Source organism: Dipodomys ordii, unplaced genomic scaffold (assembly GCF_000151885.1).
Source record: "Dipodomys ordii isolate 6190 unplaced genomic scaffold, Dord_2.0 Scaffold227, whole genome shotgun sequence".
NCBI lineage: Eukaryota > Metazoa > Chordata > Mammalia > Rodentia > Heteromyidae > Dipodomys > Dipodomys ordii.
The window spans coordinates 1731848-1803936 of record NW_012267443.1 but is presented as its reverse complement, the minus strand read 5'-3'; the positions used below and the strand labels follow the sequence as shown (position 1 = coordinate 1803936).

The 72089-nt window shown below is 38.0% G+C and overlaps 2 protein-coding genes across 2 annotated transcripts in view; one reads left to right on the top strand and one right to left on the bottom strand.

Moving 5' to 3' along the window:
• Ppp1r9a (protein phosphatase 1, regulatory subunit 9A) overlaps positions 1–33198 on the top strand; it is a 251716-nt gene extending 218518 nt beyond the window's left edge. Inside the window, exons 12-16 of the mRNA XM_013035860.1 lie at positions 10782–10939; positions 28906–29025; positions 29991–30014; positions 30996–31178; positions 32528–33198. Coding sequence (XP_012891314.1) covers positions 10782–10939; positions 28906–29025; positions 29991–30014; positions 30996–31178; positions 32528–32740 — 698 coding nt within the window. The 3' untranslated portion in view covers positions 32741–33198. The remainder of the gene's footprint in view (positions 1–10781; positions 10940–28905; positions 29026–29990; positions 30015–30995; positions 31179–32527) is intronic.
• An 8844-nt stretch (positions 33199–42042) lies between these two features.
• On the bottom strand, positions 42043–67912 carry Pon1 (paraoxonase 1). Its single transcript, XM_013035862.1, has 9 exons — positions 67832–67912; positions 59068–59138; positions 57535–57590; positions 57134–57302; positions 55011–55137; positions 51247–51447; positions 49960–50041; positions 45723–45851; positions 42043–42333 (listed from the first exon to the last, which is right to left on the bottom strand). Exons 1-9 carry the CDS (start codon positions 67903–67905, stop codon positions 42175–42177), a joined length of 1068 nt encoding a protein of 355 aa, XP_012891316.1. The 5' UTR covers positions 67906–67912; the 3' UTR covers positions 42043–42174.
• Positions 67913–72089: the final 4177 nt, after the last annotated feature.

Here is a 72089-nt window from a genome sequence, read left to right as displayed (position 1 = left end):
GAGGTTCTGGAGGTCATTGGACTGCTTTAAGAAAACTTTTTGTTGTTGTTCTTTTGTTTTTCCTCTTGAGCCTCAATGCATGTGATTCAGATACCTGTAGATTGAGGCCACCCTAGACCCTTAACTCTCTCTCTATAGATTTATTTCCTGATAGAGTTCATGAGTACATTAAGCATTCGCCTTTAGCACTGGAGCCTAGGATTTTAAAGTAAGGTTAAAAGGCATGATTAAAGCCTAAACTCATTAAAAGAACAGCCATTAAAAGGAAAGTGAATGCTTGTAGTACTTTATCTGGAACGTTCCACACAATATCATTAGACTCAGAGCAATGAGGTAATTATTCCAAGTTGTCACATTGGTTAGTTCAAAACTGGGGTAGGGAGTAATTCTGGAATAGACTCAAGCTTTTAAAAATAATACATGCAGATATAATTTTCTTAGGAAGTTTATAATTTTTACTTTTTCTGCACAAATTTATTATTTTAATTTAACAAACCAATAATTTTGACTGTAAAATATCATTGAATGTCACTAATTAAAAAGTGAGCATTTCCTAGAAAATCACTGTGGAAAAATGTAATGAACAAGCCAAATGAATGAGAAATCAATATTTATTGATTACTTTCTGGCATATCATTAAAGCCAGTATCTCTCTTCTTACAAAAAACAAAGCACCTAAATTGCCTGTCTACTATTGTGCAAATTTTGAATCTGTCCAAATAGAAACCACTAAAACTTGTTTTACTTGATGAGACATTTAAAAGGAAACGATGGTTATCCTTGCTTCATTTTTCACTGTCTTCCCAAGAGCTTCAAATCCTTAAATCATACCAAAGTATACAGTAGTATCAAAAGATAGTCAACACGTGGGCCAGGGGTATGGATCAGATAGTAATGTGCTTTCCTAACATGCCGGAAGCCCCAGGTTCAATCCCCAGTTACCCCTCCACCACTACACACACACACTTAAAAAGAGACATTTTAGCTATTGCAGTAGGGGACACAAATGAGCTTTAAGTACATTTTCTGTTCATTTTTGGAAAAGCGGACTACATGGTATTTTGCTTTGGCTTTATAATTTTCCCTTCTTTTAATAGGACTATAAGACAGATTCTGATCTTCTGGAAGAAAAGATGATTTTAACCCACATGGGATCATTCCTTTCTAAGGAAACTTTATAAGACAACTATGTTCCAAAGTATGTCTTCCATTAGGTGTATGGTATGGTTGACCAGGGAATTTTAATCACATGGATTGGAAGGGGAGCTTATAGTGCAGCTGGAAGAAAACTGACTAAAAGAAAAGTTCAGGAAGTTGGAGTAGAAAAAGGATCTAAATAAGGAAGATGGCGCCATACAGTGTGGCTTGTCCCTGCAGTGCTGCCCTGGGCTCCTATGGACATTTTCCTTGGGAGATCTAGTGGAGATCTCTCATAAAGAGAGTATGATCAGCCACGAGGGTTTAAGCATCTGGAAAATTAAAACTGAAGCAAATAAATTATCAGGAGTTGGGATCAGAAATTTCTCCTCTGTGTATGGTTCTAAAAAAATGTACCAGCCACATTGGATCAGTAGATACAGTACCCAAAATACTTAGATCTTTTCCTTTTTTAAAAATTAATACCAGAAATCAAGTTGTGAGTGACTGAGTTCTTGTAGGTGAACATGAAATAATTTGTTTCTACGGCATGGTAATTATGTCCAAGAACTATAACAAAATGTTACTCTACGGAAACAATGGAAACATCAGAATATCAGCACACTGCAAAGTATTGCTTGTAAGTTTTTAGATCAGTGGTTTTGAACACCCAAAAAGTAATTCAGACATTTATTTTAGTTTAAAATTTATGTTTGACTTATTCAGGTGACATGATTGAAAGCCTACTTCTTTAATTTTTTTAATTTGGCTTGCAAATTGCTGTTAATGGATTTTTAAATCATATTTAGTTCCTTATTTATACACTTAGCTAATTAAACACCTAGATGCATTTAAAATTGAATTTATTTGTTATATTTGATTTTCTACATAAGTATTGTTGGTAGATTTATAGTCTTCCTAAGTACTTAAGAAATTCTTATACATTTTCTCCAAGTATACTTACAATTACTTTGGGCTCTAAGTTTTCTTCAGTTTCTAATGCTATATTTAACTAAGTCTTCTCATGGTTTAAAGGTACTTCTGTATTTAGGAACACAACTCTCATATTAGGTAGCTGTATTTACTTTCAACCAGAGACATGAGAGCTGAATTCTTCCTGCACTAATCAAGGAAGCTTTTATATTACAATATGTAATTATTGGGGTCACCTACTTAGCATGCTTCAAGTTACTAATATAGAGACTTTTGACTGGGAAACTGATTAATTCTTGAAGGCAGCCTGAATTAAAATGCAGATGCTTATCAATGATTGTAGTGTCAATGACACCACAGTGTCAAGAAGAGAACATTACATATCCTGCCTCCCATACCCAATTATGCACATGGCCTCTTGGGGGCGTTCTCCCTGCAGGCTGCAAGATCTAACCACTCTCTTGTTTGATTAGATTTTATATTTCCTTGGCTTTTCCACTCTACAGATCTCTCTCTATCAGAATCTAAAGATGGATGGTAATGAAAGACTTGCACAATACTTAAATGCCCTTTCCTAGTGTCCAAATCTAAATGCTGCATCTTTCAGTATGGTCAGAAATCAAGCACTTGTACAATTGTCAGATGATATGTCATTTGTTTTTCTGGGGCAGCTAATACCTCTGTGGGAGTCTGGTGGCATTACTAAAGAGTCACTCTGGAAATATAGACAGCAAAATTTGGACCCTTGCAGGAGCTTAGCTTGATCTCATGCTAAAGATGGCTAAGCTAGATACTGAGTTGCATCAGTAAAGTATTACACTAAAACAAATCACCAAATTTGATTTCAAAGACCATCCAGATACTTTTCAGATTGTATTTATGGGTAAAGAACCGGTAGGAAAGAATGCTTCACTATTCCTTTAGCCATTACCAAATGAAATAATTCATACCAAAATGTCAATCTAATTCAAAGAATCTACTTTTATGAAGTGGTAAGAAATTCTCTTCCTAGAAAATTCCATAAATACTAGCTGGAGTACAAAACAGAGTAGCTTTTAATGACTGCAAAGAAATCAACTACAACTGAATTCAGGATGAAAGTTGCCTATTGGTAGGTTCCTAACCAAAATGCTGTTTTAAGATGACACACAGTTATGTAACATGGTCTCATGATATTTGATTCAATACATCTTCTTGATACAATCCTGGAAGCCAAGCCATAGGGCTTTATTTAGGTCACATCATCTGGCAGTCAGCCAAGGCAAGGAACAGTCACCCTAGATGTAATGGAAGAGGAGCCTTCTCGGTATCATGGATTTTTACATTTCCTGGGCTCATATTAAGATCTGGAATTAGAAATTCTAAAATGACATAGCTAATTAAGTTAGAATGGATTTGAGATGGTTCTAAATGAAAATGTGCTAAATATGTGTTTCCCCCTTTTTAAATTAATTGTAATTACACAAGTAATATATAAGTGCAAAAACTCACATAAAACAAAATACACATGCAAAAACAGAAGTAACACAATAAGTGTCATTTAACCTACAACCCCTTATCTAATGGTCTAGTGGGAGAAGATATCTTTCCATATTTTCTATGCAATTACATGCATGCATTTACCATTAGAAAATACATCCAAGTGTTACTGTTTTCTAAATAGTTTCATGAATGTGCAAGTTGTTCAGCAGCTTATTTTCCTCATGTGTAGCTCATCGCTTCTTGTCAGCAAATAGAGACAGTTATTGAATATATATTATCTAATTCTCTTCTAAGCACTTTTGATCTATTAATGCATTTAATCTTCATAACAATACAGTGACTATGTTATGTCATTATCACCCTCATTTTGCAGTTGAAGGTCCTCACCACAGGACCTCTGAGAAGCTAGATAAATAGCCCAATTTTTGTGGCATAGTAGCTAGTAGATTCTATTCAAGAAAGACTTAACTCAGGTCTACTCCTCTCTCTGAGCTGCTTAAACCCACCTCCTGAATGTATGATGTACCAACCCAAATCCCAGCAGGTCCATCTTTTATGAACTTGTAATGACTGTGAATAATATGCAGATACTGCTTAAGTTTTGAAATGCCACCAAGTGCTTCATTGTATTCAGTATTTCAGTTGACAATAGCAGCAGTGAGGGATGGCTGGTTTTGAGGGGGATAATGTACATCACGATGCACAGGGACCCCATTGTTATGCTGCTCCATTCCCCTCACTCCCTGGCTGCCTGTATCTGATCCTGGGGCCACATTCCATTTACGTCAAAAATAACGTCAATCCCCTGAAAGAAACTGAATGACTCACAGCATTGCTGTGGGGAGCTGGTCCCTGTATAATATGATATATAACATCCTAATTTCATAGAGCATTTTTCATAACAGCTGCTAAAATCATAATCAAATCCATTATATTCTTTTAGAGGATCCAATTTAAAGCAATATTGAAACTCATCTGAAAATCCAGGTGAGGTGGAGTGCCACCCACTGCATGCTGCTCTGTCATTAGCTCCTGTGTGTCTCCTCTGAATGTATCTGTCTATATTTATTTATGTAGTTAAGTCTTCCCTTTTGTATTTCTAGCTACTATTGAGTCAGAGGTAGTCTGTTTTACTGACTGGAGGTTCTGAAAGAATAAGAGTCTGTGTGACTCTTAGCCCCAATTTACCACCAATAAAAGTGGAAGAGGCAGAGGAGGAAAAGGAAATTTTCTTCTGACCCTATGGACAACAAAACAAGATACCTGAAGAGAAGAGGGAAAGGAAGAACTGAGGCTTGGGGTTTAGGGACATCATTGTATTGTGCACTAACAGCTCTGTGAGGAATGAATGACAGCCAAGTGTAGCACATCACTTTGAAGCATTGCGTGACTAGGATCTTTCCTGCCCTGTTGCCATTTCCAAAATCTTTGGGGGGTAAGAATCTTATTCCTGGGTTATGTACAAAGCAAGTGTTGGTGTTATTTACTTTCCGATGTTACATACTTTTGCTAATATGCAGTTAGCCCTGGACATGTATTTTTTGTTTAGTGCAGAAGGTAAAATCATAAACATTTAGGGAGGTAGAAGTGAAGTTTACTTCCAGACATGAAAGTGACCTTCTAAAAGGAGCCTGAGCCATAGCAGACGTCTGAACTCTATCCAGTCTGTACCACTGATAGGTTCAAGTGAGTAATCTTGTTTGAGCATGAACATTCTTAACGTGAGAGGTAAGGGTAGAGTAAAATGTAGAACCCCACGGTTCTATTGAGTTATCACATCTGATACTTAAATTGAATGGATGGAAAAATATAGTTATGTGTGCTGACACAGCAGCACACATCATGGGCTCAGTTCCTCTATCTAATGGTTCTAAGGATACTACTTGCTGTGTCTTTTAGTAATTGCTTCTAGTTTTTTCCTGGTTTCTAGTTCTTTCCAGAAATGAAAGTATTGGTTCAGTCAATTAAGTATATAGTTCAGTCAATGCTACAAACACTGCTATAAATATAGTGGCTCTGATTCTTGCTTTCAGATAATCAGAAATTGTTAATTGGCTGGCCACTGGTGGGTCACACCTATAATCCTAGAAGCTCTGGAGGATGAAATCTGAGGATCATGGTTCAAAGCCAGCCAGGGCAGGAAAGTCTGTGAGACTTATCTTCAATTAACCACCAAAAATGAGGGGGAAGGCAGAAGTGGGGCTGTAGCTCAAGTGGTAGAGCACTAGCCTTGAGCAAAAAAAGCTCAAAAGGGGCTGGGAATGTGGCTCAGGAGCAGACTGCTTGCCCAGCATGCATGAAGGCCCTGGGTTTCATTCTTCAGTACCACATAAATATAAAAGGCCAGAAGTGGCACTGTGGCTCAAGTGGTAGAGTGTTAGCCTTGAGCAAAGGAAGCTCAAGGACAGTGCCCAGGCCCTGAGTTCAAATCCTAGGAATGGCAAAAATAACCCAAAACTTGAAAAGACAGTATATGGGCTCCGAGTTCAAGCCCCAGCACTACACAACAAATAAAAATGTAAAAAGAAATTGGTAATTGCATAAAGTTTGTTATTGCCACTTGAATATTGAACTCAAAGTGCTGCTTTTCAGACTTCAGCATCTTTAGTAGATCTAATTCCGTGTGTGTGCCCAAGCAGTTTGCGTCTGATCACTGATGCAAAAGCAAAGATACCCTGTTGATATTTTGGACTGTCTGACAGTAGCAGTAGGAGCTACTTAGTAGTAATGGAATCATGAGTTTCAGAATATATTCTTTGCATTCTGAAGCCCTGCTCACAAGTCACTGTCCTTTTCCTCCACTTTATTTGTAAGTAGCAATGATGGAGAAGCTACTGCAGTCCTGAATGAGGGAAGATACCCTCTTTCTTCAAGGGCCATGACTGGATTGCAAAGGAATTGTGTTTACAAAGGTGGAGGCACTTCCTCCGTGGGCTTTTTTGTCACTTAGTAGCCAAAGTTGTTTTTAAATAAATGATGCATGAAATCACCTGATGAGAAGTAATTTGTTCTGTAGTTGTACAAATGTCTTCCCTTTTTTCCTGTATTCTCAGAAAAAAATATTTGGAAGATTAATGATTATATTCATGAGTAACTCACTGAACGTTGAATTTTCTACACTGGCAATGTGATTTAATAACCTAATACCTTGATCTCTAATGATATTAAAATGGTATTAAAAGCAGTGGTTTTTTTCAACACTAGATAAATTGGAGTGGATAGCTAGTAGCCTAGGAGTCAATATAATCATGAGAGTTTATCAACTAACTAGCTGTATAGATGAGGGTAAGTGACTTGAATTTTCTGAGCTTTAGGAGAGATTAAAAATATGCTTGCTTGGTGTCTTTTTAAAAATGTTTTTATTGTGAAAATACTATACAGAAGAGTTATAATCACATGAGCAAGGTAATGAGTACATTTCTGTTTTTTACATTTAAAAAAAATTATTATTATGGTGAAAATACCATACAGAGGGGTTACAATTACATGGGCAAGATAGTGACTACATTTCTTATCAAGCATTGTTGCCTCCTCCTTTGTTTCCCCAAACCATCCCTTCCCCTCTCCACTCCCTACCCCCATACCCTCTACCCCGCCAAAGTTGTAAAGTTCATTTTTTGACATAGCATCTTGTACATGCAATGGGTCAACCTGTATCCTTATTTAAACAATTTGTTTTTTTTCCCCTTCCACTCCCCAAATTATATCAACATCAGATACAGTGAAAATGGTTTATACCATGGGGGAGGGACATATAAAACAACAAAAAAATCACGTGGTACCTTATAAATACGTTAGAAACAACAGCAAGAAAGAAAAAAAAACATTTGAGTCCTTATCTTGGGGTTCATTTTGCTTTAACATCATTTTATCTGACCTTTTCTGCTTGTCTCAGATATATACTAGTTATTGCAAATGAGGGAAACCATGGGACCTATGTTTCTTTGGGCCTGGCTTACTTCACTTAATATAATTTTCTCCAAGTCTTTCCATTTTCTAACAAATGGGGCAATGTCATTCTTTCTGATGGAGGCATAGAATTCCATTGTGTATATATTCCACATTTTCTTGATTCATTCATCTACTGAGGGGCATCTGGGTTGGTTCCATATCTTAGGTATGCTAAATAATGCTGCAATAAACATAGTTGTGCTGGTAGCTTTAGTATGGTCTTGTTTGTGATCATTTGGGTAAATGCCCAAACGTGGGATTGCTGGGTCTTAGGGGAGCTCTATGTGGAGTCTTTTGAGGAACTTCCATACTACTTTCTACGTGGTTGAACAAGTTTATACTCCCACCAATAATGCAGTAGGGTTCCCTTCTGTCCACATCCCCTCCAGCATCTGTTATTATTAGAGTTCTTGAGTATAGCCACTGAGGTGGTATCTCACTGTTGTTTTGATTTGCATTTCTTTTATGGCTAGAGAAGTTGAGCATTTCTTCATGTGTCTCTTAGCCATTCTTATTTCCTCTTCAGAGAAGTTTCTCCTTATGTCTTTAGTCCACTTATTTATTGGGCAGTTGTTTTTTTGAGATTTGTTGTTGGGGATTTAGTTTTTTGAGTTCCAGGTATATTTTAGATATGAGACTCTTGTCTGTTGCATGGCTAGTGAAGATCTTCTCCCAATCCATGTGCTTTCTATTGATCTTCCTTGCTATGCCCTTTGCCATACAGAAGCTCTGCAACTTCATGCAATCCCATTTGTCCAACCTTTCTATGATGTGTTGTGTTTCTGGGTCTCTATTAAGAAAATTTTGGCCTGTACCAAGGAGACCTAGGGTTTCTCCTTTGCTTGGTGTCTAATGGGGCTCTAATAAGAAACAAATGAGGTGGTGTATGTGCTAGGGCTTTGTGTCATAGAGCAGTCAGTCCTCATAGAAGACAGAAAAGATATAAAACATGTATGCATCCTATATTTCAAATTATATTAGTACTGTTGTCTATATGGTGTTCGTAGTATATATGTAAACAGAGCTTGTAAAGTTGACTTTTTCCCAATTATCACAAGGAATGAACTCTTAAAGTGTAGCTGCAAATATAGATTTTATTGGAAGCAGGAAATTAAAGTGGTGAAGATTGTTTTTCCTCCACTGCATATAAATAATAGAGTACAAATTAGAAAATACCTAGTTGTTCTTTATATGTTCTAGAAGAATATTTTTCTAAGCATTCATTCTTCATTTGAGTATAGGAAAGAAAATCAAAACATTCTGTAAATACTGTCACTCAATGGATGTATCTCCTGGGGAAAAATGTATTTAATTTTATTTGTTAGAACCAAAAGTCAAGTGCTCAGTTTCCTACAGTAGAGGCATAGTCTGAGGTCTTATTATTACACAACTTTCTGCAAATCGGTTTTTTGCTTGTTTTTCAATAACTTAAATCCAGATGCACTTGTTAACCCCTTGAAAGTGACCGTTTTAATGAAAAGATAAAATAGGGTTCATGAGCTAACAATTTTATTTCTTTTTTATTTTTTATATTATGAAAATACCATACAGAGGGGTTACAATTACATGGGCAAGGTAATGAGTACATTTCTTATCAAGCATGGCTGCCTCCTCCTTTGTTTCCCCTTCACATCCAACAATTTTATTTGAAGGTATGAAGGTAAGGATAGATATAAGAAGTACTTACAGTTCCACTAAATACCAGCAAGCACACTTTTCTCCAACCAGCACCTACAATAGCCATGTTCATGAGTAAACTGTTAACACTAGGGTCTTGATTTAGATTCTGGGCAGCAAAATCAAAGTCTGGTAAGAGCCAGACTAATGAGAACCACATTAATCCCTCCTTGTAGCCTTTCCTCATTCATTTTGTGTGTGTGTGTGTGTGTGTGTGTGTGTGTGTGTGTGTGTGTCCTGTCCTCTTCTTTCTCTTGGAGTCTCTCCCCCTACCCTTCCCTCCACTAAGGCTTAAACTCAGGGTCTTGAGCTTGCTAGACAAGTACTCCACTTGAGCCATGTTCCTAGGCTTTTTAAATTTTAGCTCTTTGGTTATTTTTTTCAGACAAGTTTTCTTGCTTTTTGAGATCCCTTACCTACATCTCCCACGGAGACATCTATAATCTGGGATTACAATACGTGTGCAACCAACCTTACTAAAATCCCTGACTTATTTGTTGAGATAAAGTATTATTATTTTCCTGGCTGGCCTTGAACTGTGCTGATTTCTGTCTCCTAAGTAGCAGAGATTATAGGTATGTACCATCACACAGGCCTTCATGAAGTCTTTTTATTTAAAGATTTCATTAAACATTTTCTCATGGAAAACTAATTTTGTTTCTGGTGGGAAGAGAAGATATCTGAAAAAAAAAAGAGACAAGACAGAGGCATAGACAAACAAAATGTAAACATAGAAGTTAAGGAAAAATTTTATCTTGCTCAATCCATATGCTACTAATGTTAAGTACTTGTGGTTGTTTAACTTCCTCGCAGTTTGTGTAGATAGACCTTGTTTTCTTTCCTCGGCTACTTTAAGTTAGGTAGGGTTAAATTTTTTCCTATAAGCTTTCTACAAGCTTCAGAAAGGAACAGATGAGATATTCAGAAACTGTTTTGTCAGAAAAGGAAATATTAAGACCAAAGTGGTATGGCTTGTTAAGATTTGCTCAAGCTACCTGCACTTGACTCTGAAAATCTGTTTTCATCCTTAGGGTTTTTAAGATCACCCTATTTTGATTCACTCTCCACTTGTATGATCATCGGACACCCCAAAATCCATTCATAGAAACAAATCAAATTTATGGTTTTTTTTTCTGTGTGTCATGACATATACCTGTACTCATACCTGCCCAGGAGACAGGAGTGGGAGGATCATGTGTTAGAGGCCAACTAGGCAAAGCAGTGAGATTATTTTAAAGAAAAACAGAAATAGAAGGCTAAGATGGCCCAAGTTGGGGAGAACTTCCTATAATGCCAAAGCCTGTAGTTCAGCCCACAAAACAGAAAAAGAAAAAAAAAGTGCTGTTAATAATTGCGTTGGAGGATAATTGCATTGTGACCTTGGTCATTTTTAATTTTGGATTGTTCATTTAGGATTTGTATATTACTCTTGTTATTCATTCCTGTGTCACCCGTGGAATATCAGTTAGACTGGAATGGCTGTAGCCCCTCACTTGGTGTTACTGATAACTTTGAGATTTTGCTCCCAGTGTCTGTGGTCTCTTTGTCAATCCTCTCCCAAGGTTTCTCTGTCTAATGATTTTGTAATATTCTTTCCTTAGACTTGAATGAAGCAGTACCAGAAACAGAGCGCCTGGATTCAAAGGCATTGAAAACTCGAGCCCAGCTCTCTGTGAAGAACAGGCGTCAGAGGCCCACTCGGACACGGCTGTATGACAGTGTCAGTTCAACAGATGGAGAGGACAGCCTAGAAAGGAAGGTGGGCATCCTGGGCTGTTTCAGACCTGTGTGGGTGTACTGTTGTTCCTACAGCCTGTTGAAAATAGTGGTTACTGTGCAACCAGACTTTGTGCCCTAGTTGGAAACAGCTAGGATAGTTCTTGTCTTTGTCTCTTGAGTTTTTATGCAACTTGCTATATTTGTAATTACAGCCTGCCCTCTATTTACTCAACCAGCCAAGAACAGTATCCACATAGTCATATTTAATAATGGCATTTACAGCATTCAGCTCTTGGTTTGACTTAATGGGAAAGAATGCCTGCAGAAGTCAATGCTTTTATGTGTCTTAGATATTGGTTTTAGCTCCAATGTTAATATGGCTGATAGCTATGAGCCATGCATTCTCTTCAGTAAACCAACAAACAGAAAGTCCTTTTCTTGGGGTTCATTAAAAACAAAGGTCAGTCTTATTTCAAAGTAAGTATGTCGGCAGAACCGGTACTCAATGGCATAACCTCCTTTATAATCTCTTATATCAACAGCCGTCAAAGAGTCTTTATAATCACATGCATGTTACCAAACCACTTCTGCCCAAGGGTCTGGGAACTTCTTCTCCAGAATCAGATTCCGGGGTCCCATCCCTCACCCCAGTGGCTAGTCGTGTTTCCTCGTCTGACCGCATAGATGAGTTGCAAGAAGGACCACTGTACCCCGAAAGGGGGTCTTCCCCCTTTGTCTGGGGAGACACTTCACTCTCCTCTGCTACAAAATCTGATCAAGAGATGGAAGAATCTCCTTGCCACTATCAAGCTACTACCCAGAAAATACAAGAAAAAGGTATTGGTCATTTTAATTGTCATTCTTATTTGCGTTGTCTGTTTTAACACCACCATTTATGTGATATAGATACACAATCATAAATCTTTTGTCTTCTCAGAACAAATATTGTTTCTTTTTATCTTCAGGATAAAAGAATCCCATTCCATGTTTTTTAGGTCATCATCTTGTCCTGTAAGTTTAGTATTTTGATCTCTTTATCTTTCCACAGTTTACTATTGAAGGAAATTCTTTGGTTGATCATCTAAAAATTTTGGTAAAACACAACCTAGAGTTTTGCTATAAACATTAGTGTAATCACATAGGAAAAATATGAAGGTTAAAGTGGTGCAAACCCATTACCCTTTAACTGATTTTTATTTACAATAAATTTTTACAATACTGATTTCTATTGCAGAGTGTAATGGTAGCAAAGTTGATTAAATTTTAAAATAAATTCCTAGAATTACACTAGAGTTTCTTAAGAGTGTTGACAGAACTTTGCCTTTTAATTAAATATTTTAATTTATAGACACAATAAATTTGTGTTTAAATTAACTATACAAAACCGTACTAAGTCAGACTACAGTTTCCCCGTCCTCCACAGCTGATATGCTCCTTTAAAGTAACCAGATATATTTGTTTATATTGTCATTCCTATCTGAAATTAAATTTATGCACATACACATGTACACATGAATACACAAAAAAATCATTGGTATATGTTTGTTTTGATCTTATATATACATCTTTTTACAAAAATGAACTCCCTTTAATTACCTTACTCTGTCACTTTGTTTTATACATAATATTTTGTTCACATCCTTCTGTGGAAAATATATACAAACTTAAATGGCAGTGTGTATATTTGTATATACCTAAGAGAAATCATAAGCCGGTCTACTAAAAATTATTTGTAGGAGTACTCCTAGGAATCCTGTTATATAAGATCAGAACCAGTAAAAATGGATATATGAATTGCAATATATACATATAATCAGTTTGTGCAGAGGGACAATGGAAAAACTACACTAAACAATAAGGGTAAATCTCTGGAGAAAGACATTGACAGTGTAAAAGAAAATCCAGAAGAATACATATGACTCTATTTTCCCCTACATTTTTATTTATCAATTACTTGTACAAGGGGGGGGTTCATTTTGATATGTCCACATATGTATACAATGTATGCATATATATATATATATATATATATATAATATTCCTTTCTCCATCACGCTTCCTTATCCCCTCCTCCACAAACCAATCCCAATAAGCTTCATTGTTCTATTTTTATCCAAGCGCATCAAGCATTTTGACCGTATTTATCCTCCTTCATCCACTTTCTCCTTCCCCTTTCCCACTAATACCTACACCCCTGGATAGGACCTATTTACACTCTTATTATTCATTTTAAAGTATATGTTAATTGTTAAAAGATGTTTCATTGTTTTATCATGGTATTTCCATTGTTTTGATAAGGTTCCAGCCTTGAAGAGTCCCTCTGATTTCTTAGTTCATTTGGAATTAGTGCATTTACTCATGTGTTTATTCAGTAGATGCTGAGCATACATTCTATGTCTAGCTATGTGCTAAGTAATGTCAGATTCCATCTTTTCCCTCCAAGAGTTTGCATAACAAGTCTGTCTGTATGTCTGTCTGCCACATCACTGGCCTGTCTCTCCTCACCCTACTTCTATTCTCATTTATTTTGTTTTTGTTTTTTTCTGTTAGTCCTGGAGCTTGAACCAGGATCTGGGGTTTGTCCCTGAGCATCTTTGTGCTCACAACTACCACTCTACCACTTGACCCACAGTGCCATTTCTGATTTTTCTGAGTAGTTTATCAGGGAGAAGAGTCTCATGGACTCCCCTGCCTGAGCTGACTTTGAACTGTGGTCCTAAGAACTCAGTCTCCTGAGTAGCTAGGATTACAGGCATGAGCCACTAGTACCTGGCTTATTCTCATATTTCTTCCTTGATTATTTGGTAGCAGACCTTGGCTCTCCATTATGCTGTGATCAAGAACAACTAGGAAGGCAATGGTTCTTTGACCTTCCATTCTCAGGTTCTGAAGTTGAAGAGTGAGAACTATCACATTAAACTCTGGGTGCCTTGAGGAGCTATGGTTTTGACTCCCAATTCTCTAAACCCAACATCTCAGTAATATATTTAATCACATTTTTAACTCTTTTCTTTTTTCGTACTAGGGATCAAACCTAGAGTGTTGTACATACTGAACCTGCTAGGCAAGCACTTTGTCAATAAGCTACATCTTATCCCTGTTCCCACATTTACTCAAGCTTTGAGTGATGGTTTCATGTGGCTCAAAAGTTGAAAACACTAATTTCTGAACCAGAATAAAATGAATTTTCTGATTTACTTCGGGAGGTCACCTGACATAATAACCATCATTCTTCACTTGTTCCATTCTCTCTCTTTAGGTTGGTAGGTTCATAAATCAGAAAGTTGCTCAGTGAGCATAAAATTAGAATCCAGTTAAATGGATGTGTACACAGAATATGACAAATTGCCATTTCACGGAAGGCCTACCAATACTACCACTCTTTCACGATCCCCAAGCTCTCCTTCCCAGATTCCAATCAACAGCCCCTCGGTGTCATTTGAGATGGCAGTGTGCTCTTTTTATGGTGTTACATAGGCTGTTAGGACATAGGTTAACAGAGTGAGATTTACCTCCAGTGTTATCAAAATCCAGAGAATAAGGTTCTGTGAAAACCCTTCCATTCCTGGAACTCAGGTTTATACTCTCATCTAACCTGTACTCCTGGAAAATACCAATCTTTCTTCAAGACCCAGTCTCATCCCCTGAATGAGGCCTTAGACTTACCCACTCCATTCCCAGTTGGAGTGAATTATTCTCTTCTGTCTGACTTCCAAGCAGTTTTCTTCATTAACTCTTCTCTTTGTTGTTATATACATGAGACCTAGTTGTCACATGTAAGCCAAAGTTTTCTCCCCTATCATATTAGTCTTTATCTTCTTGGTTGCTCACAAAGGGCATGGTATACAATTGATGCTCAATAATTCTCTGGATGAATTATTAAGTATGTTTCTCTAGATAACTAAATGCATTGCTTGAGAAGGGAAGGTCATCTACCAATCCCAGTGGTCACTTATTTTTCTAATGTCATGTATTGCAGTGTGGCCATTTGTTACCCAGGTTTGCTTGCAGGCTACAATGGCAAGTTGAGTGATTGTAGCTGAAATCATACATCTGAACAATCTGAAATATTTCCTTTGTTGTTGGTGGTGGTGGTGGTCGTGAGGCTTGAACTCTGGGCCTGGGCACTGTCCCTCAGCTCTTCAGCTCAAGGCAAGCACTCTACCACTTGAGCCATAGCACCACTTCTGGTTTTCTGAGTGGTTTATTTGAGATAAAAGTCTCACAGACTTTTCTGCCTGGGCTGGCTTTGAACCACCATCCTCAGATCTCATCCTTCTGAGTAGCTAGGATTACAGCCATGAGCCACCAGCACCAGGCTGAAGTATTTCCTATCTGACCCATTATACAATAAAGCTTCCATTTCTGGTCTGGAAGTATATATACTCTGAAAAGTGCTTAGTCACTGGCTGTCATTTGTGTATGTGTGTGTGTGTGTGTGTGTGTGTGCGTGTGTGTGTGTGTGTGTGTGTATATATACACATATATACTAAGGATTTTTTAAAGATTATCTTCAAGCAGTTGTAATGGGAGGAAGGTTCTAAGTTGTATACATACCACATTTCCAAGAGATTGTTTTATCTCATATTTGAGAGATCATAGTAGAATCTGTGATGGGAGAAGTCCTAATTACTAGCTCAGTGATAAACCTCTCACTAACTGCCTGTTCAACTTCTCACTAAATGCCAATTAAACTAAAGGAACTATTTGTCCATAGGTTTATAAAACAGGGTTTTATGACAATAGAGTACACTCCATATGCCTGTTGTTTGATCAGCCTAATACTAAAAACTAAAGTTTTTATCTCTAGACTTAGATAGCAATGAACCTCTTTTGGTCAACACTAGAGTAAATTAAGAGCTATCAGATTTTTGGCTGAAAAAAAAACCCACCTTATTAATTGGAGTTTCTGTGTGGTTTTTAACACATTGCCTGATACAGAGCCTGTGTTCAGAATAATCACTGAATTAATATTATGATAAATGGAAACTGTCTTTCTAAGGGCTTCACAGAATTCATGCCTTATTCATTGTTGCGCTAGGCTCTGTAAGTATAGATCGGATAAACCTATGTAATTGCCCAGAGGAAAGAGATTGCATCCATCTGAAATTGGTAGGCAGATTTGATAAAGGAAGCACAACTAAAGTGACCATCACAGAACTTCAAAAAGAAAAAGCAATGGAGAGAGGGAAAGGAAGGAAGGAAGGAAGAAAGAAAGAGAGGAAGGAAGGAAGGAAGGAAGGAAGGAAGGAAGGAAGGGAAGGAAGGAAGGAAAAGAAAGGAGAAAGGGAGGAAGGCTGCATGTGAGGTGTAGTGTGATACTGTGAGCCAACACAGGAACACTTCATATACATTTAAAGAAATGGGGCTATACTAGCTGGATAAAGCAGTTCATTTGTGCAAAATAGTCATCTCAACTAAAAGCAAAGAAGTAGGTCCAGTCTGTAATTCTGGGATTTAAATATTTTAGGTAACACTCTCTCTTTCTAGGAAGCCATAGATTGTTTCGAGCAGAGAATAAAGAGGAACAGATATAGGTGTGGGGAAGCTGAGTGAGAAGACTTGTGCTGAGTGACTCCCTATGAAGATGTGCCAAAGATAATGACAGGGCTGAAGGATAAAAGAACCGTTGATGTGTAAATTAAGAAACCAACAGGAGGAAGCAAGTGAACAAAACTAGTCACTGAAGGCTGGACTTGTGGCTCAAGTGCTAGAGCCACTTGCCTGTCTAGTAAGCCCAAATCCTAGACTTCAATCTCCAGTATCCCAAAATAAATACATAAATAAAAAGAAAAATAACAACAATCATGGAGTTTATAAGCCTCAGAAGATGTGGTTTCTCATTAATAGAAAGTATGGAGACCTTAGGGGAAACTATGGTTAACTTTTTCTTAAATAGAGAAGACTTTATACTCAGGAGAAAATTCATAGGAGCTTCCATATCATGAAGTAAAGGACACCCAGTGTCCCATTGAAATTAAGATTAAGGAGAATGAAGCCCAACACTAGAATTTACCTATCAGGAGATCATTTGTTACCTTTGAAAATGGAGGCTAGGTTTACAGAGCTTAGAGCTGATGTACTCAGTGTGGGAGCTCAGACTTTTATTAGTCACAGAATGAGTATTGGAGCGATTTCAAAAAGCCTAATGGAAGCCCTACCTACAACTAAACAAATAAACAAGCATGAGATCTTTCCTTTTCTTTCCCCTGGAATCATACAAACACAATGTTTTCCCTCTCAGATTAGAAAGACAGATTTGATTGATTTAAAATGGGTGGTACATTATTCCCTAATTTTACTACTTCAGCCTTATTGAAACATTTATTTCCATATGTTTCCAAATGTGCTCCTTGGAACACACTTTGACAAATGTGTGAGATAATGATGCGAGGTTGCCTAGCAGCAGGCATTGTGATGAGTAGAATCAGGCTTTTAGTCGTGAGATGTTCAAATAACTACAACACTAATAGGTTACAGAGTGGTGGGGTTTTTTTTTTGTGTGTGTGTGTGCATTGTCTCAGCTGGTCTTACACTCATTAGAGCATCTCCCAGCTACCTCTAATTCAGAAAATAATTAGGTAGTCTCCTTTTAACTTTGCACAGTCCTGGCCATTAAGTGTTGCTTTAGGATTGATTTGGAAGAATTCAGCACTTTTCTTTTCTTTGGGTCCTGTTTAGAAAATTGAAATCCTGCTTTTGGGGGGAAAAGTCCATTAACAAGATCACCCTAGGACGCATCTATGCCATATCTATGGATTATTTTTATGTGCCTGTGTCATATCTGTGACTATCTAATTCTGTCACTCAAAGAATAATGATGCAACTGTCCATAATAAACATTTGAGGCAAGGAGTGGATTTTTGATGCATATTTCCTATTCGTTTATTTCATTACATACATTTAAGGATTTATTTTAATTTGAGTACCTTTAACTACAATGGTAGCATATAACTAAGTCCTTGGAGAATTGCAATTGGTTATGCAGCTAATCTCCTCAGCAAGGACTTGTGTGTGAACTTACTTTTCTGTTATTGTGGGGATCTTTTACTTGCTGGGCTAGCAACTACCACCAAAGCCACACCTCTAGCTCAGCTTTTTGCTCATTATTTTGTTTTCATTTTAAAAATTATCTTTAAGTATCTGTACAAAAGAATTTCCATTTAACACAACAGTTTATTAATAACAGTAAACCTTGATCAGTGTCACCCCTTTCAACGCGCTCAACCAACTTTCCTAGCCCAACCCTTCCCTCACTTAATTTTTCAGGGTATGTATTGATTTGGGGAGGGAGGTCTGTGTATACAATGCATTTTGATCTGTGTCATCCCTTCAACATTTAACCCCCTTTGAACTCACCTCTCCCCTTATTTTTCTTAATTTTGTGATATCTACAATGAATTCTCGACTATATCCTTTCTCCTTCCCCCTTCCTTTGTCTGCCCTTCTCCCCTTGGCTACACTGCCTCAGAGTCTGGTGAAGTTTTCTGCCAGGGCTAGTCTAGATTTTAATCCTCCAGATCTCAGTAGTTACAACTGGAGCCCAGCAAAATTTCATATTCTCTATGGATGTATGTTGAAGTAAACAACTACTATAAGCAGCATTAACCTGTGAGATTAAGGAAGTACTCTCTTAGCAGGTCTGTTCTTAGCATTCTGTGCCAATGTTGCCAGAATTTTTTTAAGAGAAAAAAATTTCATTGTGGTAATTTCTTGTTCTTTTATTTTTGAAATAGTATACATTTGTAATAGGAGTTCTTCTGACTTAGTCACCACAGTGACATCAAACCCCATTCCCAAAACCTGATTCTTTTTTGGAATTGTTTTAAGTATTATTATCTGCTAGCATCTGCAGTCATTTAAAATGCCAGTACAGCTTAAGGAAACAAAAATCAGGTAGCTCTAAACCCTGAGGGATTTCAAGACTGAAGGATTTGGGTGCCTTCCACATCACAGCAGGCCAACAAAGCTGTACTCGAGCCCAGCTATCAAGAAAGGTAGCTCATGCCTGCAATGCTAGCTATTCAGGAAACTTACATCTGGAGGATCACAGTTTATAGCCAGCCAAGGCAGAAAAATCTGTACAATTTTCTCTCTAAAGTAACCTGAAAGAAAACAACAACAATAACAACAAAAAACAGGGCTGTAGGCAAAGCGCAAGTAGTAGAGTATCAGCTGAGCAAGAACAAACCCTGAGTTCAAACCACCCCTCTTTTCCCCCGTACCTCCAAAGAGAGAAAAAAAAGACCTTTCAAAGATACAAATACTACTCTCCCCTCTCCCAGAACTGGTCAGAGCAACTAGCAAGGGGAAACTCAAAAGGAAAACTTTGACTCATAGTTTCTCCCTCAATCTCCTTGACTTTGAGCAGAAGTTCTCTCTCTGCTGGGCTTAAGAGTTCCAGAGCTGGGTTTCCTTGAAAGCCATGAAAACCCAAAAGCAAGAAAGGAAAGACAGAGTCCAGGTACTTGAAAGCCAGGAGGTGAAGCAACTCCTTTTAATTTATTTTTTTCCTTCTCTCCTAAGTGAATGTTTAGGAAATAGAGCAAATTTTTATTTATTTTTATTTATTTATGTATTTTGCTGGGCAGCTCCTCTTCTTGGGTCATGCTAAGCAACTCCTTTTTGTGATGAGCATTGAGCCTCTTTTCTGCAGAACCTTTCCAGCCTGAGTGACTCTAGCTCAACATGTTTCCTATGACTTTTAGACAAGCAAGGCATTTAATATCCTTTTGTACTCATAGTTTAGGCAAACACTGTAGATTCATAGGTGCACTTTTTAAATTCATAGCTCTAAAAATATAGTAATTTGCATTTTTCATATATGTCTATATCCTAGATGATGCTAAAAGCCCCAAATCACTAATGGCATCCAATTTGTTGGTGGTACAAGGAGGAAAAATTAAGCGGAAGTTTGTAGATCTGGGGTAAGTACCTCATGCTGTAAAAAGCAAACCCTTTAAGGAAGAGGAAAAATTCAACTTCTTCGTTCTGACTATCTGCTGTCATTATGGGGCAACTTTATGAAGGAATTCCAACAAGGGAAAGAAATGGAAAGAAAAAGAAGCCAGTAGTTTTCAGCAGGTAGCAGGTATAGGTGGGTGACTGAGAACATAAGGTTATTCCCAAACTGTCTGGCCTTCCTTTTCCAATGGTCACCAAGTATCAGTGGTCAGTAATATGCCTAGAATAAGATGAAAGAAAGTTGTATATATGGCATTACTTGTAGCCTATATCTGGACTTAATCATAGGCATTTGCTCTGAATCAGATCGCTGCTGAATTAGGTCACATGAACAGATTCAACAAATTCAATATTTATAAATATAAATTTAAAGTCTAGGTGATATTTTAAAAATACTCAGACATTTTGCTTGACTACCCACAATGCTTTTGCATCCTCTTTTCATTAAAATAAAGAAGATAATTTTGAAGTTAAATTCCTGGTAACTAAGAAGGTTCTGTCTATATCCATTTAAGAATGACTACCATGTCTTGCTGGCTTGGCTATATGCTGCTGTTGCTAGCACTATCAAATGTGCTTCCTTTCTAGTAAAGAGTTTCCCATAGGGAAAGGACCTTTGACGAGCATGTTGCCAAGTTTTTCCAATTTTATTTTAAGATTACATCACCTTAATGTTTTGTGGATGTAGACAGAGTAAAGTATAAATCCCTGAAGTCCATTTGCCTGGTTTGCCTTGTAGCTTTCCCACTTTTAAATGTTGAACAAGCTAGTTCACCCTCCTGGACTCTTTTATCTTATGTAAAATGAGAGTAATATTAAGATCTACCTTATAAAATTAGTGTACAGTCTAAGTTTTCATGTAAAGTATTTTTAAATGGTACTTGATATTCAAAACTAATAATAATGACAGTGGTTGGCAGCATTATTATTAACAGTTACAGAACAGTTTTATACTTGCCATTTCATATGATCTTTGTAAGATTGCAGTGACAGATAGTACTATACTTTTATTGAGGAAGAACTTTATCTTCATAAAATGTAATGATTCACTCTGGGCCATGTAGCTTGGAGATTCACTGATGTAGCTATGTCAAAATGGAGCTGTGTCCCTTTTATCCAACACACCACACCAGTACCATTTATGTAAGTATTTAGTAACACATTTCTTTACATTTGGCATTCATCTCAATATTTTTCTCAATATTATAAGCTAAGAAGAAACACCCATTCCTAAAAAATTGTAAAATTATTTGAACATCAGGGATCTACCTTGTAGGGCTTTTTTTCCTGCTTCTTTCCTGATAATTTAAATTTTGGCAAGAAATTATACCTTCTGTTACATTACTGGAGAGTAGAATTTCCACATTATTTACTTTTGTTGGTGTTACCTTTGTACCTTTTTTACTTTTATCCTTCACAATGGAGAAAGCCTGCATTATACTGAAAGAATTTTAGGGAAAATAGAGTAAATCTGAGGCCATGAGCAATGTTCCAGCATAAAAACTATAACACCTATTTTGTGCCTTGTAATACTCATAACTGTCAAACATAATACAGTAGGAAAATAAGGAAGCCATTTAAGGGAGAGAGCAGGAGCTGCACAAATACACAGTGGGCAAGAAAGTAAGACACCTCTGAAATGACACTGTTGTGTGTCTCCCCTCCCCCCATCAAAGACACAGTCAGGAGTCAGGGCCTCTCACCTTTAAGGCTTCACCTAACAGAGGTGTGAACATGGTAACTTGCAGGGAGCAGGCTGTTGGCTGAATCCCATGTAAAAGCCACGCACATCTGGAAAGTGTTGGTTCATACTTCCTGTACTATAAGCAGAGCCACAAAGAGTGAAGGGTGGCTGTCACCACAGCTGAAGTCCTGTGCTTGCTCCATTGCCTAACCAGGTAAACCTTTGTAAAACATTTCCCATTTCCATAGTTATCAATCATTTCATATGTACCAGTGCTACAAAATAGTTGGCAATTATAATCATAATTTTATAATTATATATAATTATGGTCCAATTGTGTCAAGATGGTAAGGAGTTCATATAATTGAAATTGAACAAGACAAAACTTTCTCTGTTTCAAAAATAATCATTGTTGAGCTCTCAGAATAATTGGGTAACACTAATCAAACCTAATGACAGCTTTTGTCCTCCTATATGGTCGATAATGGGCTCAGAACCTTCTGAAACATATTCCCGGAACAACAGAATTACCACCCTGTAGGAGCTTAATGCCATTGAGTTGGTGTCTGCAGGTGGGGAACACAGCCTAATCAACCAAAGCTGAAGTCACACTGCAGTTGCAGAAATGAGCCAGGAACAGACTCCTCACCCCTATGCATCTTCCTCAGAAAAAGGAGACAAGGATTCACAAATTGAGTTAATAATTGTATCTCAGGCTTTACCTTCAGTTCTTCTTAGGTTGTTAATATCTATTGAGATCCTAGTCAGTTAGAACCTGTAGCTGCTAAATCTTAAAGAGAGACTTTGGTAAAAATTGATTTCAGTTTTTATCTCCCCAGAGAGTAGAATTTACTCTATCCTGTTCCTTGTGGCAACATAATGACTCAGATACATAACCAGCATGAGTCAGATAAAGAAAATGGATGAGGATATAATCATAATAAATAAGCCCGGCAAAGATATACTGTTTGGGTCTATACCTCTGCAAATGTATACTCAGCATAGCAGACAGCAAATTTTGGGTCAGATAATATCCTATCCTAAAGTCTAGAGTAGATGGCTACTGACGTCAGTGAAGCAAATCCCTTGATCCCTGTGGAATAGCACCTGTTTTAGTCACTGAATGGAACGTCCTGTGAGCAAATGTGTGCTCTGTGTAAGTATAGGTGGCAGTACATTGGGAAAATGACAGAGCCTCCTCTGTGGTAGGAAATTTGCACTCACCAGCAAAAGTGTGACCAGTCGAAAGAACACTGAGCTGGAACACAAGGTAGCCATCCTGACTTTTCCATAGGTAGGTCACCTTGGTTTCCTACAAAAAAAATAAAATAAAATAAGTGGGTTGGGCATGACCAGTATTTAACTTGCTTGTTCACCTCTACATGCTCCAATATTATTGCCAGAAAGTCCACAATGAGATGTACTGTAGATGCTGAATTCAAAGATTTAGTAAGAAGGGAAAGAAATAGCTGAGGCATGATGGGTCATGCCTATAATACTAGCCATCAGCCACCTGAGCTTTATTTTGAGACCCTGTCTCAACCCTATCCCCCCAAAACAATAAAATACCTTGTTAGTTTTAGTATGTTTATTACATGTTAAAATAATGTTTTAGATTGATGTATTATTAAAATAGATTTTACCTGTAGGTTTTCATATGACTACTGGGAAGTTTTAGCTCATGTATGTGATTCATATTATTTTTATTGAATACTGTTGATCAACATGATTCAATTCTATTAGAAGTCATTTGATTTTGAACTCATTTTTCAGTTGGTTATAAATTAGCATTCACTCATTTGTTTATTTCTATTTCTATCCTCTTTGTTATAAAAATAATTTGTCTGCATACAAAAGTACATGCTTTACAACAGCATAATTTATTTTAAAAGTGAACAGAATAGAGAAAAATAAAAAAGCAAGAGTAAGGTTAGTTCTTAACCTATATTGTTTCCAGCAATACCTTCATAATCAAAATGGTAGTAGTTTTTTGAGTGAAAGACAAAAGCTTAATGTCAAATTGGTTGAGGACCTGAGTTCAAATTCTAGCACTGCCAATTATCTAAGGCAAGTTACTAAGGCTTTCTGTACTTCAGTTTCTTCATATGTAAAGACAGACACACACACACACACACACACACACACACACACACACATGAACACACACACACACACACACACATACACACAGAGTCCACATGTGCCCTCTTCAGATTGTTGGGAAGATTGAAGGGGGCCACACTTCAGTATACTTGAAGTCCTTAATTAACATAAATGGCCATTATTATCATTTATATTTAAAGCAAGCTTTCTGGAAGAGGATATAAAACAGACTATTCTTCATCAATCTGTATTTTCCTAGCAATCTTGTTCATCCAAGGATGACTTTTGTAATACCCTGAAGAATGAATGTGCTCTATGGATTATACTTCAAACAATCCTTCATAGGTGGAATTTCTTTCTGAGGCTTTCAGTAAATCATGGAATGGCAGTGAGGTTGAGATTGCATCCTTGCCCAAGTACCTGCAGGCAGCTCTGCCATGCTACTGAGCAAGATGAGGTCTCTGCTTATTAGTCATCTGAGCTAGGTAGAAACCTGCCCATCTGCAGAATTAGGCATTGAGATGTGTGTGTGTGTGTGTGTGTGTGTGTGTGTGTGTGTGTGTGTGTGTGTAGGAAAAAGCCTTTTCTCTAGCAAGCAGGTGCTTCCGTGAAGACTTTTAAATAATGCCAATTTAACCTTGCATAAACAGACTTATCCATCCCATAACCATCTCAGTTTTAGTTGCACATAATTTGATTCACTTTTTATTTTAAGTATTTTACATACCTTCAACCTAACAATCTTACATTCCTTACAAGCAAACACTTTTCCATTCTTTAAAAAAAAAAAAAAAACAGCTCCCAGAAGTCTCAGGTTACATTTTTACCTATGGTGCATCAAAACATCTCACTACTCTTACGTGTTTAACTTTATACATTAAAAATACAAATATATTGATCAGGATGCATTGTACTATAAGCTGACATGTTGAATACAAATCCCTCTGTACAACTATTTAAAGACGGGAATAAAAATTATAAATCATAAGAACTATAAGATTATGATTTTATATAAAATATAATAATATATTATAATTATAAAAATAAAAATTAATAATAATAAAGAGTTTAAGATTGTGAGTTTTAATGGAAAGTGGGACTTAAGTGAAAAGACAAGCCTTAGAAGTTAAATTATGACTTGGGTAGAGCTCCAAAGAGATTTACTCCCCTAGGTCTGTAGTTACATTTTAAGGAGATGAAGGAGCCAACCTTATGATTAAGCTCCTGGAGAGGATCCCAGGGCTATAAAGCCAGAGTTCAAGTCTTAGCATCCTTCTGGAGGTATATATTTATATTCACAAAGACAAGAACTCAAGGTCCTTTCCAAGTTGAATTTATGTAAGTTCAAGGGATAGATTTCTCTCCCTTTCTCTGAGGCACTAGGAAGACAGCTGTCCTTTTCTTCTATAAGCATCAAGATTTATATTTATAGAGTTCTTCACCTCAGAGTATAGACCAAGGTTAGGTTGATATCTGGTTCTCATGCTAACATCCTAGAAAGGGGAAATTGGAGCCTGAGGATCGGGGCAACAACTTTCTGTAAGTAAATAATAATGGACTGTGCTCCAGAAAAACTTCAATTAGCCTTTAGAATATTAATAAAGTTACTAAAATCTTTTAAGAGTCAGCACAGATGTGAGTTAAAATTCAGGTTACAAGTAAACTCCTCCCTTCTCCTCCCCTTAATTTTGATTCATTAAGCCTGAGTACTCAGGATCTGAATCTGAGCAGCTGGACCAGATGGTTCTTAACAGGATTGTTTGGGAAATACTGCACTAGTCTACTATGAGGAATAAATAGCTTCTTACAGGGACCTAGTTGCCTCTGCTAGCACACCATGTGTGTTCAGTTGCTGTGCTGCTTTTCCTAGTGATAGGAAATGAGTAGACCTTAGGGGAAAATATATATTATATCATATATTATGAATAATACATACATATATATTATATGTCTTATTTAATGTGTGTTATATAATGTGTGTATACTACAAATTGTGTGCATATATGTATATGTATCATTTATTCATTCAGTTTAGACTTTAGGAGGAAATTAAAGATTGACATATCTCTGGTTGGTCTTTGTTTATCATCTTTAAAGACTATCAAGAAATCCACTATAAAATTCTACATCTGGAATATTGCAGGTGGCCAACAATTTTATTGGCCCAACTTAATAACCTCAATGTTTTACCAAATTTGTACAGACTTCCCTATTTTCTTTCGCTATTCTTATACTTCCTTTAAATTATATGTTACATAATACAAATATAATAATATGAATATAATATAAATATAATTACATGACATAGATATAATTACAAGATTCTTTTTTTTTTTTTGGGTCCGGTCATGGGGCCTGAACTCTGGGCCTGGGCACTGTCCCTCAGCTCTTCAGCTCAAGGCTAGCGCTCTACCACTTGAGCCACAGCGCCACTTCCGGCTTTTTTCTTTTTGCTTATGTGGTGCTGAGGAATCGAACCCAGGGCCTCAGGCATGCAAGGCAAGCGCTTTAACCACTGAGCCACCTTCCCAGCCCCAAGATTCTTTTATATGTATTTTTTCCATTTAGGTCTCACAATAATATTTGAAACCACACCAGGAGTTATGCTATTTTATCAATTTAAAACTTAAACTTTGGGTCTGGTGCTCCTATAAAAATACAGATGGCACACCAATAACCTATGTTCTTCTTCAAGTATTATGAGCCCTGAAATTTCCAAACTATTTGAATGTGTTGATTTTAAAGTCATGGAGGTAGAAACTGAGTCCAGAAAAAGGTAGGCAGGATGCTCTTTATGAGAAAATGTGACTCAAGAGCAGTGGAAGCTAATATGGCACTAGAGGGCAGAAAGGCTGAGATGGTGCCTAAGAGTAGTCCCTAAAAGACTGTGCCAGCTGTTTTATTCATATCCATATGCAGTTATTAGGTGCACTTAATAAACTTTCACCATGGCAATAGCCATATGAGAATATTGAATTTTTTTTCAGATAGATTTAGCTGCCAAAAAAAAAAAAAGGAAAACTATTAAGATTAGTGCTGTGGCCCAAAGTCAAAGTTTTAACTCTATGAAGAAGGAGGATTTCTGTTGTTTCAAACTAAATTGAGTTCTTTCAGAAGTTAGTTCAATAAACCTTTTACCTTTTCTTTCTCTAATATGCCCATTATTTTTCACACAACAGGATCTTCAGAAGCAGACTGGAAAGCCGGAAAGCCCAGCGACCCTCTGCATCACAGGCCTCCACTCGCTCCCCTTGCATGCCTTTCTTGTGGTTTAATGAAAGTCGGAAAGGATCCTATTCCTTCGGGAACCTGCCTTCACCTACCAATCCCCTTCAGCCTTCTCCTGAGACTCTAATTTCAGATAAAACTGGGTCCAAGGTAGAAAAAAAAGCAAACAAGAAAAATCCCTCTTCCTCTTCAGTCTTTTGGAAGACATTCTCCACTTGTGTGTGTCCTCTGGATTCAAGGAACCAAAGTGCTAACCTTGCAATAAGCAATGCATGGTGTTTCTTCTGTGGGGGAAAGGAAAACCTCACATAACCATCACCTGCTTTAATACTGTTCATTCTAGATTGTATATGTCTCTGATTTGCCTGTCTTTTCACCTACTTCTGTTTAATCTGTTTGACAGCGATGCCATGCTGGGAAAGAAGCATTTGAATCATGAAATAGTATGATAGATCTGTTTACTAAGTATTCTGCTTTCAGTTGCCTTATGAAACTATTTCACTGTGCTCTTCAAGATTTGCCAGAAAACATAAATTTGGGACTGAATTTGTGTTTGATCACCTAAGTGAACCTCATTAAAACATACATAGCCCCTTAATTTATTCCTTCTTTTCATATCAAATGTCCGTGCTAAATAGCTGTTGTAATTTTGTCATGACGTTTGTTCAAACTTCACCAGGAAGAATTAGGAACTGAATGCATGGATGTAATTTGTTTGGAAATGCATGATGGTTATTTCCAGCATGACACTGCAAACTTTTTTCTAACATTTTATTGATATTCAAATGATAGCTAACTTTCTTACATTGTTAACTCTTTTTTCTGTGTTCACTTTTCTTTCTCACACAGAGCAGGATTAATCTTACTTAAATATAATTATTTTCTTGAGGTCAGCTGTTCAAAGGGTTTAACTGGGGAGTGGGGGCTGGGGTAATGTTTCCACTGATAATACTACATGGTGCTATTCGTGATATTCTGTGTGCAGTGACCTGCTGCGTAAGTGCTCGACTGCTCTAGAAAGGATCCTAATGGGAAATTAACAGTCTACCTCCTGGGAAGTAGAATCTGAAACAAGATGGTGTTGGCCAAGCTCTTAGAGTTCCTGGGAATCCAGACATTCTACAATTGTTAGCAAAAGAAATTTTCACAGCAATAAACCTTTTAATATCCGAACTAAGACATCTGAATGTTGCTGGAATACTTTTGCTGTTATCCTGTCCTAAAGAGAATCCAAACTGGGTTAAAACAATTTTCATAAATATATCAGGGTTAAATAATTTTAATATCCACTGAATGTGTCAGAGCAGTTCCAGGGAAGGTTTTTTGTTTTTGTTTTTAACACGCTCCACCTTATACATCTCCCCATCCTCAGGTGATTGGTGGGATTTGTATCTCTTCTGTGCAACAGCCTTTTTGGTTGTCTGTTGGTGCTATAAGAGAGTTGAGTTCCAATATGTAACTAGAAGTGCATCACCAGATCTGCCCTGCCCCAGAACTCATTGTCATGAAGGGTACCTCTAAGAGACCATCTGTCACTTCTTACAGTATATCATTGCCACACACACACAAACACACCATCCATCCCAAGGGTGCTTCGGCTACTTCCCTGATATGAATTGCCACCTGTTCCTAATAATTCAGCCTCTCCACATCATCTCATGTTCTTACTTAACACTGCTGCTCATCATGATTTGGGTCAAGGCAGATAGGCTTATTAATATCACTTCTCTGAGCAGCTGCAGAGGATAATAAATTCTATACCCTTGGAGTAAGATTGAAGAATCATTTCTCTAAAATATCTACTGCTTATCAGATGGAGAAAGTATCTAGAATTCCCCCATCAACCACAAAAAAAAAATAAAGCATCCTCAACCAATGTCTGGTTGAATGTCATCCAAAACAAAGATGAAATTCTTCTAGGACTGCTAAAAGAGGGACATTTGAGAACTTGTAAACATACCTACCTTTGGTTCACTCATTGTGCTCATTTAACACTGAACATGTATTTATTTATTTATTTTTTACAGAATTTTACCTTCAATGATGACTTCAGTCCCAGTAGTACCAGTTCGGCAGACCTGAGCGGCTTAGGGGTAGAACCCAAAACACCAGGGCTCTCTCAGTCCTTAGCACTGTCATCAGATGAGGTACTTCCATGCAACCACATCAGAATTGCTTTCTCATATCACAGAGTTTACTTATGGCCTGTCACAGGAAACTAACACAGGGTAGATTTTGTGTAAAAGTATCCTCAATTATGGTTTTGCATATAATACAATGTCTTCTTGCTCAGCGTGAAAGCAAAACCTCTGAGCATCTTAAATTTTTTATGGGTGGAAGTATGTGGTGGGGAGGCTAGGCACTGGAAAGCAAAAATGGCAAACAATTCAGATCACATGGGAGTTGACAAATTATGCATTTCCTTTCTACTTTGCCTCCTTACAATCCTCTATACCCCAAGAGTCTAAAATTCCTTCTGAATATGTTAGGCCATAATTATAGCTCTGATAAAGAAGGAAAATAGTCTCCAAGCCACTTATGCAGAAGCGAGGGTCAAGATTAGCATTGCTAGCTGAGCTCATACCTATAATCCTGGCTACTCAGGAGGCTGAGATCTGAGGATCACAGTAAGAAGCCAGTTTAGGCAGAAATGTCCTCACGACCCTCATCTCCAATTAACTAGCATAGTAAGCCAGAAGTGATGGTATAGTTCAACCTTGAGCAAAAATGCTAAGCAAGAACATGAGGCTGTGAGTTCAAGCCCCAGAAGCAAAAAACAAAACAAAGGAAGATTAGCATTGCTAAGCATTAACTGGAGATAAATTGCCTATAGAGAGAAAGGAAACTACATTAATAACATTATTGACTTAGATCCCAAAGTGGAAGGCAGGAAACCATGTAATTAAGAAAATTTGTTCCCTTACTTAAATATTTGTTAATATTTTTTTTCTTCATAACCTTTCTTTTGTAAAGATTTTTTCTTCCTCATAAACTTTCTGCCCTTATTCTTCAAGTTGAGTATGAGTTTAATATTACAAGTGTGAACTATCTATGCTGTGTGTGCTGTTTCTGTAACACTTTTCTTCTTGATCCCCTTATTGCTGTCACTCAGAGCCTGGATATGATAGATGATGAGGTGAGCCATCGGGCTGTGTGTGGTACTTGGATGTCTGAGCTAGCTTTTATAAAACAATACAAGAATTCTTTTCTCTATTGTGGGAGGACATCCTATGTTAATTAGCTCCACTCCGCCATATTTGCATCATAGCAAAAAGTTGCTCCTCGATTTATCTGCCATCACCATTACATTGACATGATCCATTCTGTATCATCGCCTCTGCCTGCATCTCAGCATACCCCATCCCTTCTTCTGTGTTCCTCACAGGTGTCACCAAGGTGACTCCTGTCTCTTCCAAGGCCTGTCATTGCTTCATGCCCTCAGAATTCAGTGGGTCTAGGAGCTATCCTGCCCCTTTGTACTATTAAAAGGAATATTCTACAGTGGACAGAGCCTGAAATTTGAAATAAACCACTTACAGTTAAGCCCTGCCACCTGTTCACTGTGTTGTCTTGGACAGATCATGTAGACTTTCTGGGCCTCAGTTTTATTTATGTACTAAAAAAAATTACGGATATTCTTGCTCCACCTTTCTCACAGGTTGTGAAAATTAATGGTTGTGAAATTTTCCTGAAGATGGCTTATGGGCTTCATGCTCTCCTCTTCCAAGTGAAAAAGGCCTCCAAAAATCGACTGTGTTTTAATAAAACTCTAATGTCCTGGCAGAGGATAAATGCAGAGTGATGCCTTGCATGCAGAGATCTATGAATTTTCCCTTTTTATACCTGATAATATATCTAGAGTGTTCTAATGTAAAAGCTTGCAACATTAGAGTGTATTTTTTGCAACAGTAAACTTCCTACATTAACAATTATGCTTTATTTAGGGGATTTTTAAATTTACATTTCAGACAATGTAGATACTCTGTTTCTTTTTAACACAACTTGAACCATTATCATATTAAGTATGGCTCTAGTAGGTTATCAACTACCTTTTGCTAGCATAATAATGAGCCATGGCACTTTAGTCCTTTAACAATGCGTAACATTCCTATCTCAGATCCTTGATGATGGCCAGTCTCCCAAACACAGTCAGTGTCCGAATCGGGCCGTTCATGAATGGAGTGTGCAGCAGGTTTCTCACTGGTTAATGAGCCTAAATCTGGAGCAGTACGTATCTGAATTCAGTGCCCAAAACATCACTGGAGAGCAGCTCTTGCAGTTGGATGGAAATAAACTTAAGGTAAAGAATTATATATCTGTGTTAGGTTACTAAGTATAATTTGCATTACTCGACACCTAAACTGTTTTCATTAGGTACTTGCACTCTGCATACCTGACCTATAATTCTCATCAACAGCAGAAAGGATGATGAATTCTTTCTGAATAGGAAATTAAGTTTCAGGAAGTCCCTCAAGGGTTCTGAATTAAATGGTAATCTGCTGATTAGGAGAGAGCTAGGATCCCACTCCATTGCTTCACCTGGCAACACATGGCCCATATATTAACTCTATTTATTTCACATGTAGTATGAGTTGTATTGATGGCTCATGTGGACCCTTCATCACATTTGTTAAGATGCAGGCCCTGACTCCTCCCTTCCTTACTCATTTCTTCTTCATGTCTCTTCTTCCCTACATACCATTCCAAAATGGACTGATACTCTTTCCAGAACTTTCTTTCCCAAATATATTCAAGGCCATATCTTCCTTACCCTCCATCACACTCTCATTCCCACACATCCAGCCCATCTCTTAAGAGACTGGCATGGCACCTATCCTGTGGAAAAAGGCAAAAGGAGCATATAGTCAGCTCCACCACCCCTCCCCACTGTCCCAAACCCCTGTGAGGCTGACGGGTAGATGAGTACCTCTTGACAGTCTGGAAAAGGTTAAAGATCAATCAATAGCCTGTGAATATGAAGGCCTCATCGACAAGGCTGTCCCTGTTGGGGAGATGGATGCATCCTGCTGTTGATTCTGAAGGTCATGAAACATTTAAAGTATGTAACCAACTCCCCTTATTCTGAATTCCTAGCTCATTGACTAACCTCATTATAATTGGGCTTTCTTTATTGGTCTGCCAACAGAAAGAGAATGGCCAGTCATACTGACACAGTCATTTTGGCCCCAAAGACATTTTTGGTTTTTATTGTAAATGAATACACTGGCAGAAGGGAAGTCATTTCAGTTCTTCCTGCCTTTCTTTGGAGCCCTCTGTAGCAGCAGGTGCTCACTCCTACCCTTTGAAAATATTGATGTGTTTGTAATTATTTTGCCTCTAAATGTCTATGGCCCAAAGGTTGGAGTAGAATCATGCCCTTTTCCAATTCATTTACTCATTAAAAACCAATTTGGAAAGCATTTTCTTAGGTTCTAAGGTATACTTAGAAGGGACTTCAAAGAACAAAGCACAGACTTCCCTCTCCCCTACACATAATTTTTTTTCAGCAAATGAAATCTACTTTCCTTAGTTCTTCCCTTTTTCATCTATATTTAAGTTCATTTATGAGTTTGAACATACTGTGATAGTTACCTCATGAGCAGAAAGGTCATCGGATTTACAAGTTCAGTGTGCATGCTTCCTTCATAGGCTCTTGGAATGACATCATCCCAGGACCGAGCAGTGGTCAAAAAAAAGCTGAAGGAAATGAAGTTGTCTCTGGAGAAGGCACGGAAGGCCCAAGAGAAAATGGAAAAACAAAGAGAAAAGTTGAGGAGGAAAGAACAGGAGCAAATGCACAGGAAGTCCAAAAAGGCTGAAAAGATGACATCCACTGCCACAGAGGGCGCTGGTGAGCAGTGAGTCTCGCCCATTCTGCTGGGTGCTGATGCTCAAGAGAAGTCCCACTTTTTCCTGCCCCATTCTCCTCCAGAGCATGAAGAAGAAATTGACCACAAGGGTAATACTGCTGTAGGCAGATTGAGGAACTGTGTGTTGAATGACTTCATTTTCTGCAATAATGGAATGCACTCTTAATTTTGATCTCCTAAAATAATCCCAAATTGCTTTTGATTTATTGACAAATGAAAGATCTCATTTATGAGAGAGGCAAAGTAGCTGTGATTCTTTCTTCTACTTAAGAACATCTGGAGTGTTGGGTGTGTTGTGCCACTTGGAGGACCAGCATGACCGTACGAGCACAACACACCCTGGTTTGTTAGTGAATTTTCAGTGTGGGACTCTGAAATGGGTCAGTTGCATCTATCTGTGTGAAGAGTGCACTTGCCATGAGCCATAGGAGCCATATTCACTCCCAGGGCTTCTGAGGCTCATCTAGTATGTGGGAAAGGTTCCCCACAATTGTGTGTGGACAGAAAGACAAGCCCACTGTGGAAACTTGAGGGCTCAGCCCAATGATTACCTACTGAGATAAAAAAAAAAGTACATTGTTCTACTATCCATCAGAAAAAGGGGAAAAAGTCATAGTTATCTATGAATTACAAAAGAGAGCAAACGCCTAAGAATGTGGATGTGGGTATGCTTTGAGGTTCTGAGGGTACCATTTCTCCTCCAGCTACTCCTGAATGAAAAAGAAAACGTCATATCTTAAGACAGCTCTGGGGATGCTAGGATCTATTGTTTATTTTGCAACACTGACAAACACAACATGGTTCCTTACTTCCCTCAAATCCACAAACTGAACAGAAAAATGGATTTTTAAGGAAGCCAGCATTTTCAGGTTTCTTCTCCTGGGGAACATTCTGGCTGGGCCTCAGCTTGCCTGTGATACAATCAGGAACTTGTCACACATTTTCTCCTCTCGGTTCCCCAAGTAGGTTCAGTTAGGATTTTAACAAATGTAATTTTAAGGAAAAATAGAAATAGCAGTTAAGGAGATTACAGATTTAAGTAACATTCATCTGAACACACAGAATGTTCCTGTAATGGAGAGCTGTCACTCACATTTTTAGAGGTATTTTGAATGGTTTTTCTGAGACATTCTTTCCTTATACTAGAGGTTTTTGTTTTAGAGTTAAAGTTTGTTTGTTTAAGGCAGTACATCAGATTCACTACCAATGGAAGAACAAAAGCTTATTGTAAATCCGGTATTAAGGATTTCAGTATTTCATCAATCTAAATTGAATGCAGGAGACTGGGGCAGGAAGAGGAGAACATTAACCCATCTTGAGAAATTTCTAATGATGAGGGTTTTTTTTCTCCTTTATCTTTTGTTTTGCTTTTTATGCTCACGTGTCTTTCTTTTTCTGCATTAGCTCTAAAGATGAGGTCATCTACTTTCTAATGGATGGACAAGTGTCAAAGTAAGACTAGAGGCCAGATGAATTCTTGGACAAGTATTTAACTTCCTTTATATTTTATAGGGTCTTGGCTCTGTCCCCCAACACTGCCCATATCTCCACTGCAAGTGTTCTGTTCGCAGAGCTTGGGGACCGCTCTTGAGTATTACAGATAACAGAAATGAAAGAGGTCTCCTGCCCATATAGCCCTACCTTGTATTTTTAACATTGTGATTTTATTGTTCTTATAGTGTAATATCCAAGTTCTGAAACTGTTGGAAATTGAAATTTACAATCCTATTCTTTCCCCACAAGGCCTGTTTCCCATTTTGGATCACAGAGTTGTCTGCTAAGCTCCAATCCTTTTGTCACTAGGTTAGAATCATTCATTCCATTTTCAGAAATGTTCAGGCAGGCTACTATTGTACTTTGCAACATTCAGATCTCTATTATATTTTTCTGTTTTATTTGGGTATGATCCTAAAACTGCCATCCTGGGTACCTGTATCTTGAGATGTTGGTGCTTTGCTATTTATTACTATCGTAAGAAATCAGGAGCTACTGTTAATGAATTACAAAATTCAACAAACTTTTCCTAATGCTAGAAGACAAATTCAGTAAAAATCTGGTAATATTAGTGCTTGCTATGTAAATTTTTGCCAGTTTTGTTTTGCTTTGGATTAAAAAAAACTAACCTGAATTACACTGGAAGTTCCACTGTTTGTTGTATTCATATCAGAAGAGCAAATGGAAGAATGATTATTTTAAGTTATGTTTACATTTGGGTAATATTTGAAAATGAATGTATATATTGAAAATATCCGTTAAGTGTCTGTCTCTACCAATAAGTTATGATCTATTGTATTGCATCTCCTTAAATGTCTTAGTATTGTTCTTTACTATAACTGTATTTGAACACTTGAATAATTAGATCATTGTCCAAATGACAGTGTTGAAAATCACATTCTAATTCCTAAAATCATTTAGTTTATAACTGTTTTGATTTTTTAAATTAAATTATGGTAATTTTAAGCATAAATGAGTTATATTAACATTACTACTTAAAAATACTGAAAGGATTCTTGATTTGATTTTCCAATAGAATATAAGGTATAAACTGACACAGGGTATGAAAACAGATGGACCTCAGATCTTGTAAGCATTTTGCTTTCCTGTTACTTCTTTTATTGACTATAGTGCATGATGACAATTCCTATTTTAATGCTAGTAGTTTTCAGTGTTCATACAATTTAACATGAATTGTTTGTTTCCTGTTTCTTTAAAGATTAGAGATTTTTATTAACAGAAAGGGTCTATATGGTTACTACGAACTATATTCTAGTAAAGGATAGCTCAGTCTGATTCCAACAATAGCTAATGGAGTTTGGGGGTATAGGTAATGCTTTGGAAGGAGAAAGTATGTGGTAAGGTTAAGTTATACACAGAACATTAGATGAGCAATAATTGGATCTGGGTTTCAATTAAAGAATACTATAACTGATTGAGACCATCTCCTTTAAAAGTCCCTCACAGTTATTGTTTCTTATTCTTCTCTTTTCTTTCTTCTTTTCTTCTTTGTCCCTCCTTCCCTCTTTCTTTCATTTGTTTTCTTTCTCATTCATTTGCTTTTTCTTTCCATTCCTTCCTTCCTTCTTTCCTTCCTTCCTTCCTTCCTTCCTTTCTTCCTTCCTTCCTTCCTCCCTCCCTCCCTCCCTCCCTCTCTCCCTCTCTCCCTCCTTCCTTCCTTCCTTCCTTCCTTCCTTCCTTCCTTCCTTCCTTCCTTCCTTCCTTTCTTCCTTCCTTCCTTCCTCCCTCCCTCCCTCCCTCCCTCTCTCCCTCTCTCCCTCCTTCCTTCCTTCCTTCCTTCCTTCCTTCCTTCCTTCCTTCCTTCCTTCCTTCCTTCCTTCCTGTCTTTCTATCTTTTCTTTCTTTCTTTCCCAAAATCAGAACTGTGTTCAAGTGGTCAGTTAGAGCTAAAACCACCCTTTACCTATTTTTAATACTCTGATAAAGTCTCTTTATCACAACAGTGAAGCTATTGTGGCTATCTTACTTCAGCTGCAGTTAGCTCTCCAATTCTCCCACAGCCTTTTTAGCCATAATAGTTCATGATTGCAGTATGACAGCTACTGGTGCCAAATTCAGCTTTCAACTGGCCCAAAATAAGAATATTACTTTGCAATACTTTCTTGTTGGGAACCAAGTCGCAAGAAGAAAAGTAGGGACACTGTCTGTAACCCTGCAGTCATTTATCCTAAAATTCTAAAATACCCCATACCCAAGCCACAATAATGAAAGAATGTGAATTGTTTGATCTTGAAAATCAGCCACTATGACTTTTTATTTCTAGGATTAAAACTCACTGCCTCATGCTTGTTAGGGAAGAACTGCTGAGTCAAACATCCAGCCCTGTTATGCACTGGTTATTTTTAAGATAATGTTTTATTTTCTGTCTGGGTATAATATCTGGACCATAATCTCTATTTAGGCTTCACATCATAGCTAGGATGACAGATACATACCCACAGGCAGATAGGGGTTGCATAGGAGTTTCAGGGGGAACTTTTCTAACTGGACTGGCTTTGAACCACAACACTCCCAATCTCAACCTCCCAAATATGTAGAATTACAGGTAGGAGCCACTGGTGCCTAGCTCTTCTTGACTTTTGCTGATTCCAAAGAATTTTCATAGAAGTTCTTTGTGCAGTAGGATTGACATGTGCTTGAAAATTATACTTTATAAAAGGTAAATGAGCCAGGCACTGGTGGCTCATGCCTGTAATCCTAGCTAGTCAGGAGGCTGAGATCTGAGAATCACAGTTCTAAGCCAGCTGGGGCAGGAAAGTCTATGAGACTCTTATCTTCAATAAACCACTCAGAAAACTGGAAGTGGCACTGTGGCTCAAGTGGTAGAGTGCTAGCCTTGAGCTGAAGAGCTGAGGGACAGCTCCCAAGCCCAGAGTTCAAGCCCCACAACTGAAAAAAAAAACAAAAAGATAAATGAAAATTTGCAGTGTACAGATATTCTAAATTGTCTATAAGCAGGAATTTTTAAAGAGAATAAGCATCAGGAGGACCACTGATTTTTAACAATAGTATTCAGGATAAGTCTGGATAAAGTTCCAACAGTGGTAAAACAGTCTTCTATCCATTGGCTGTGTGATGGCTCTTTTGTTACACTTAGATATTTAAGAATTGCCAAATTCCACTTGAGTAACCACATACTCCCAACAGAGCTAGAAACAAAGAGCACTTCACTGTGGTGGACAGTGGCCACTAGGATTCACATCACCTACTTCAAATGCTGACATCCTGGTGTTCTCTGTGTGAAAAGACAAGCTAGAAATGAAAAGCCCTGCTTCTCTTCTTTTCCAATTTACCTTCAACAGAGTATGCAGTTCTAAAGGTCTGCAGTTAAAGATGAGGTGCAGAAGTAAAATTCCTATTTTCTTACCAGGATTGTTCTCATTATAGTTGGGCAAGCAAGAGTGTGAATTTTCAAAAGAAATCAGTATTATAGGAAAACGGAATGTGCTTCAGTGCTTCATTTTCAAAACAAACCAGTGTGTTGGCATATTTTGTTTGCATTTGTCTTGAGTATTTAAAATCTCAGGAGATAGAGTCTTGATTCAAAACACTGGGGAGGAAGCACTAAACAAAACACATTTTAATAACTTGAAGTAACAGCATAGAATAGGCTGAACTGAGAAGCTACAAGAAAAAGGCTGTAGAATAAATTTCATCCTAGAAAGTAAAAGCAAGTTCTACTTAACCGTAGGAACTTCCTATGCCTCTACCATAGGTCTCTGTATAAATTGAGGGAAAGAATGCTTGTTACTTGAAGGCTCATGTATGTAAGTGCATGGCATGTGACCTATTTCCAGATCCTTAGAGTAAAGAAGGAAAAAAACATGATGCTTCCTAATCCTTGGCTTTACCCAGACCCCAGACAAGTAGGGATTCAGCAATGAATAAAGCAAGGAATAAAACAACAACTGATAACTTCTCAATAGCGTGCATGCCACTTGTGTAGATGTTCAGAACTATAACATGTGAGTGTATCTTCCACCTTACACAGACATTCACTGGAACCACATGGCATAAAATACATTATATATGGAATTTGGTGATGTCAGGTGGAACCCTGAGCTGTAATCATAGCCTTATTGCCACTTTTTGTGTTGTGCATAATTTGAATGGCACATAAATTTTAAGAGATTTTCTTTCATTGTTCTTATTCAATGCACTTATGCTTCTACATGTTTATATATTTTGGCAGAATTGATTTATTAGACACTTGGTATTTTAGTAAGGTAAAATTTCCTCAAATGTTTGGTAAATGTTTTGATGTCAACATTACACCTTTTTAAATTAGAGTTCAGGAGAGATGGTTGCATCTTCAACTGCAAACCTAAATTTTCTTCGCTAAAAATTGCACTATGTGTTTTTGTGTGGTAGCTCACACCTCTGAAATGACATAATCCCTAACTTGGGATGCTCAAGTAACTAACTACTGGCTCTCTGATGGTAATGTTGTCATCGCATGACCATTTATTTACTTCTTATCTTGAATAAGGGCATTTTGATTGTCACCAAAAATAATGCAAGTGGTGTGAGTATATGTTGTTGGATGGTATACTCTTCTATTTCTTTTTGCTGTTTTATTCACGCATCTAGAATTTTCAGTTAAAGATTGAGTCATTTAATCTTTGTTCATTCATGAAACAACAGCTGGCTAAAAATACTTAGAATTACTTACTAAAACGTGGGAAGAGGTTCTTCAGTTAGATAATACCTCCAACAACATCAAATTTAGTTAGTGCTTAGTGAATTTCCTTAAGTACATATGTATCTGCTCTCTTTAATATTGTTTGATATCATAACAACTGCTTTTGTGTTTTAATGGTGTTGCAATTAAACCACTAATACACCTGCTACATATGATTAAGAAGACTGGGCAGCTGAAAACTAAAAGGAGAATAAAATTTTATTCTATTGTAGGAATCCAATTAGTTTTCATCTTTCTTTATATCTCTCTAAAGGAAAACAGTTGTCCGAAAATCATTTTGAATCTGTTAAGTATGGGTAGCATGTTACCTGAAACTTTTAATTTGTACATTTTGATGTCTGAGCATTTGCATGGAAGAGACAATAGTGCCATGTCTGAATTGTTCTCTTGTGCTTGGTCATTATGATGTAACATTATAAATGACATTCATTACTCTTTGGTTTGGTTTCCAAAGGCATTTGAAGCAAAATATAACAGTGGTCCTTTGTTTTATGACCAGTCGAAACATACCTGTGATTACATTTAATTTGTTATTGTAAATACATTTCTTGCCAATGAGTATTATTGTTGTTAGACAACGAATGCAATAAAAAAGAGAAATACAGAGATCTGTCAAAGTAATTCTTTTTTCCTCTTCCATTTTCACCTTCAAATAAAACAAGCCTTCACTGGGTAAACCTGTATTAACTGTCAAAACATATCTATCAATCAAGAGCAAAGTGCACATTTTTCATGGAAATGAAACTAAAAATAAGTTTTAACTCAGGTAAAGTGTAAATTGTCAGCTAGAATTACACTTGAAAGCCCAATTATGGAACTGGGCATAAAGTTAAAAGATCAAAGCCCTTCAATTGGAGTTACCTAATACTTGCCCATGTTTTTGGTCCCCAGTTGCTGCGTCACATCGGTACCAAGAAGCCAGGAAAAGGTCTGTGACAAGTCCATTAAGCAGTCGTCCCCACAGAGTGAGGGATGAGCTAGGAAAGCCTCCGACCCATCCTGAAACTCAGGGTTATTTTCAACAATCTTGTTTCTAAGACCATCAAAATTCAGAAGACTTGGACATAACGAATGAATAACATTAATTTCATTCTTTCTTACTGGCAAACTACATCTGTTATTAAACCTTTGGCATAACAAGATTTTGAATAAATGAAGCCTGGATTCCTCATTCTTTGATTTCTTACCAAAGGGTGTTGCTTTTTGAGTGATCTTGAATGTATGCTATGTGAAATCCAGAGAGTTCTTTTTATTTTTTTCACAATCTGCTTAGGAATAACAAGAAAGTAAAACCGATTATTTTATTACAGATGTTATGGAGGCTTACTCAAGAGATTCTCTTCAGTGGCTCACACCTGTAATCCTAGCTACTCAAGAGGCTGAGATCTGAGAATCAAGGTTCAAAGCCAGCCCAGGCAGGAAAGTGTGTGAGACTCTTATCTCCAATAAACCACTAGAAAACTGGAAGTGGCGCTGTAGCTCAAGCGGTAGAGCGCTCACCTTGAGCTGAAGAGCTGAGGGACAGCGCCCAGGCCCAGAGTTCAAGCCCCACGACTACCACCACCAACAACAAAAAATACATGAGATTGGATTTTTTTTCTGCACTACACTCATTGATCATTATCAGCAACATCTCAGTGTCTAGCTTCCTGGATTGGGAATACAACCATCACTGAATCATTAAGCACCTAGAGCAATCCGACGTTGTGTATTGAACTGTGACTAAAATAATTTGACTCTTGAGAAAAGGTAGCCCTTTTTTTTTCTTGCTACTTTGAAAGAGAGGTTTTAAATAGGAGTTCTCAACTTATCAGCAAACATTTTCCCCTAAAGGGCAAAACAAAATAGAAATGACCTCCCTGCCTGGTGCCAGTGGCTCTCGTCTATAATCCTAGCTGCTCAGGAGGCTGAGGTCTGAGGATCATGGTTTGATCCAGGCAGGAAAGTTTTGTGAGACTCATCTCCAATTAGCCACCAGAAAACCAGAAGTGGCACTGTGGCTCAAGTGGTAGAGCACTAGCCTTGAGCTAGTGCCCAGGCCCAGAGTTCAAGCCCACCACCGACAAAAGAAAAAAAAAACTAAGGAAAGAAAGAAAGAATGGACCACCTTAATGTCCCAAAGGAATAACCCATTATTTCAATCCTATCTTCAAAACAGACAAATAACAGCAGGTAACCTCTTTCTATTGGTATACATAACCAAATGATAGTCTTGTTTTTTCCTAGTCATGTCCCTCAGGAGATAACTAAAGATGTTATTAGTCTTTTTGATTTTTGAATTTTTTTCTATTTTTAATTAGTTAGAATAGGAGAAATAAAAGAGAAAAAGAAAAAACTCCACCTGTACACCTAAACAGCAGCCTACCTAGTCTTCAGTGGACACTTAAAATTACTTGGGTCAATTAAAGGCATTATTTATTCTATATCATCATGGAAATGAGCAGACCTCTTTATCCAAGACTGTGAAACAAAACTGTAATTTATGCCAAGAAATAATTTTAAGGTATAACAACACTCACAAGAATTGTAGGATTGTTTTTCTATATGTTACTGCTACAGGTGGCCAGAAGAAGCCAGGCTTACCAGAGGAAAATGTCTAACACATACATTCAACAGCTTCTCTTGTTGGGTATCTTTGTATACAACCCAGGTCATGTGACTCAGATCTTGAGTGAGGAGGGGTATTGTTGGTGATTCCCAATCTCATCCTCTTTTCTTTTTTTCTTGATGCTGAGAAAGTTTTATTCCATTATCAGAAATGACAAACAGAAGTCCAGAATATTTATGTATGTACCACCACACCTAAATTGCTTTTGTGGACAGAGTCACAAGAATTTTTTGCACAGCTGACCCTGAACCTCTCATCCTCTTTTCTGAACAAGGAAAAGCAAAGCAGCCATATAAAAACATGCTTAATGCATGTCTCCAGAAAGTACTTTTGTAATCACATGCAGTTAAATTATTTAAGACTTGACAATTGGTATATTGAGCCATTTTAATGAAAAGGGTTTCTAATTGGTAAGGGAGGTTTTCAAGTTTTCCATGATTGATTTGACAACATGCTCTCAAAAAATCCTTTCTCAAGTTCTCCTCCCTGCCAAGGGCACCCTCATGCCTCCTAATTATTATGTTAAATTATATTTCCCAATGGGCCAGATCTCAAATTTAACTGGGATCACTGTGGCCCTTTAGATCATGAGAAGAGGCTGTCAGAGCTCACAGTACAGAGCTTTATGGAACACAGTGCCAATCAGCAGCTTCCCTTTGTACACAGAGGCGACCGTGCTCCCCTGCAACACGGTGCCATTTTCCGCATAAACCACAGTCACTTTGGGTTCTTCTGTTAAAATGTTCTGGATTCGAAGCACCTATCAAAAAAAAATAACATTAATCAACTGTAAGCACAATCAGATCATTTCTCCAGAAGAAGGCATCTATTCCCTCATATAAAAATATATTTTTTGTTCTCTCCCATCTCTCCTGGAGAAGAAAGATGGAAGGGGTGACATTAATCGAGATGCATAAAATGTCATAAAATGACCTGTTGAATTAAAATCCTTTGTACAACTACTTATAGATAAAAAGATATGTATGTGTATATATATATATATATATATATATATACATACGTGGCATAAATTGTATTTGTTCCAAAATTACTGTATGTTTACGATACCATTTTGCTCATGGTAAACTGATAGGCTTTGCTCACAGGATCTTTAACAAAAAGCAGAGGGCACATAGATCCACAGGTATAGGCAGGAAATGCAAGTGAGCAACTCAACCCTGGCACAGGTATTAAGGAACAGTGGGGACAATGGTAAATTCAGAGTGGAGGAAAGCCTTTTACTCAGCCATAGCCAAATGGCTGCCACATTGAAGTTCGGGCCTGTTACTGAATATGTTTGTAATTTAATTTTCATTTCTTTGCTGTTACTGTTGGTTTTGGTTTTTCTTCTTTTTTATTTATTTGTTTATTTTTGGTGGTGGTGGTGTTATTTTGGTTTTGGTTTTATAGAAAATATCTCACACATGGCCCAGTCTGGGCTCAAACTCACCATCTTTTCTTCATTTTAAAGTGCTTGGAATACCACAGACAAAGACAACCATAGAAGGCAATTTCTGGTGTGTGTGTGTGTGTGTGTGTGTGTGTGTGTGTGTGTGTGTGTGTGTGTGTGCGTGTGTGTGTTGGGAGGGGGTGATTTTCTTTAGGGGCAGGCAAAGAAAACAAAGCATGGCCCTTCACCACCAAAAGCTTAATACTCCTTCCTCTATAGCCCAGATACATACTTCTGAACTTCAAACTTCCACTTCTAACTGGGTAAGATTTCTTAACTTCAATATTCTTCATTTAGTTGAATTTTTATTACAACATTCATAAATGAAAGAGTTAATATGTGTTTATTCCCATTGTATATGCTACAACCTAATATGGAAGTCATATGCTTGTATTTGTTTCTCATCTGTACAAGAAGATGGGTGAGACTAGATTATTCCTAAATTCCTTTTCAACTAGAATAAAATACTGACTTGAAGAAAGGATACCATCACTAAATTCCAAATACTCCAGTCTAGGAAGGCCAATACTTAGATATAAAGTGTAAGTTGGAGCAATCAACATGACCTCTTGAACACAGATGGTTCCAAAGACACATGGTTTAGGAAACTGCTGCAACCTTAATATGCAATCGTTTTTTAGAAAGAAATAGTTGGTGATGCACCTTGGCTTAATTAAGTTGCTTGTTCATAATGCTAGAATATTCTTCTGTGCAGTAGCACATTACATAATGGATTGTTATTTCCCTTTGCTCTTCCTTACCAAATTCATCATTAGAAAGGAAATATTTTTCCAGAACAATAAACCAAGTCCCTTGCTATATAGCAAATGACCCAAGTTCACCACATGAGCTAACAAGCAAGAACAAATTATAATCGAACATTCTGCTCAGTTCTATACAGTGAACATTCTGCTGCATGTATTTCTCCAATTCTATTAAATATACAGTTCAGTGATCTGAAAAGCTAAAAAGTAGCAAGAGGAAAAAAGATTGCCATTAAACGTGATCATAAAGTATGTATGAGAGTTAGAAATACACATTTGATTTTTTAATACAAGAGACACAGGACTTCTTTGTGTGCTTTTGGGTGAATAATTCTTAAAACTATACTTTAAAAGTACTCCACAGAAGCCAGGCTTACACCTGTAATCCTAGCCACTTAAGAGGCTGAGCTCTGAAAATCATGGTTCAAAGTCATCCCAGGTAGGAAAGTCTGAGACTTTTATTTTGAATTAGCCACCAAAAGCTAGAAGTGGAACTGTGGCCCAAGGAGTAAAGCACTATCCTTAAGCAAAAAACAAAAAAACCCAACTCAATAACAACATCTAGGCTGTGAGTTCAAGTCCTAGGACTGGCACACACACACACACAAATACTCCACAGAGATAAATGTGTCAAAATTATATCAAATATTTGATGTAAATAACCAGTTTAAATAATACATATTAAAAATTAAAAACTCAAAGTAGAAAGAGCAAGATAAGGCATGAGAAACATTCAACTGCCTATAGAAGAGTAGACTTCATATTCTTACTATTTGCACTGCAGAATTACCTACCGAATAAAGACTGTGAGTCAAAAAGCAGGGGGTTCGGGAGGTCTTTGAATATTTTGTTTAAGATGGAAGAAGAGTCTTGTAAACTTAAATATTTTCCAGTAAGTGAATTATCTCCAGTTCACAGGGCTGTCTAGAGAGGAGAGACAATCCCATTGTAGGACTGGCTTGTCTTATTGCTTTATGCATATAGTCAGCCCTCTGTATCTGTGGGTTCCACATATGCAAAACCAACCAACCCCAGATAGAAAATATTTGGGGAAAAAATTTGTCTGTATTGAGCACATAATGAATACATTGTGACCTATTTACGGATTTTTACATTATGTTTGGCATTACAAGTAATAAAAAGTGGTTTAAAGTATATGGAAGAACATGTAGGTAATAGCAAATTCTTTGGCATTGTATACAGAAGAGTTGAGTTTCTTTGGATTTCGCATCCATTGGGGTCCTGGAACCAATCCACCACAGACACTGAGGGGGCTGTACTAACTGTATTCTAATGCAGGTAACAAATGAATGGCTAAACCACTGCAGTGTGGCATCATTATGATCTTTAAGCTATTGTGATTTCTTAATTTGGAGAGACCTGCTACTTATGTAATGGTATGGGCAACATCGAAGGGTTCATCTACACAATCTAGCCCTGCAGATCTGTGCTTCCCTCTGCTCTGACTTACACCAAAGCCTGTTTTAATGGGGGCCTCCTGGGCACTCTGCCCCTTATATCAGCAGAAGGAATGGAAGGACTCAGGGTATGGGATATTTACACCCCAGCTTTCCTTTCTGTGGTGTCACTGTTGTTTGGCTCCATCCCTCACACAACCAGTGGCTAGGTCACTCTTAGAAGTGCCACACACCACTTCCTTCTCTTCCAATGCTAGAAATCCATCTCAGGTCCTTACAACATGCTCAGAAAACACCCTACCACAGAACTACATCCCCACCCAATCTTCCAGCCTTGAGTTACTGAATTATCCCAGATGAAATGTCTTATCTGTTTCCTCTCTAGCCTCTAAAACTCTTTTTATCTCTGATCATTTGGATGATCTGCTCATAGCTCCTCATTTGTTTGCATATATAAGAGAGAATTATATTTCGGCTGACAGCAAAGTCACTGATCAGGTACATTTTTCAAACTAACCTCTGAGCCAGGAGGATTCTCTGGATCATAGGAGAAGATCTTCGCACCATTGGGATGACAACCCACCCAAAGATCCCCTGTTGCTGGATCCACTGAAAGGTTATCCACGAGGGTGTCAAAGGCCAGGGACTACCAAGATGAAGAGAACACAAAGCAGAAGGTGAGAAAAAAAATGAGAGGATGGGGTGTGGCAACATGTCAAGGAAAGAGCTTGTACTAATGCTGGCCATCATACTGTGATCGCAGAGACACAATAGTGACTCATTTCAATTGTACTTAGGGAATTCTGCTGGCCTTCCATCTTCGTTAGTATTTTGTTCATCTGTTGGTTTCCATAACACATAGTGGAGGGGAGGAGATTCCGAAAGCAAAGAAAGACTGTTAAATGTTAAATGAAATCATTGGCCCTAACATGTGTGCATGAACCTAAAACTAAAACTAAAAATAAATACAAATAAAACTGTTAAGTACAACATAAAGCAGTTCCTTTTAAGTGGCATGTGCAAATGATATTTTTATAAACATCTGGAAAAAACAACCTGGAAGCATAGATGTGTTTCTGACAGGAACGCAGATGAAATGTAGACTCTTTTATAACTAATCATAGGCTGTGTAGCCAAAGAAGAAATGATCACCCAGGGTCTAATTTTTCCCTTCAAGTGGAGGCAAAGTTTGTTCTTTAGTTTCCTGATGATATTCAGCTCCCTGTTCCTCTGCTGTTTATTCTCTAAATATAAGTTGCAAGTGTGTGATGACTGCACAGATTGCTGTCGAGGCTTTATACCAGCATCATAAATAATACCAATGATTCTTAATTCCACCATTCATCATCCTGGCTGCCTTCTACCAGAAAAAAATCTCATCTATTTGTTTGCCTTTAACTCTCACCAGAGAAACAATATGTGTGGTATACCTCAGAATCCACAGACCTCGTGCCCTGGGACCCTGAGGTTTCTGCAAAGGCCCTTGCACGGGCAGGCAGCTGCGATGAGCCACCGCTGCCCTCTGCTTCCTACTCAAAATGAGAGCTGTCCCCACACATGGCCTTCATTCCCTGTCCTGGAAACAAGCAGTGCTGCGAACCTCGATTGGTCAAATTCTGCCCCTGGCTTAATCCTTCCTTCTCCCTCATTCTCATCCACCTGGATTCAAACTCAATCCTCTCATATATTAGACTTGTGTGTGTGTGTGTGTATGTGTGCATGTGCGTGCATTTGCATGCATATACACTTCAGTACCTGGGGCTTGAACTCAGAATTTCGTGCTTTCCCTTAGCTTTCTCAGTCAAGACTGGTGCTTGATCACTTGAGCTATACTGCCACTTCTGGCTTTTTATTGGTCAGTTAGAGATAAGAAGAGTCTTCTAGGTTTATCTTCCCAGGTTAGATTTGAACTGAGATCCACAGATCTAGCCTCCTGAGTAGCTAGGACTGTACAGGTGTGGGTCAACCTTGTGGAGGGACATTAGCTTTATCTTTAAGTGAGGAAAATGAGGATTCTGTTATTGCCCATAGAAGCAGCACAAATACTGGTGAATTCCATGATGGTGAAAGCCTGCTGAGAAAAGTGCAGGAGGACACAAAAGAAGAGGTCCTATCTATTCACGTTGATTGCATTCCTCTTCTGTGCTCTGCAAGCAGTTCAACCCATCAACTAGAAACTGCAGGGTTCCTGGAAGGCATGGCCCTGGCCAATGAAGAGCTCGTGGTCCAGTGGGGCTTGTAGATCTTGTAGAAGTGAACCCTGTTTTGCATATATGTCATTTCTAGCAATGCAACTCATTATAATAGGTATGTGTCACATATCACACATCTACAAAGACAAATGATTGGAAGTGCTGTGGCCCAAGTGGTAGAGCACTTGCCTTGAGCTGAAGAGCTGAGGGACTGTGCCCAGGCCTAGAGTTCAAGCCCCATGACTGACAAAAATAATAATAATGTATACAAAGACAAATGAAAGATAGTATAGAAACTTAGTATATTATAGTCTCTGTAGGAGAAGCTGTAATTTTTAAAGAAATTTTGTGCTAGTCCTAAAGTTTGAACTCAGATTCTAGGTGCTATCCCTGAGCTTTTTTACTTAAGACTAATGCTTTACCACTTGAGCTATAGCTCCACTTCTGGCTTTTCGGTTGTTAATCAGAGATAAGAGTCTCGTGGAACTTACTGCCAGTGCTGGCTTCAAACTGCAATCCTCACATCACAGCTTCCCAAGCAACTAGGATTACAGGCTTGAGCCACTTATGCCCACTGAGAAGCTATATTCTCTGTTGAAAAAATATTCCAATTTTTAGATATTCCAATTTTTAGAGTCAAGACTCACTGAAATGGATTCACTGACTAAAGAAAGTAGCATTATTTTTTACTGTATTAAAACATATTTCATATAAAATTTGCCATTAACCATAGCTAAAATTCAATGGCATCAAATGTGTTTGTAATATTATACAACCACCATCACCATATCTAGAACTTAATCATCCCAAACAGAACCCCATGAACCATTAACATGAACCTACAGCTCCTCATCCCTTTTTCCATTTAACTTATTATAACTAACATCTTACACTTTTTATGAATGTGCCTCTTCTAGAATCATAATATCTATCCTTTGGTGTCTGATATACTTAGCAAAACGTCTTTAAGGTTTATCCAAGTCTTGGTGCTGCTTCAGGTTGAATAATATTCTATTGTACAGAAATTGTACATTTGGCAGACCATCAACTCATTCACCCCATCATAAATTTCTACAACTAGCCTCAGCTAATTTATCCAATTGCTTGGCACTCAGAGGTATTAATTAACTAATGTTAATTAAAGGTCTTTAAAGAAAAGAACTTCATTACATTTGGTAGGGGTGGCTTCTACTGGATTAGTTGTTAAGGTGAAAGAAGAGTGTAATCTGCTGCCAAAGTGAGAACCAAGTATGAAATAAGCCTTGCCTGGAAGCTTTCCTTGGTAGGAACAGAGCCCTGGCATTGTAAGTAGAATGTACATTGCATTGAATTCTATCATAATTGTTTTTAAAATTTGCAACGCACATCTGTTACTATAACCAGTTTGTTTGTTTTTTTATTCCCTCAGCCTGTATGAGTATATGAAATGTCATTTTATTTCGGCTAATACCAGCCAGACCTGCCAATGATTTCTAACATCAAACATGATGTTACATTTGATACTGCTTTGAGGTAATTTTCTCTGAATGAAGCCCCTAGTGACAGCACCTTGGGTATGCTGACTGGAACAGTCATACATTGGCCCTGACAGTGCATTGTGCTAGGGTTGTGTGTGGCAGCGGCATGATGGCCTGTGCCTTGCGTCATGCTCCTCTCTGCTCTTGGTCTCTCCTTCCTCTCCTTGTGTTTCTGCTCTTTTCTACCCAAATCTTCAGCCTGGACCAGAACTACGGGGCCCAAAAGTGAATCCTTGATGCAAGCCTGGTCCTGCTATAGTAATTAAGCAAGTCTACTAGGTGCTGGGAACTATTCCAGGAACAAATAGAAAAAAAAAAAAAAAAACTCTGTCCTGATGATGCATAGACCCTCATGGGGGAGTCAGATAATAAAGAGGACAATTAAAATGCATTGATTGATCATCCATGCAGAAAGCAAAAGTAAACTGGTAAAAAAGATAGGAAATAAATGTAGAGGGCTGGGGAAACAAAATTGCGAACAGTTTCAGTGGTGAGAAAAAGAGAAAGCAATGGAGATCTGGAGGACGCTGGTTATACGCAGAGGTCACAGCACTCATCCTGGGGCAAGACCAAGCCCAGGAAGCTCCAGGAACACTCCAAAGCAAGAAGGCAGACAGATGATGGGCACCCAGGTTACACTGTCATAGTGAGAACATAACCTTAATATATATATTGTAGAGAAGTTCTATATTAAACCCAAATAGACTATTTTCTGGGCTACTCCTTCAACATAGATGGGGGTAGGAAGTAAAACAGAGACAGGAGGAGGAGAAGGCACTTACGAAGACAATTCAAGCGTACAATTCAACTTAGCAAAAGGAAGCAGATTCACAGGTGAACCTGAGGGCTACTGCTGTTTCTCACTCTGCTGGGGAGGACAAGCATACAACAAACACCTAACAATGCAGAGACTCTTACTAAGGGAGTGAAAAATTGGTTCTCACACACTCCAATTAGACAAGCCTTTTCTCTTCACTTTTAATTTCACAAATCAATTAGAAATCTAATTATCACCCTGAAAACTTATAGTGTTAATACATCTTACCTTCAATGGAGTTAAAGTCCAATTAGCGTGCTTTTCATACACATGAATCTTATGAGCCAAGAATTCAGCTATATAGACATACCTTCAAAGAAGAAAGCGTTCCGTCAAACTGCTTGAAAGATCACAATCTAAAAGGTTATAGTGAATTGTATTAACTCTTTCTAGTCAGGAAGATTTCATACAGACTGAAGAATGAAACCCATCTCAAAGCACATTAAACTCTAAAGAGCTCAATGAGTTTACAGTGTATAAAGAGATTTAATCTCTGAAGAGGTATTCTTTAAGATAGCCAACTACTTATCCCTGATCCAGAACTTAACTCTGACACCTGTTCTTAATATGAATTATTAACAAGGCTTTGGGTTATCAATGTAGGAGTAAGCCCCAGGTATTGTATTTCAGAACAGTGAGTTCTCTCTTGGGGAACAGTCGGTAAAGCTTCTTGACCACAGTCTCTTGTTTTAGGCTGGAGGAAATATGAGAGACAATAAGATGCTTGGCCCACATAGCGAGAATTCTTCTTCCCCTCCTGCCGAGAGCATGAGCCCAAGCCAGCAGATTCAGTATTTTGCACAGAATGCAATACCACACATCATAAAGAGTCCTACTTAGGCTAAGCTCAGTGTGTCTCAGAACTAAAAGAAAAATGATGGCTTGATTATTTTCTATTTTTAAGGACCAGAAGACAATATGAAGAATAAGAAGTTGTGCATGTTGTTTTTTGTGCAAGTGTACTTCTCTGAAATCCTTGCTTATAGAAGACTGGGAAGGGTATGGTGCTCAGATCAAAGCTGATCTTTGAATTGCTTGTTGGAAGACCATCAGAACACAATATTGTAAATGAAGTGCAGCATTAAACACACTACTGAATGAATGAAGCTGACTCTTTCATAGTAAGGCCTTCTTAATGAAGGAAGCAGTGTTTCCTTGGCTATCATCAGGGCAAGCCCCTTTTGTTCCAGACTGGCACTGCACACTCACCCTGGTAATCTCATTGCACACCCAGAAATATTTCTTCAAAACAAAAGATGGTAATACTAAATGTTTATCACAGTTTCCCCTGTTGAAATGTACTTTGTCCTCACGTGGAAATGCAATTTTCTTTCACAAAATAGAAACTTTTAATTTGATAAATTTTATCTCCTGAAAATGAAGGTAGTTTATATTTTTCCTAATTTCCTCTTGGAAGGATAACACATTAGAGTGCAATCACTTTCCTTGGTGAAAGACTATGTTCTAAACCATCAAATGAGAATACAACCACTTCATTTTAAATTGTACACATACTTGCTATCAGGTGAAATGCTTATTCCATTTGCAAAATCAAATCCTTCTGCCACCACTTGAACTTTATCTGGACTGTAGAAAACAACATAGGACCACGCCAAACCCAAGTATACCTCCCAGGATCGTAAATATGAATCAGTAAAGAAGTGGTCATTTGTTGCATAAAAGTGCTCAGGTCCTACAGCAACAATATCATTCACACTGCAATTAAAACAAACAATACATGTAAGCGAAGGTAGTGCAATTATACCATTATGGACTAAACATTAATGTCAAGATATGAGATAGTACCTTTATATTAGCTGTAATAGCACAGAATTAATATGAAGCCAATCCTAACTATGCAATCCTAAAAGGAAATAATACATAATTATAGCACTGCAATATAAAAATCTTATTATATATCTTTAAAAATCCTATTACATATCTTATGTATATCTTTAAAAAGCATTATATATATATATATCTTACATACATATCCTATCTTTAAACCATATATATGTATATAGAGAGAAAGCATGTATGTAGCCATACTAAATTCAGTAGACATTAAATTATAGCAGAACACAATAGATTTAATCACATGGAATCAACTCCTCCCAACCCAAGACATCTTAAGCCCATGGACAACCATTGGAGTGACAATGTGGAGACTTTCAAGCTTTGCTACTGTTATATATGATTTAGGGAAAATCAGTCTTCTCACATGTTGGCCTTCAGTTCTTTATCTGTGAAAAGAGGATGATAGACTGGTCCATTTTCCAGGCTTAAAGTTTTGTGCTTCATAACGGGAATTAAAAAAAAAAAGTTCATGAACAGCTCAGAAATAAGATGCTTGGCCTTTTTTTTTTTCTTTTTGATTAGGATTCTGACTGTTGCTGGAAATGTAAGATATATGAGTCTATTTTTCTGCTTTAATAGGTACAATAGCAAACACATAAGTGAGTCATTGCTTGCTGATTGAGGTGACGGAAGTTCCCTGGGGCCATGATCAGAGAGAAAATTATCTTTGCTCTATTGCTGAGTGCATAATGGCCACTGCGTCAGCTCTGACGCAGCTCCGGCTCTAGGGCGATGGAGACAAACACGCAGATTTTCACTTTTCTCATCTGTAAAGGGAGGTCAAATGATTTCTTCCCCCAAAGTCATACAGCTCATCAGTAGAAGCGGAAGAATTGGAATCTTCTAAATGAAGGAGGCGCAGTGGGAATTAGAGTGAGCTAATCCTGCCGTGTGTTTTGCAGGAGGCCCACGCTCCATGTGTGCTGGCCACTGGATCGCTCTTACGGAAGAAAATAGTCTAGAGATTTAGAATTCATCTGCAGTCTTCAGATATAAATCTACAGGCTGGCTTTAGTCTCTTTTTTTAATTAATTAATTAATTTTATTTTATTTGCATATGTATTTGTATTCTCTCTATGTAGTTTTATGAAGTAATTTCAATTTGACGTGTCAGTGATGGAACAATGCGGCTTGATCAATGTTACCCTACTGTCTTTTTGAAAAGTAAATTTCTGAAATCAGTGTGCTTTATTATCACCTGCCTGTTCTTCATAAATTTTTTTTCAGAGAACAATAGCCTTAAAATCTGATGGACTCTGCTTGAACCCTGACCCTACTTTATCTTCACATTGTGGGGCCACAGCAGGTCACTCATCTGTAACACCCTTCCTTGAATCTCAATTTCTGTCTTTACCTCAGAAGGCTGGAATAACAATGGAATGAAATATTGAGTATAAAGGCTTTGGCACTCTGTCTTTCATACAGTAAATGACCAATAACAATGGCTGTGATAGTACTAATAATAACGTGCTTAAATTACCGTAACTTATAGTCATTAGAATATTCATGGTATAAATAGCCATAAAATACAAAGCAACAAATAATGGCTAATCCTTGGGCTAACAGAGCCAAATTCTAGGACACTGTGGCACTATTGTTATTTCCATCTACTTCTATGCTGTCAAAACCTAGGATTTTTTAAAGTGGCCTGTGTGGGTGGGGTAATTGGAGAAACGTATGGACAAACATATGATTTCCCATAGCAACAGTCTCATTCATTAATGAATAATTCATTAATTCATCAAAAATTCATTAATGATACAAAAATATTTTAATTATTTCATGTATTCTAGAGCATAAGCACTGGAATTAAGGTGCTAGGGTTAAAATTCTAGCTGCAGAGCCAGGTGCCAGTAACTCACATTTATAATCCTAGCTACTCAGGAGGCTGAGATCTGAGAATCTCAGTTTCAAGACAGTCTAGGCAGGAAAGTCCTTGAGACTCTTATCTCCAACTCATCACCAAAAAGCTGAGAGTAAAGCTGTTGCTCAGGTGGTAGAGCATTAGCCTTAAGCAAAAGAAGCTCAGGGACAGTGCCTAGGCCCTGAGTTCAAACCCCAGAACAGGTACAGAAAAAAAATCTAGTTGCACCATTTCCTGGCCTTGTCATCTGGGGCAATTTAACATGTACTACAGGCCTTACATTTTTAAAACGTGTATAACAGGTATAATAACAACATCTAATTAGGACTGTATTTATAAAATGTCAATAAAATAATTGGCTTAAATTGGCAATTGCCTACCTGACTTACAGTTTACATCATCATCACCACCATCATCATTGTTATTTTTAACCCAACTACTCTATTTTACATGTCTTCACCTATATTAGATCTAGGTATTCTTTACATGTTTTAAATACTCAAAAGCTTTATTCTCCCTCCCCAATGTGTGTGTGTGTGTGTACGTGCACACGTGTGTGCACGCGCACACACACGTATTGAGTGACTGTGCGAAAACTTTCTTCCACTTCAAATTTGTCCTCTGGATTTTCCCTTATCCTGGGGGTGCAGAAAAAAGACGAAGGTCTTAGTTCCTACCTGGCTACTAATTAGATGGCCAACCTTCATCCAGTGACTCAACTACTCTCCACTCTCGTTTCTTAATCTTCAAAACTTCCAGGTAAATACGGAGAGAAGGGTACACAAATAAGAGAGTGTGTACCTACTCTGTGGAAGGCACTTTGCTAGGGGCAAGCAAAAAGTATGGATCTAGATTTACAAACAAGGTGGTGGCCATATGTTGTACTTAAATGAAACATAGGGTTCTAAAAATATAATTTAGAAGTAAAAATTATTTTGGAGGATGGTGTCCAAAATCCATCATTACCCTCCTAAACAACATGTTCACAAGCCAAGGGAAGAAGCTGGCTTTGTATTGGGTCTTCTTTCACAAACTGTTATATTGTCAAGGAGTGCAGTGTAAAGGTAGGGATTTCCACACATATGTCGTTTTAGTCAGTAGCAATGCCAGAGCGGTAGAAGTAAAGGGGGGAAAGCTGACTTCAGGCCTTCTATGTGATATGGGTTCTGAATTCACAGAAACATCTGAAATGTTGCTTTTTAATATACATAAAAATAATCAAATAAGCTCAAGCTGTGGACTTCAGTGATGAAGCTTGCCTGATTTTTAAATATTAAGCCTGGTCTTAGGGAGGAATAGAATTTTTTTTGTGGGAAAAGCTTGAATAGGGATGCTGAGACCTGAATCACAAACCAGAACCCAAGCAACCTGAGAAACAGGGAGGAAGGGAACTTCTCTGGGAGTCTCAAGTCATCAAACGTTTCTACAGAAGAACATTTAAATGAGTTTGTGGTAACTAGAAAGAAGAATTGAACCTGTCCTGGCCAAAAAAGCAAAGCTGTGTATGAACCATGCTTTACTGCTAAAAGGGAAATTGAAGTATGATTTATCACAGTACTTAGGCAGAAGTTCGTGTCTAATGGTTTTCAGATGCAAAAGTGATTTTTCTCCTTCTTGAAATTTAAACAACTCCACTGTGGTCTTGAAGTTTGGATGGTTCACCACCAGCAGGTACACAGTATTATCTGAGAAAAGATGAAAAACAAAAATTGAAACATTAACAGAACTCTCAGCTGTCGACTTTGTCTCCCAAAAGCAATTTCAACCCACCTCCAACTAATAGTTAGGATGTCAGGCAGATGGAATATTTTCATCTTGTAGAGAAAAGCACATTTATGGTTGTGCCAAAGAAAAGTGGCTAAAGGAAGGACAAGGGGCAGTCTCTAAATCTCAAAACTCTACAGGAGGAAACATATCCTCATTTTAGGAATGGATAAAACTCACTTGAAAATTCAAATGAGCTTGTTAAAGTCTCAGGTTCAAGTAGTTACAGAATTGAAATAAAAAGGATATGAAGATGGGAACCATTAATATGAGAAAGTGAGCTTGAGTATAATTCAGAAAATGTGCAATGATGAATTCCACAAGAACAGCTGAGAGATAGTAGCAAACAGAAGCAGCTTGTGGGTCAGTGGCACAGGAAGGAAGTGGGTCGAAGTGGTCAAGATGTGGTTAGAGTTGGGAAGAGAAAGCAGGTTATGAAAGTCTCTGACATAGTCAATTTGGTATTCTTTAAAACAAAGGATGCTTGCTCATGTAACTGTACTCCCTTTGTACAGTATTTTCACAATAAAAAACTTAATTAAAAATAAATAAAACAAAGCATACAAGGAAGTTTAGCAGATTGAACTAAGAGGCTTGAACAGAAAAGCCAACTAAGATACTTTTTACTCACCTTCTCAGCAAGCATTTGTTTTGGTATAAAATGCTACAAAGGAACCAGGAAATGGCTTAAAGAAGATACAAGTGTGTGTGTGTGTGTGTGTGTGTGTGTGTGTGTGTGTGTTGGTCATAGGGCTTGAACTCTGGGCCTGAGTGCTGTCCGTCAGCTCTTCAGCTCAAGGCTAGAGCTCTACCACTTGAGCCACAGCACCCCTTCTGGTTTTCTGATGGTTTATTGGAGATAAGAGTTTTATGGCCTTTCCTGTCTGGGCTGGCTTTGAACCACGATCCTCAGGTCTCAGCCTCCTAAGTAGCTAGGATTACAGGCGTGAGCCACCATTGCCCAGCACGACTAAACACTTAATCACTGGCTTGCTAGGCTTCCTTCTTTCACACAGGAAGACACTGAAGGTGACAGCCCTAAGAGAAAAGTGGTTATGGTGACTTTCTGTCAATGGGTCTAGCATAATTAAGGTCAGAAAAACTTTGCCAGTAGGTGTGCGGAACTTTCAGATTTTTAAATAAAAATCCTACAAGATTAAGGCTGAATTTATAGTAATTACCTGATAATGTAAATGTTGGTATTTTACAAAATTAGAAACTTTATAAATCTTAAATGTTTTAGCATTCTCAATATTCTTAATATATAGATATATTCTTTACATATAATATAGTATATAATATATTCTTAACAGATAATACATTATAAATATTCCACATATATGGAATAAATTTTAAATCTAAAAACACCATTATGTCTTGGATTCATGAGAAGAAATAATCATTGGCATATCTCTTCTATCTTTTTTGGGGGGTCCGGTTGTGGGGCCTGAAATTTGGGCCTGGGTGCTGTCCCTCAGCTCTTCAGCTCAAGGCTAGCACTCTACCACTTGAGCCACAGCACCACTTCCGGCTTTTTTTTCTTTTTGCTTATGTGGTGCTGAGGAATCGAACCCAGGGCCTCATGCATGCAAGGCAAGTGCTCTACCACTGAGCCACCTTCCCAGCCCCTCTCTTCTATCTTTGATGCCTGTTTGGCCAGGCATCTGTAGCTCATGCCACTAATCATAACTACTCAGGAGACTGAAATCTGAGGACTGAGGTTTGAGGCTTGGCCAGGAAAGTCTATGAGACCCTTATCTCCAATTAACTAACAAAAAGCCAGAAGTGGGGCTTTGGCTCAAGTGCATGCTAGCCTTGAGAAAAAAGCTCAGGGACAGTGCCCAGTCCCTGAGTTCAAGCCCTAGGATTGTCACTTTTAAAAATATATTTTTAATAGTAAGTTGTAAATATTGTTACCTTCATCAGTGAATGTACTAATCCCATGAGGGTTAAATGAAGATAAATCAAATTTACTTCCTCTAATTTGCAATTCAGATACTGCTGGATCTTCTTCGTTCAGGTTCATCAGAAGTATTTTGCCAGGATTATCAGGTGCAAAACTCTTTATCCCAGGATATTTTAATCCCTTAAAAGCATGGAAAAGAAAAAAAAAGGCTGCACATGGGTTTGCATTTTCTGTTTTAAGCCACAGGTCTGCTCACTGTACTATACGAGAAATATCCCAGCTAGCTTGTATGATATGCTGGCAAGAGTCTTGGAAGCCACATGTCCTCCAGGCCATTCCACACAAGCTAGTCCTAGAAAAATCCTAGCTAAATCCTAGTCCTAGAAAATAATAAGGAAAAGAAAAGACTCACAGTGCTGAGGAAAGCCAGTCCATTGGGCAGTATCTCTAAATCTTCAGCACCATTTTCTGTAAAAACAAGACAGTATACATTGCTTCATATTATTGCAGAAAGCTGAAGATCCATTTCTTCATCATTCCTAACTTTGAAAATATAGCTAAGTATTAGCTATTTTTGTCAGCTTCAAAACCACGCATTTTTTTCATTTCTTTATTCAAATTGATAAATGTGATACATGGAAATTTTAAAGTTTTAATATCAAGTATAATTAAAATTGACACATTTTGATGGACTGCCTTTTGGGGATTTTTCCCTCTAAAACTTTTTGTATAGAATTTATGGAAATTCACAAAATACAAAGAAGTTGTGATTATTTGGAAATCACTTGCTGTTTTTCTAAAGATTCAGAATAGACTCAAAGTATACTCAACACTTAATAGTGACAAATGAAGTAAACACTTAGAAAGCCATGTTGAAAATATTAGTAAGCTTCAAACACTTGAGTTAAGATAGGGACACATTTTTGATGATCCATAGGCATTTATTCAGTATAAATACCAAAAAGTCACTATCTTTAAGTTAGTTGTATTTTAACTACATAAAAACTTTACACATTCAATTAATCTAGAGACAAAAGGATTACTTGGTTTTGTGTTCACCTTCTATAAGTCTTCCAAATATCCAGCGATATTTGATATCAATATTACATTTTTTTCTGGAAAAATTGTGTATCATAAGATATCTGACCAAATTTAATAACAATCAGTCTTCTAGGAGAGTTTTCTTAACTGCAGTCAACTGAGATAAATCATTCTAAACACACACACACACACACACACACACATACACACACACACACACAAAACCCAAAAACCACCACCCACCTAGAACATTATAAAATCATAGCTTCAAACTGTCTACAAAAACAAAGCTGATTGGTAGCAACCAGATGGAGAGTGGAGCCTTGGGCATTGCCTGTGGGTTCAAAACAGCCACTATCCCTCTGCCCCTTTATCTTTGTTGACAGGGTTTGACCTCCACAATGGAGGCCAATAATTACTTTCCCAGCTTCCTTTGCAGCTAGGGCACCAGTCTGTCCTCCATCTCTGCCTAATGAGATCTAAGGGGAAATCTGCTTAGAGCTTCTGGGGAAATTTTTCCCTCTCCAATCTTAAAAGAGATACATGAGGAGAAGACTTGTGGTAATTGCAAAGGCCAGTGAGAGCTTTTATTTATTTATTTATTTAAAAATGTTTTATCTACTCTCTTTCATCTTTTCCCAACTCCTCTGGTCTTATTACAATAAGACAACTGACTATTGTTTCTGCTGTAATGACCAAAGAAAAATAGTCAAAACATTGGTTAGATGTTAGTGAAGTCAAATATAAAAGGTCATAGCATTTAAAATTAATTAGTAACTCAACAATAGTTTCCTGAATCACCATTGTATTTTGGAACAAAATTAGGCAGTTATATTTGTGGGATACATAGTGAAATAATATACTGGCAGTTCAAATGAGACACTTTCCCTTCCCACATGCATACCGACTCCTTTAATGAAATTACAGTTAGGAGGTTCCACTGGAGTTACTTCACGAGAAGCAGCAAATCTTGTTCTAGAGGAGGGAAAAGAATGACACACATAAAAACTAGTCAGCGATTCAAATTGACTTGAAGCTGGTTGCTGGTGGCTCATACCTATAAACCTAGCTACTCAGAAGGCTGAGATCTGAGGACCATGGTTCAAAGCCAACCTGGGCAGAAAAGTCAGTGAAATTCTTATCTTCAATTAATCAGCAAAAAGCTTGAAATAGAGCTGTGTTTCAACTGGCAGGATGGCACCCTTGAGCAAAACCCTCAAAACTCAGTACCGAGGCCTTTTGCAAGCATACGCACATACACAAACATACACACACACACACACACACACACACACACACACACACACACACAGAATTTAGTTGCAAAGCTAAGAATCCTACACAAATTTTCCTCACCTGTACTTCACCCTGGTAAAAAATCCTAGAGTTAGTGTCCCTGGCACCTGCAATTCTACCAGACTAATGGAATCGTGAAGTATAACATTTAGTTGTGTAAAGTCTCTTACATGCAGAGATGGGCAGATATACAAGAGAGATACCTAGGGTCTTCCAGCCTCTGTCTTCTTTCACATGAACTATTTCATCAGTTAGTTGGGTTAGGACTTCTATGTGAAAAGTTTGGTTAAATGGAAACATGACTCCAATTTACTCCACTGCTTTTTGAGAACTGTTGACAGATGGACCTCCCACCCTGCTGCCCAGGCCAGCTCCACAGCCTGGACTGGGCATTGGCTTTCAGATGCAGTTTTGTGACTTCAGAAAATTATACCCAAAGCAAGCCTGTAAAGAAAGGTATCACCTCTCCACTGTACACACAAATGCACACACATACAAACCCACACATGAACGCACACACACACATATGCACAAATGCACACACACAAATACACAAAAGCAACTTGCCAAATCTGAGTACCTAAATATCACAGGGGGGAAATATTTGAGTGAAGGATAAAGGAAAAAGGAACAGATTGTAGAGGAAGCGCCTGAGAATTGCCTGAGGAAAGCTATTGATGGCTTTTGAAAGAAACCGACCATAGCATTAATGTTGCCAAGAGATTTAAATGATAAATTTGTATTTTTAGAATGGATGATGTGATATAGTCAAAGGGAGTAGTGACAATTATCCAAGAATCCCTCAAAGTTTTGTTTGGTGAAAGATTTTCGGAGAAATTCTTTTTTTTTTTTTTTGTCCTTCTGTCAATTTAGTCTCACAGGAGAACCAATGGATGAAATAAACACTCCGGATAACATTCTTATTGACATGGTATAAAATGGTGAGAATTTATGATAATATAGTATTCATATTATAAGAAATAAGTAGTGTTCCTATTATCATAACATCATTCTACCCACTCAGGCACTCTGCTCTAAGAGGCTGGGGTTAAGAGTAATAATCTGCTTTCTAAAAATGCCAACCCAGTGCCTGACCAAAATAAAGTTTGAGAGACAAAGACAGGAGGAATACTGACAGGCAAGGAGACCATGGCTCCTTGAATGATGGGCATGAATTTAGAAAGCAGACTTTAAAGGAAAGTTGAGATCTGTCCCCATATAGTGGGACACTATAAGATGTTAAAAATAGCAATATGACAGTCTAATCATCAAAGACTTTAATACAGACATAAAGTAATTGATAACATAAGTGGCTTATTCTTTTTTATTGTGAAAATACTGTACAGAGGGATTATAATTACATGGGCAAGATAATGAGTACATTTCTTATCAAGCATTGTAGCCTCCTCCTTTGTTTCCCTTTCCCATCCCTTCCTATCCTCCCCCGCCCCCCCACCCAAACCCTCCCCCCCCCCCGCACCAAAGTTGTAAAAGTTGTAAAGTTCATTTTCGACATAACGACTTGTACATCTCATTGTTGCAATGGGTCTACCTGTATCCCTATTTAAACAATTTGTTTTTCCCCTTCCCCTCCACAAATTATACCGACATCAAATACAGTGAATGCAGGGGTTAGAAACAATCGCATGAAAGAAAAAAAACATTTGAATACATATCTTAGGGTTCATTTCCCTAACATCAACTTATCTGACCTTTTCTGCTTGACTCAGACATATACTAGATATTGCAAATAAGGGAAACCATGGGACCTATGTTTCTTTGAACCTGGCTTACTTCACTTAATATAATTTTTTCCACGCTTTTCCATTTCCTAACAAATGGGGCAATGTCATTCTTTCTGATGGAGGCATAGAATTCCATTGTGTATATATACCATAAGTGGCTTATTCTTTAGATTGAGACCCACAGAAAGAAAAACATTTTAGATGGTATGAACAACACACACACACACACACACACACACGCACATACAAATATGTGAAACAAATTTCATGAGTTTACAAAACAATCCATATAATAATTTATTTTTCCAGTGTTGGGGATGGAACCCTTGACCTCTGCCTGCTAGCCAAACAGTTAACCCTAAAATATTTAACCCTAACCTATACCTCCAGTCCCATGTAATAGTTTTGTAAATAAATGTGACACATTTATTTTAACATGTTAGATAATATATATTAAATTGTTTTTGTGGTCCACTATGACGAAAGTCAATGGTCTGGGAATATGTATACAGTGTCTTCCAAGTAACTTAAAAGATAGGCTCAAGATATTAAGGGTGAAGTTCATAACTGGTAACCATGCAAATAGTTATGATGAAAGAACGGATTTTAAACATGTGAAATCACTGAATGGGCCAATACTTGTGAAAAATGCAAAGGATACCAAATGAGCCTCCTCCCCCCTACCCGCTCAAAACACTGGAAGAATAAGTATGCTGTCTGTCTCAAACAGTTGTTTGGTTGTTCATTGTGATAGGTTCACAGAGAGTAGAACAAGACAGAACTGCTCGACTCCCATTCTAATGCAATAGTTTCTCTCATAGAAGATGGCCTCTAACCTAGAAATAGCAGAATAATCACATGGGAACCAAGGCAAGTTTTTTTAAAACAGGCATTAAATCTGCACCCAGTTCCTTTGGGTTCTAATTTGTGGCTCAAGCTAGTCATATCTCAACAGAATGTCATTGATGCCATAGTTAAGGTACTGTGCATACTCTCATTTTGCCTTCCAACACCTCCCTGATGCGTTATTTTCCCTACTTACAGATGACTAAGATTAAGTGACTTTTCAAGGCCTCAGAGTTATGAAGTGCCTAAACTGGGATTGGAACTAAAGTATGAATGCTAATCTACAGGCAAGCCTCCAAGGAAAAAAAATCTTACAAATAACATTGTTGAAAAGCAGGAATAAGCACTTGAACACTTACCTGCTTGTGTTACTATATCTAGTTCAGAGTTTTTTCCTTATTCTCAGATTATCAGGAGATAACGTATCAAGGGCTCAATTAAGTCCAAATGTTCCAGATTTAAGAAATGAAGTTTAATGTCTGCACTGCATTCAGAAATCCCTTGACCTTTTCTGTGCACTGTTCTGTGCAAATACTTACTGGATCCCTACCAAAGAAAGAAAAGGGCCAGCTATGATTTCAGAGATCCATCCTGGGACTCCAGGGCCCAGGAAAATTTGTCAGTTCATTTCCTGCTGCCACATATCCCTCATTCATTCTGAAGCCTTAATAACAATCCCTGTGCTAAGGGCTCCCACACGTACTTCCACATTTAATGCTCTTAGCCACCTTTGAGGTATAGATTCACATTTCCTTGTTTTATGTGTGAGAACACTGTGGTACACAGAAACCAAGGCACTGATACGTGGCTGCTTATTTAAAATGGTGAAGTTGGCTGTGGAAGTCATTAGTTATGTTCATTGATATTTCCGGGTCTTCTCTTCCTGGAAATTTAATAAAATCTATTTCCCTGCCTCTGTTAAGTTAATCTGGCCTTGCTGTGACTTGATTTGACCAAATAAATGAGAACAGAAGTAATCTAAATGTGATCAAGTAGGTTGAAATAATACTCAAGGACAAATAAAAATTGGAAAAAAGAATGAAATCACCTTGGTTTCAAATCTTATGATGTGACATATGAGATATTGTGAAATTAGCAAACCCTGTGTACTTTTCTCAGCATCCCAGTGAAATTTCTCTATTTTGTACTAGATCCTAGTTTTAGGTAGCAGCAAAGAAAAAAACAAGCAATAGTAAAATAACTACTATAATATTTATATCCATTGATATAGACAATGTAAGTATATATTACAATATATTATATTTACAACATGGAATATATAAATATTATATTACATAGTATAATATATAATTATTATATTATAGTATATGTGTTATATATCATATATAAATATTATATATTATGTGCAACATATTATACAAAGCAATGTAAGCATATATTATAAATGTATATTATATACATATATATTTAATACAACCAATATAAGTATACACATATAGTTTTATAAATAATAAAAAATTTATGTTCTATAGAGTACTTATATTAAAAAATAAAAAATAAAATGATAAAGTTGGGATATGATATTAGATATTATGATACTCTCTTGTTCCCTATATTTCCCTATATTCCTTTTAGTCCCTCTCCCTTCTCATTTGCTCACATTTTCCCTTCTATTTAGAATGTCCTTTACCTCTTTACCCACTGGGAAGAGCCTGCATGGTAACCTTCTGTGGTATGCTTAGACACTGCTTTGTTCACCCTCATGAACCTTTACATACACATCTATCACGTTCTTTGACAATTACAGTTTGGGGTCTTGTTGTTCCTTATCACCTCTGAAAATGTGAGTGAACACTACATCCTACTGATTCCTATGGCTTGCACCATGAATATAACACCTTTAGAGATGTCAAGGAATTAGCAGATATCTGCTGGATTGTCTTTTGAAATGGCTAAGAAGGTGGTGTGGAGGCTTTGATTGGGTGATGAGGGGTTTGATGAGACATGATAATATGCAAATGTCATAACTTAGATATAAAGCTGATGTGATGAAGGCTTAGTCTCCAGTGCAATGTTGAAATAGTTTGAAAAAAGTGATTGGATCATGTAGTTGCCAATATAATCAGTGGAGCAGCCCATTGATAGATTCAGAATTGAATACACTAGTCAGAGGTGGTAGATACTATGTAAGGTGGGTCTTACTAGAGAAAGTAGACCATTATAGGTGTTCTAGTCCCTGGCCTCTTCTTCTGGTTGCTTCTTTCTACTTTCTGGCCACAATGAGGTAAGCAGTTTTCTCTTTTTTTTTTTTTTTTTGGTCCGGTCGTGGGGTCTGAACTCTGGGCCTTGGTGCTGTCCCTCAGCTCTTCAGCTCAAGGCTAGCGCTCTACCACTTGAGCCACAGCGCCGCTTCCGGCTTTTTTCTTTTTGCTTATGTGGTGCTGAGGAATCGAACTCAGGGCCTCATGTATGCAAGGCAAGCACTCTACCACTGAGCCACCTTCCCAGCCCGTAAGCAGTTTTCTCTATCAGGTGTTCTTACCACATGCTTCTGCCTCACCACAAGCCCAATGAAATGGAGTCAGCCAACCATGGACTAAAATCCCTGAGACTGGGAGCAAAAATAAAGCTTTCCTCTTACAAGTTGTTTCTCTGAGATATCTGCCATAATGATGAAAAGCTTTATCACATCAAAGATCATTTGTTAGCGTTCCTAAGTGGAACTTTGAGATGACATATGCAGTTATTAAAGCTAATGATTCCAGGTCATCTACTATGTTCTCTATAGAGATAGCTAGCTAGCTAGCTAGCTAGCTAGATAGCTAGCTAGATAGATATAGTATTATGTAGAGACTATAGAGACTCTACATAATACTATATCTATATATAGAATATATAATACTATATTTATCTATATGTGGATATAGTATTATACAGGCATATATAGAGTCTATATAGACTCTAGAGAGTCTATATATAGTATTAGAGTCTATATAATACTGTATATAGACTCTCTCTATAATACTTTATCTATAGATATAGTATTATATTATATTATGTACTATAGTTTTATATAGTATTATATATTATATCTATAGATATAAAACTATATATTATATAATATATATAATATATAGATATAGATATACTATAATATATAGTATAATATAATATTAGATATAGACATACACTATATCTATATTATGTAGTCATTTGTAGTCTAGATAGACTCTATATAGTCCATATAGTATTATATAGACACTATATAATACTATATATAGACTCTATATAATACTATATCCATCTATATATGAATAAAGTATTATAGAGTCATATAGACTCTATATAATACTATATCTATCTATCTATCTATCCTACTTTGATTAGCATTATTATCCCATAATTTTCAGGTGGAGAAAGAGGCCGGAACTTTTTTCTTCTTGGGATAAAGTAGTAAAATGACTTGAAAGTTGCAGAAAAGAGATCTTATCCCAGTAGCCAAGAATCTACTACCTCCATCTTCCCACACAGTATCCTGGGGTGAAGGTGAAGTGGCAGAAATGCACTGGTAAGGGAGCCACAGTGGTCTCACACATTATTTTAGTAGGCCACACTTCAAGCAGGCAGTGAATGATATTTTTTTTATTGTGAAAATACTGTATAGAGGGGTTACAATTACATGGGCAAGGTAATGAGTACATTTCTTATCAAGCATTGTTGCCTCCTCTTTTGTTTCCCCTTCCCATCCCTTGTGAATTATATTTTTATGGTCCTAGACTTTAGGGCTTCTTCAGTATATGCCAAATGAAGCCATATGTTGCTAATTACAAAGAGAAACTCTATCAGTCTCTTCTTTGTTGCCCCCACCTCAGAAAATGAGGTAACCTTTTTATGTTCCCACAAGTTCCTCCCACCCTGGATCTGTATAACTTCCTGAGTCTCTCCCCATGCATACACTTCATCTCTGAAGAAAAAGCCTATCCCCTCCCTGAGGCTCTGCCTGGCACAGATGCAGACCTCAGGATATAATGGTTTCCCTTCTCTCCACTGAACAGAACCATGCCTTTCTGGGACTTGGGTATCTTATCACTTAGATGAGAGTAAAAGTTGCGTTTGCCTCTTCCAGGTTTTCTTGCTCTGGTTCTGATATGAGTTAGGGTAGGGTCCGAATGCCCTTTACAGTCCTTCATAAAAATGCCCCAGGGAGTGGGCGAGCACTCTTGAGTAGCAAGGCTCGAGATCCTGCTGGAGAGAGAGTAGCACTTTCTTCCTTCTGTCTGGACTGTTCCAGAAGATTCAGTGCCCATCCTGTATTCATCTATATAGTATCATTTATCATGTTATTAATGAAAATTCACACAATATTTTATACCATTTAAAAGTCTAATTAGTAGCTTTTTGGTCTGTCTGCCTTCCTTCCTTCCTTCCTTCTTTCCTTCCTTCCTTCCTTCCTTCCTCCCACCTTTCCTTTTTTCTTTCCTTTTCCCTTTCTTTCCTTTTCCCTTCTTTCCTTCCTTCCTTCCTCCCTTCCTTCCTTCCTTCCTCCCTTCCTTTCTTCCTTCCTTTCTCTCTCTTTCTTGCCATCTCTCTCTTTCTTTCATTCATGCATTATTTCTTTCTCTTTTTCAGTGCTATTAGTGGGTCTTGAACTCGGGAGTCTCATTTGCTCATGGCTGATGGCCTACCATCGAGGCACATCTCCAGCCATGCTTTTTATGGGTTAGCTGGAGATGCAGTCACACAGACTTTTCTGCCTGAGCTGGCTTCAGATCACAATCCTCCAGATATCAGCTACCCAGGTAGCTAGGATTATAGCTGTAGCCCCCACTGCCCAGCTACTAACTTACTTTTCTAATAGTATTCTGACATTTGTGTTTTCAAAAATAACAATTTGAAAAAAACCAAAGTAATTTATTTTTAAGAACTTATTCTGAATGATTAGCCCATGTAATATTTTTAAATTCAGTTTATTTTTATTAATGTTTTACTTCAAGGTAAATAATATGAAATGTATTATTGATTAGGGTGCTCTCTAGACTTTGAACTCCTGTAAAAATTTACCATGAAACTTTCAATTATTTTTCACATCCCCACATAAACTCTACAGCACCCTTAGAGATTATTAAATACTCTAAAGGAATTAGAAATGAACATTGAGCCCTGCACTGGTGGCTCACGCCTGTTATCCTAGCTACTCAGGAAGCTGAAATCTGAGGACTGCAGTTCAAAGCCAGCCTGGGCAAAAAAGTCAGTGAGAGTTTTATCTCCAATTAATCACAGAAAAAGCTAGAAGTGGCACTGTGGCTGAGTGGTAGAGTGCTAGCCTTGAGCAAAAGGAGCTTAGGGACAGTGCCCAGAGTTCAAACCCCAGGACCACAAACAAACAAACAAAAAGAAAAAAAAACAACAACAAACATTTCCTCAGCAGTTATGATGCCCACTCTTATCTTTGCTGCTTCTTATATAAATTTCCATTACCACTTCCTGTTTACTGAAGCAGCAAAGCGTGGATTTGCAACATGATTTGCCCCAGAACCCAGAGCATTAAGTGTCAGCACCAGAATTCTTTTCTCTCTGCCTGGCACCCACTGGAGCAGGTTGGGCACCTTAAAGAGCCTTAGCTCTGGTCCACATGGTAGATCACTAGCAAGGGGACATTTACAAGGGTAGATGAAAGGTGGACCTTTATAAAGGCCCTGTGAGATGTACATGTAGATGGGGCCTGCAGATTTTTTGTGGTGTGGTTGTAAGAGCCTGTACCCTGTTTTGTGGAGGTAGAGGTGGTCCTAGGGAGGCAGCCCTCACCCCAACCCAACTTACTGGTAAGAAGACTGGTGGCCTTTGAAGAGAGCGACTGCCAGCCCCGCGAGGGTGAGCACCAGCAGTTTTGCCATAGCCTGGGATGGACGGAAGGACGGACTGAACGGATGGGTGCAGCCACTGCTAAGAGCCCCTTCCTGCTAATGCCTACTAGCTAGAACAGCCCCTTCCTGCTAGTGCCTACTAGCTAGAACGCCTGGGATTTGGCTTGTCCCACCCACTTATCTCCGCCCCTGCGTCTGGTTGGGTCTTCAGCTCCACCCCAGTTGCCCTGTGCTCAAGCCCAAGAACTTCACACTGCAGGCCTGTTACCTCAGGTGGCTCCCTGGGCTTTTAAAGAGAAAACAGAGCACCAGGTGCCTAGATTGGTTAAGAAGTAAACATCAAGGAAATTGAAGGAAATAGAGAGCCGTGAGAAAGAAGAGCCAGTCTGCTGAATTTTTTTTTTTTTTTTTTTTGTGAAAATGAGCCTAATCCTGGGTACTCCGATGAGGTCAGTAACTTAATCATAATAACTCGGCCCAAACAACAACAAAAAGAGAGAGAGAGAGAGAGGAAGAAGAAGAAGAAGAAGAAGGAACTGTGGTTGGAGCACCTACCCTCTAACTTTCTCACTAGTCCACTTCTGACCTTTCAGCTCACATGCTTACATCACACCACTGCTTATTTATTCCCTCACTTGGCTGACATTTATCAAGGATCAGTTGTGTGCCAGGCACTGTGCTCCATGCTAGATGAATACGCCAGTCTCTCTCACATTCCAACCTAGACAACCAACAAAGACAAACACATCCCTTTAATATATGTAATGCTCTGGTAATGTATGTGTGCTGTACACTTATAGGTATATCATGGGGAGAAATGAACAGGGAAGACACAGAGAGTTCTGAAGTTGCCAGTTAAACATTTGTGCATCAAGGAAGGCCTCATCCAAAAAGCAGCCCAGAACACGGAAGCAGGTGTCTTTGCACACTCAATTATCTCTCCTCTCTTATCACTTCATAAATGCTTCCTGCTTTGCTAAATATCATCCTACCTTACTTGTCCTGGGACTCTTTCCTACTTAAATCTTTTGGATTACAGTCATAGCTTCTCACTCACTTCTGTAATATCTGTCTCTTCTTTTTTTTTCTGGAAAATTCCTATCGGGTACCAATGTGCTTTAGTTATCATCCATGGATTTCTGATGAGGAAATACTCTTGATCTCCTATTCTATTTCTCTACTTCTCTGCTTCTCTTGGAGACATGGTTTTAAGCCTTGAGTTTCTGTGTAATACATATGACCATTCATTGGAACACCTAAGTGAAAGGCTATGCACATATGGAAGGAGAAGCAGATGCAAAGCCTTCTTGAACCAGACCAGACCACTTGCACTGAGTTATGCTGGCTGACACCATGTGAAGCAGAAGGATCTACCCAAGCTAGAAGGCTTACAGAATCCAAGAGATGACAGTATTTGAAAAATGGCGGTGGCCATCTGTGAACAGACAACTAGATTTGATCACATGGATGCAATAGGTGGCTTCATTGGAACAAGTTCTGTAGTTAAGTCAAAGGAATACTTCTGTTATTAGAATGTGATAAAGAGAAAGGAAGATTGGAGATGCCCCTCTAAATCAGTTTTGTATGCTTATACTCAATGGCTAAAGAATTTGGGAAGGGCTCAGCAGTCTGCATGGTGGACTTTCTCTCTTCTATGTCTAATAGTCTTTTTAAAACCTATACAAAGATAGAACAGTTGAACCCCCATCTGAACTTACGTTTCCCAAGCTCCTGCACTTCAGTAAATGATACCTCTTCTACCAGTTGTCCAAGCCACAAATCAGATATTTGTCCATTCCTTTCTCTCCCACTTCCTTCCACCAAATATATGTCAATCCCAAAGATTACTTTTTATTAGTCATTTGTTACCACACAACAAATTATGTTGTGCTTAACCTAACCATTAAAAGCAATAAACAAGCTTGGCACAACTGACCCATGTCTGTAACCCTAGCTACTCAGGAAGATGAGATTTGATTTGAACACCAGCCCAGGCAGGAAAGTCCATGAGACTCTTATTTGCTATAAGTAAGCACCAAAAAGAAGCCAGAAGTGGAGCTGAGGCTTAAGTGGTAGAGAACTAGCCTTGGGCAGAAATGTTAGTTACAGTGCATAAGCCTGAGTTCAATCCTCAGGACCAGCACCAAAAAAAAAAAAAAAAAAGAAAGAAAGAAAGAAAGAAAGAAAAGAAAAAAAAGCAATAAGCATTTACTGTTTAATGGTTTTTCCCTTTCCACCACCATCCTTGTAGTCCAAGCTGCCATTGTGAGCTGGTTGATACAAACCTTTCATTGTTTTCCCTAATTTCCCACAATCCATTCTTCTCAGTGTAGCCCATTAATCTTTTAAAAATGTAAATGAGATTATATCATTTCCCTGCTTAAATTCCTCCCCCCAGAGCATCTCATTTTACTTTCTTATTACAGCCTAAAGGGCCCCATAAGATCTGGTCTGGGCTTAGACATCTGACCTAATTTCTTATCATTCACTCAGCACAATGTTGCCACATCAGCTTTTCCCGCGGTTCTGCACACATGCCAAGCCTATTGCACTTCACTGACCTCCTCTGTCTGTTCTTTGGCTGCAGTACTCTTTTTAATACTTTTCCTCAGAGGCCTTTCCCAATTTTACCATCTTTAGTATCTTCTTATTCCTGCCGTCTATTCCCACCGCCAGCCATAAGACCCTAAAGCTGATAGCAAATGGTTGTAAGCAATAGAGTTATTCTTACTTATAAAAGTGATCTAGTCCTATACTGGTTGGTATAAATAGCCACTTCCTCAGGCCCTTCGACACATCTCCTATGACATTTGCCATTTTACCTCCCCTGGAGACTCCTTCATTTACCACCATCTAGCAAGAAAGCAAGGGTACAACAGAGTCTCTGTGATACTTTCTCCAAATAGTGCTTTGCTCATTCTGACTGGCTGAAGCTGGGGTTTACCTGTAGTTCAGGCCTCTGACCATCTCCTCTACCTTTGCAGTGCTCTTCACCCTATGACAGCTTCCTACTTACCCATTGGTTTGCCTGTGTGCTGAGTGCTCTTCTGTATTGAATGTGAACTACAGAAGGGCATAGGCCTCTATTGATTTGGAAACCACATTCTCTTTCATTCCTGTGGCAACTTTTGGCACTTATAGTTTCTCAAACATGTGTAGAAGGAATGAAATCATGCGTGGGGGCAATGGATGTGGAATAGAGGAGACGAGGAGTGGGGAGAAAGCGGTGGGTTGAGGTGTAGGCCGAAGATACTACTCTCTTTTCCTCCGATGCAATTGTTGGGGCGGGTGGGTGGACAAAGAAGCCAAGTGATCTTTCTGGCACAAAAATCCATGGCATTTGTTTGAGACCATGGATTTTGTCTTTTCTGTGCCTATTCTCTCTTTTCTCAGCCCATTTTATCTTCCTTTTGTTTTCCATAAGGAAAGATAGAAAAAGGTTTCCCAAGTCTCCCACAGGATATGGGATGGGATGTGAAGATGGAGTTGATGGAGTTTCTTTCTTTGAATTTTGCTGTGGCCTAACCACTTTCTTTCCATGTGCTTGACCTCTGGCAGCATTCACTAGTTAACTTGCTACACAAAGAAAGAGAAAGGTGGTGCCCCAGTAATAGTGCTCTCTGAACCCTCAGCCCCAGTTCTGATAGGGGAGAAGTCTATTTCTTCAAAATTTGAATTTAGTTGATCTTGAAATTTGCTCCTCCAAACCAAGATCTAGGTCTCCTTATTCCTCAGTCTATATAGAAATGGATCATAAGAAAGGTCATTATTACTCTGATCGGTCCCATTTCTCCCCCCAAGTTCCCCAAGATAAAAAAGATTCATAGCATGTGAAGTATTAAAATGTAATTGTTTCCAATATCATAAGAAGACATGTTAAGTGTTCCTCAAAGGAGCTGAAGTGTCTGGATTCAGGGACAGAACATCTGAAGGTGGAAGTTTAAGTGGTGGAATGAGTCAACTTGGGCTCTGGGTGCTGTGGGTCACTGTAGTCTGGAAGTGGCCAAATTACTTCACTCTTGGACTAATTTTGTAAGGGAGATTCATGCTCCGTTCTTTTGGAATAAAATAATACTAGCACCTAGCTACTCAGCAGACTGAGATTTGAGGGTCATGGATTGAAGCCAGCCCTTGGAAGGAAATTCCCTGAGACTCTTACATTCAATAAAATATTCACAAACAAAAACAAAACAACAACAACAGAAAACACACCA

What these genes read in the sequence shown, in the direction of transcription:
- Pon1 (XM_013035862.1), bottom strand. Translation starts at nt 67,905, where the DNA reads ATGGCAAAACTGCTGGTGCTCACCCTCGCGGGGCTGGCAGTCGCTCTC. An exon ending in GGCCACCAGTCTTCTTACCA is followed by an intron (nt 59,139 to 67,831) that starts GTAAGTTGGGTT and finishes TCCCTCCTCTAG; the next exon opens with AACAAGATTTGCTGCTTCTC. An exon ending in GGACTTTAACTCCATTGAAG is followed by an intron (nt 45,852 to 49,959) that starts GTAAGATGTATT and finishes TCATCTTGGTAG; the next exon opens with TCCCTGGCCTTTGACACCCT.